We start from the raw sequence: 72089 nt of genomic DNA on the forward strand, positions 1-72089 counted from the left end.
AGTATCTTGGGATAATCATAGTCTATGATGACAGACACAAACTAGTCTTTATTTACTTTTTTTCCAGGGTAAGTGAACATTGCCTTTAATGAATGGGAAATTGTAGAAGGTGATGATAGGACCTTTGGCATCAGGCAGCATGGGTTCAGAGCTCAGCAGCATCATTTATTGATTCTGTGATTTAGACAAGAATTTAAACTTTCTATGCCTGGCTTCCTATTCAGTAACAAGAAATAATAAGACCTGCTTCCCAGACCTCTTGTTATGATTAAATGAAATAATCTTCAAGATTGCATTAGATGATAGGGGCGTTGGAGAAGGGCAGGGTTTGAATTCCAGCTCCACCACTGTCAACAAGGTGACCTTGTGTCACCTCATTGTAATTCCTCTGTAAAATGAGGATAAGAATATGATTGTTGTGAGAGGTAAAGGCCAGTTATAGAACATTTTGAAGAATAAAAGGTATTCACTAAGTGCTCAATTAAGAGCATAAAATTACACCAGAGATCACAGACTTGCAGCCCACCAGCCAGTAAGTGAAGGCTTGGGAGCAGATTTCACTGATCCCGTAGAGTGTGCCAGCTGCTCCACCCTTGAACTCATTTCCAGTCCCTGTTGTTGCCCCAGATCTGAGTTCTAGTTCATTTTACCCTACTGTCATTAAAAAGGGGGAATATTTCCCTGTGTCCATGAGTTTATAAAAGTAGGGGAAATAAAAAAGTAAATGAAATGGACTTGACATTCAGAGGTGAGCAGGAGAAGCCGATCCACATACTATTCCTCTGTTTATTTTGACAGTGATCAGAAGAACTCATTTATGAGGCTTTCTGGCCTCTACAGTTATTTAAATTTGCTGCTTCTGATTGTCAAGCCACTGGGGATGGAAGAAAACACAGTTACCTGGGAGTTCAGAAAAAAAATTATGTATATTCTAAGAGAATCTCAAGATTAGAGGAAATTAAAAAGACATCAAAGCACATGTCCACTCCCGGGCAGTCTCTTCCCCTCCCATCTGCATATGCCGTGAGATGAACATAGCAAGCTGAAACTTGGAAGGGGTGAGTGTTAAGCTCTGAGATGGTTGGACAACAGCATCAATTGTACTAGAACAGAATCGGAGACACCCGAGTTTGAAAAGTTGCTCAAGTAAGAAGTAATTGAATCTTACAGATCTTTCAAAGTGGCTCAGGAAGGCTCAGGTATCTCACAGCTGCACACTTCTTGAATTTCTTATTTCTTAGTATTTCTTATTACTAATGAACAAGTAAAAACACTACGCATCCGTCCCAGGGGAGATGTCAGTGGTTTCCCTTCTTCCTGACCCCACAGAGAGAACACGTGAGAAAGAACCTTCTCCCATTTGCGCCCCGGGGACAGCGCCCTCTGCCGGCGGCACACAGACATGACCGCCCTGACTCGCTAGGCTCAGGTGCACAGAGCGGCCGTCAGCGCTCGGGTTTCCACCAGTTCTCCAGGGGAAATAGACGCTTTTTATTCTCTTCCCTCCTCCTGTCTTATTTCGATGTTTTCCTGTAAATGCTTTTCTCAAATCGCTATGAATTCCGTTCCTTGAGGATACAAGGCAGGCGATGCCAGATACTACTGCGTTACTCACAGTGAGCGCAAATAAAGGAGCGCAACAAACGTACAAAACACACACAACTGGGGAATAGCGTGGCGTAGCCATTGTCCTTATGTTCTTCTTACACAAGTCCTTACAAATCCTCATAACCCTACTTGCTGAAGTCCAGGTTTCCCAGCAGTTTCCAGGAAAACAAGCGGCGAGCCTGTGAAATGACACAGAGGGATTGGGGCTGGTCTTAGCACGGTGGCAGCTGTCCACTTCAGTGAGACAGTCACTCAGAAAGGTGATATGGGGCCTGATCACTAAGAGCCCACAAAACAACACCCTATATGATGAGAGGGTGACACCTGTCACCAGGAGCTTTGTTAAAGGCTTCTCTGGACACAGCTCAACACGGGGCCTTGGCTGAGATAGGAAGCTGCTTGTCTCTGTGTAACAGGAATGAATAGACCTGAGATACTGAGTCAGGAAGAAGCAATGCATTTATTATCATGTACAAATCAAAGACCAGAATGTATTTAGGTGATATTTCAAACTCAGTTAATATTGTAGATGCTCGCCAGGCATGAGGCCACCAATGCACTGTGGGCCCCCTGAGGACAAGCATGTGGCGTGTGGGTGGATGGGTCTCTGAAGAATAAGTGGCTGTGTGTGAGGCCTTTTCCTCTGTGTTACCACACTAAGGAAACTGGGAGCAGAGTGAGTAAAGGGCTTGCTTGCCCAGAGTGACAATGTTGACAGCAAGTCCTCTGCCCTCCCCATCAGCGCCTCTGCTCTCCTGGCTGTCAGAGCACAGCCTCCAGGCCTGAAGGACAGCTGTGTCCACATGTCCCTCCGGGTGGGCTGAGGCTTGCTAAAGAACTCTGATCCCAGTTGCTGCTGGAAGGACAGCAGTAGTACTTACGTGCTCCGTGCAGAGCAGTAAGGGGGCTGCTCAGACTGGCCTGCAGGAAGGAGGGAGACAGAGAGAAAGCGAAGAGTCCAGGGTGCCCTGCAGGGAGAGCACAGACAGGGGGTTTGGGGAAAAGCTAAGGAAGAAACAAACAAGGCTCCATCTGTAGACAGAGAATGCGTCCCCTGAGAGGGGCAGTAGGCACCCAGTCAAAGGCCTGTTTTCTTTGGCCAGGGCAGTGTTGGCTCCTTATTGAAAGTGACGTCTTAAAGCAGAGTGCCCTTCCGTCCCTAGTGCCACTGCTCCCCTTCAGCTTTGTGATGCTTATCTGGAACCTGAGGGCATCTGAGCTCTGACTCCTTCTTAAGTCTTTCCTAAGGTCAAGGTCGTAGCCACTGCATTCAAGTGACTCCATGAAAACAGAGCCTCCTCAAAGTGCTTTCTTCAGGGCCTGATTTCCTTGGGGCTCACCATGATTTAATTTACTCCCTAGGTGTGTGGACACCACCCTGCTTTCAGCTATTCCTCTTAACCCAGCTTATGACTATGAACAGTGTTTGCTAGGACAAGTCCTCCTTCCACATCCAAACCGCACCTTCCTCCCAAACAGAGTCGGCACACAAGGCCTGATGATGTGAGCAGACCCGCTCCTTCCTGCACAGTCCTCCTTCCACATCCAAACTGCTGCACCTTCCTCCCAAACAGGGTGGGCACACTGGCCGTTCTCACCCCATGGATGAAGTCTTCAGCATCAAATGGTCAACCTGAAATTTGAGAAAAGAAAAACATTTCAGTGGTACCAATTTTACCAAAGTGTCCTTTCTCTGACTCCCAGATATCTCACACAAACTTGAAATTTTAAAAAGCATTTTGTAACAAAGCAATCTGTAAATAAATCACGAACAGGAGAGGTGTTACCTTTTGCATACTTAAATTGCAACTTCTGCATCTTATACCTTCCTCCCACGTCAAAGCAAGTCCTGTCTTCTCATTTGGCATTGGTTCCTCAGGAAAACAGATGCCTTATGTAGCACCAGAGCCTGGAGGTGGAAGGGACTCATTCTGTACCCCAGTTCCATGGATGAAAATGTAAAATCTGATATATGTTGGTTAACAGCTTCTCCTTCAATGTTCTGTGGCTGGGAATTTATTTGAATTCTGAACACTGAATCTGTTAGCCTAGGAAGGAAAATAAGTGGGAAATATGTCCTTGAAAGACAGGAGCATGTGCTCAGGTCAGGCTGGAGGACCAACCTTGGGTTCAGAGAACTTCCAGAGGCTCCAGGGTGCTTTTCCAGTCTGGCCAAACTGCAGACCTGACTGGATTTGGGCATTTCCCTTACCCCAGAAGTATAAAAGCCATCCCTTCTCACACCTTCCCTCAGTGGCTGAGATGCCCAAAGGGCCACTGGGATTTCCAGGCCAGCTCGTCCTATGAAAATTATAATTTAGAAAGGTGTCACTTAATGGAATGAAGAGTAAGTGAGCACCTCTTAAATGCTTCCACACAAACAAAATGAGAATGAGTCCTTCTCGTCAAGAAACTGGGCCTCCCTGTCACACACACACCTCAGTGTCTCAGTTGCAGGAAAGAATAAGTTCCCTTAGGGCCTCAAGGGAGAGAAGACAAAAAAGTAAAACCTCCCCCTCTTCAGGGAGATGTCTGGGGGTGGTGGACTTTGATCCTGACAGCCGCACCACTCTCAGACTGTGCCCCCTCTGCAAGATCAGTTAATGACCCTGAGAATCAGCTGCTTTATGTACAAAATGAGATGTTAATAAGCTCCATTAAGCCATTCTACAATGTGTCCATATTTCAAAACATTGTTATACATGATACATACAATTTTATGTCAATTAAAAAATAAATTTTCAAATTTTTAGTAAAAAGTTGATAAAAATGAGAAAAGAGTGGCTCCTACTTAGCTGAGTGTGACAGGTGAGAATCACATGCAGAGCAATTGGCGCTGGGGAAACCCATCTTTTCTCTTTCCTATCCCACCCTGGTCCACATCACCACAAGCACCAACACATGTTCCTACAGGTTCAAGAAGTAAAATTTTTAACTCTTTATAGAATATGCAAAGCTGTTTCAAACTTCTTTCTTCCCCAGGACACATGCCATTCCCTTCATGTGGGAAGCTCTTGCTGTCCCTCTGGTAATGGCATCATAGTCCATTATTATAAATATGGTATAAATAAAATATAAAATATTCTACATTACAAATATAAAATAATAAATGATATATGTTCCCCACAGCCTTTTTTGAACTCCTTTTCCACCCTCAATCCTTTGGATTGACCCAGGGAAACCAGCTTGTGTGGGATCACTGGGATTTTGCAGCCAGAGAGTGAGGGAGCAGATCCCTTTCCAATCTCCCACCCAGGCTGAAGCTCTTCTCTGAGTAGATGACACAAGTAGGCAGGGAAGGATCTGTTTGCAGTTCTTTGCATCTACCTGCCTGATGGAGCCACCAAGTTCTAGAAAATGGGAAATGTTCAGGTAAAAATAAACATTCTTGAGCATTAAATATGCATATGCCCATGGATATACCATACTGCATAAGCCAAGTGAGCTTGCCCTGCACGTGGCCATTTCCAAATTATAGTGGGCATTTTTGTGATGAGGATCATTAGAGCAAAGACCATCCACTTTGAAGATGGACAGATTAAGCTGACATTCTAGTTCTTCCATTTTCATTCATAACACCCATTGGCAAATCGTGTCTCTCAGTTACATGATCTGAGCAATGACTGTAGAATTACCCACCTCACAGAGTGTAGTGAGCATCAAATGAAATAGTGTATAGAAAATCCCTTTTATTCATCATGTGTTCAATAGATGGAAGAGATCATTGTTATTCTGTGATGGAAAAGTGGAAAGAGTGTAGCATTTACTAAGTATCTATTATTTGCTGTTCTATGTGTGTACACGGACATGCACAGACACACAAACACAACTGTAACATAACTGTTAAAGGCTGGTTTTTTTAAGAAAGTTAAAATCATGACTCACAAATATAGAATGAACAGGTATCAAATATTTTACTTATACTGAGAAAAAAAGTAAAATATTACAACTGATTCAAAGGAAAACTTAAGAAACCCCACATAATTAGGTAATTAAGAATATTAAAATGGCTCAGCACCTGTGGCTCAAGCGGCTAAGGCACCAGCCACATACACCTGAGCTGGCAGGTTCGAATCCAGCCCAGGCTGCCAAACAACAATGATGGCTGCAACCAAAAAATAGCCGGGCATTGTGGCAGGCGCCTGTAGTCCTAGCTACTTGGGAGACGGAGGCAGGAGAATCGCTCGAGCCCAGGAATTGGAGGTTGCTGTGAGCTGTGATATCACAGGACTCTACCCAGGGCAACAGCTTGAGGCTCTGTCTCAAAATAATAATAATAATATTATTACAATGAATTTACAAGTAGATGAAAAATATATTGATATTCATAGCAATACCATTGAATTTCTATGTTCAAGAATTGTTTGCATTAGTACAATTTTTCTATACTTTACAAAATTATAAAATAGCTCAAAGACAGAGAAAGGAGCAGGCAGCCCTTGTGGACTCAGATAAGCTGAGGGGTTACCAGAATCCTTTTCTATTTCAGTTCATTTCAAAAATCTTTCACAATGTCTTCTGTCATAACCATTATTATTCCCATTTGCAGTTAAGGAAACAGACTCTTGATAAGAGTTTTGATGTGTGTATGGTGACACACACAAAAAGTATAAATGGCAGTATCTATATTCAAATTCATTTTCCTATCATTCCAAAGTTGAAGTGGCTTTGTTTAAAGGACTGAGATTTCTTTTTTCTATTATATTTCAGGAGATGAACAATCAATATGTCCGGCGGGAGATCTTCTGCTGTGAAACTTGCCATGAGCTCAAAAGCTTCTGGGAAAAAGAAATTAGCAAACAAACTTGTTACCGAGAACTGGAAGAAGGTCGCCAGCAAAGAAGTGCCCTGAGAAAGTATGTGGATTGTTTCTCTAGTCTTAATTTTAAAGGACGTTTCCAGAAATATACCAGATGTTAATATGGGAACTGAATTCCCTTTATCATCTGGCGTTCTAAGAATGTCCACACTGGAGGTGGCGGCATAAAGTCTGTGCAGCCACAGGAGGGAACGAGAACAAGGCTTAGAAGAAAGAAATTTATTGTACTCACAGGCCTCAGACAGGGGTCACATGTGTCCTGCAGGGCCACAGGTTTGGGTCAGATGGCAGAAGACCCAGGGGGAAAGTCTAAGCCAGAGCACTTACTGGGGTTTCCATGGAAAGAGGAGGCAAGGCGGAATATACAGTTCAGGGTTGGTGAGTCTGAATCAATCTGGTGGGCTCTGGGCTACAGGAGTGGTTTCTAGGTTCCTGGTACCTGGCCCCGGGGTGATTTAGGACAGGGAACATATTGGCTTGGTGTGGAGAGTTAGATAAGGAGGTGTTTGGGGCTACAGACTTGGGATTGTTTGGACATTGGCTGAGCCTTTTGCTATCTCTAAGAAAGGGCTGGTCCAGCAGGGGCAGTCTCTCCTTGGCCAGCCGGCTTTTCAAGATCGCAAAGCATTATAATACACAAAAAGTAGAAAACATAACTAGTAAATTCTCTCATTAAATTCTTGTAACCATCTATACCGGGGTTTCTCGATCTCAGCGCTGTAATAGTTAGGGCCAGGTAATTCATTGCTGTGGAGGCTGCCCTGTGCCTTGTAAGGTGTTCAGCTGCATCCCTGGCCTCAAAACATTCCATGTCCTCTCCCATATTGTGACAACCAGAGGTCCCCTGGAGGGCCAAGTCATACCTGATAGAGAACTAGTGACTTATAGATATAGACAAACCTTTTTTAACACAAAGAAAAATGGGTTTCTGTTATTTATGTCTTGATAAACAGAAAAAATCTCTTCCCTACCTCTTCTCTGTTGCACTTCCCAGCACATGAAATTACACTAAATTTCAGTGTTAGGTTAACAGATATGTGTGTTTGTGTGTGTGTGTGTGTGTGTGAGAGAGAGAGAGAGAGAGAGAAACTAGATTCTGCCATCTGGGATAATACACGTTAAGATTCTTAGGGGAAGAATTCTTAGGATAATGAGGTCTTGCCCTCATTGGCAAGTGAACTTGTTCTAAAAAAGTCCACTGAAAGAGGAGCATTTACTTATAGGAGAAGGTGTGTGTCACCTGTGTCGATGTCACCTGAACACAGGGGCCAGCTCCTGCCCTCATGGAAGCAGAGTCCTGGAGCAGATGGATCAGCTCCCCCCATCAGGGCCTATTTTCTGTCCTTATAGTGAGAACGGCCCAGCCAGGCCATCTGCTTGCTGATACATCTACATGCATGTGGAATGGTGGTCCTGTGTTCTTCTCGGCAGTACTGACTCCATGTCTCTGGGTCTGGCCAGTGCATGCTAAGCCAAAAACATGGGTCATTAACGTGTGTTAAACTCAACATTAATTTCTAAAAACTTTTCTAAGCCCTCAGAGTCTTCCTCCATACCCAGAGATGAGCTCTGCCAACATTCCAGGCACATCCCTGGTGGCCCAGCTGACAAAGCCAGAATTTCCTACATGCTGGAAAAGTCATGTGCCAGGGCAGCCTCCTGGAGATTCTCAGGGCAGTGAGGCAAGTCCATTGTATGGTCCCCACCATCTTTCCTCTTCCCTGTCCTGGCTCCTGAGCCCACTGGGAGCCAGAGCCCATCCTGAGCCCTAACCATATTTTTCCTTCTAGAAGCTCTGAGATACTGGAGTAAAAGCAAAATTTGCAAAACAATCTTATTTCTGTCAAGATTTTTATATATGGTAGCTATAGGGGAAAGATTAAAAAGAAATATGCTAAGAAATGAAGATTGCGAGAGAGATTAAAGATGGCGGCCGAGTAACAGCTTCCCTGCAACTGGGAACAGCGAGTCTGGGGAGACAAGACTCCAGGCATCTCTGGCCGGTGGGATCTGCCTATAATCATCCCTTTGAGGATACAGGGAGCCAGCAAGGGACTTCTGGACCTCAAGAGGAGGACAAAAACAGTGGAAAACTGGCAAGTGGTTGTGTGTGTTTGATCGACCTAATCATGCCGGCAACCATAAGTACAAGCAGCAGTGAGACTGCAAACCGGAAAGGTCTTACCTTTGAACTGTTTTGGTGTTCTTGGACTTGGCACTCAGTTGAACTGCCTTGGGGAGAGCTTGAGCAGGAGTGTGGAGAACTTTGGGCACTGTCTGGGGCCCCAGACTGAGCCACTGAGCTGGGCTCAGGAAGCCATTGTGAAAGAACTACCACGGCAAGCTCCGCCCTCAGGGTCTCAGAGCAAGGATTGGGCGGGTCAAAGTAACCTACTGACTGAGCAGCCTAAAGGCGGGGACTGAGCTGCCTTATAGCCTTAATCCTTAGGGACAGAGTGAGACGGTTTTGGCACACTGGAGCCTCGGGCTGTTGCCCTGGGTAGAGTGCCGTGACATCACAGCTCATAGCAACCCCAAACTCCTGGGCTTGGCACCGCCCAGACCTCCATAAGAGCTGTGCAGCAACCCTTGACCAGTGACCCGCACCCACTGGGCCTCCATATTCCCTGACAAGGAACTGCGGGAGCCACGCAACCCTGCGTCCTCCCTCCTGTGTCCTCCCAGCTTCTACACTAGCCCGTTCATCTGGAAAGGGACTCTGGTAGCTGCGTGCCCTTTGGAGCCCTCCCTGCATCTGCGCAGAGCTCTTCTCCTGGCCAGAGACTGCTGGAGCCTTGGGTTCTCTGTGCCAAAGTCACTGGGCACCTGGCACTCCCAGAACCGTGCGCACCACCCCCAGCCCTATTGCTGGATCCAGGTGTGTCACAAACCGGAGCTGCTTCCACAACCAGAACTCCCTAGCTAGAGCAGCCCCAGAGGAACTACACAGGGTCACTCCCTACAAAGCTCCAACAACAATAGAATGATCCCGCTGGGGTCTAATCTTGGAGGGACACCTCCCCAACTCTGAGGACAGCCAGAGGCAACGGTGAAAAACAATCATGAGGCAAAATCAACAGAAAAACTCTGGCAATATGAATAATCAGAGTAGATCAACTCCCCCAAGGATCAATGGGGCAGAAACAGCACAAGACCCCATGCACGAACAAATAGCTGAGATGTCAGAAATTTAATTCAGGATCTGGATAGCAAATAAGATCGAATTACAATTCCGAAAGTTATCTCAAGAATTCAATGGATTCAAAGACCAAATGACCAAAGATTTCGACACATTGAGACAAGACGTGGCAGCCATCAAAGATATGAGAAACACAGTAAAATCCCTCAGTAACAGAATGGAGCAAGCAGAAGAAAGGATTTCTGACATTGAAGACAAAGCTTTCAAATGCTCCCAAACCCTCAAAGAAGAAGACAAATGGAAAGCAAAAACGGACCACTATCTCTGAGAGCTCTTGGATAATTTGAAGAAAACCAATATTCGTCTTATAGGGATCCCCGAAAGTGACGAAGTGGCTTCACAAGGCACAGAGTCTCTTCTCCATGAGATTATGAAGGAGAACTTTCCAGACATGCCAAGAGATTCCAAAATTCAGATAGCAGACAGTTTCAGAACTCCAGCATGACTCAACCCAAATAAGACATCCCCCAGACACATCATAATCACTTTCACTAAAGTTAATATGAAAGAGAAAATTCTGAAAGCTGCCAGACGGAAGAAAACCATTACCTACAAGGGGAAGAATATCAGAATAACTGCAGATCTCTCTGCTGAAACCTTTCAAGTTAGAATAGGATGGTCATCGACTTTTAATCTCCTAAAACAAAATAAATTTCAACCCAGGATCCTGTACCCAGCTAAACTGAGCTTCATTTATGACAGAGAAATTAAATATTTCAACGACATTCACATGTTGAAGAAATTTGCCACAACCAAACCAGCTCTCCAGGACGTTCTTAGACCTATCCTTCATAAAGACCAGCATAATTCTCCACCACAAAAGTAAATCCACCCCAAAAATTTTTGATCAAATTCCAACTTCCACAGTCGCAAAAGGATTAAAAATGTCCACCGGTCTCTTGAAAGGCTTATCAATACTCTCAATTAATGTGAATGGTTTAAATTGTCCTCTAAAGAGGCACAGGTTGGCGGACTGGATACAAAAACTCAAGCCAGATATCTGCTGCATCCAAGAATCGCATCTTACATTAAAAGACAGATATAGACTCAAGGTGAAGGGATGGTCATCTATATTCCAGGCAAATGGAAAGCAGAAAAAAGCAGGCGTTGCAATCCTGTTTGCAGATGCAATAGGCTTTAAACCAACCAAAATAACTAAAGATAAGGATGGACACTTCATATTTGTTAAAGGTAATACTCAATATAATGAGATCTCAATTATTAATATTTATGCACCCAACCACAACGCACCTCAATTTATAAGAGAAACTCTACAGACATGAGCAACTTGATTTCCTCCAGTTCCATAGTAGTTGGAGATTTTAACACCCCTTTAGCAGTCCTGGATAGATCCTCCAAAAAGAACCTAAGCAAAGAAAATTTAGATTTAAACTCAACCATTCAACATCTGGACATAACAGACATCTACAGAACATTTCATCCCAAAAAGACAGAATACACATTCTTCTCATCAGCCTATGGAACATACTCCAAAATCGACCACATCCTAGACCACAAATCTAACCTCAAAAATTTAAAAAAATAGAAATTACTCCTTGTATCTTCTCAGACCATCATGGAATAAAAGTTGAACTAAATAAAAACAGGAACCTGCATACCCATACAAAAACATGGAAGCTAAACAACCTTTTGCTAAAAGATACATGGGTTATAGACGAGATTAAGAAGGAAATCACCATATTTTTGGAACAAAACAACAATCAAGACACGAATTACCAGAACCTCTGGGATACTGCAAATCAGTCCTAAGAGGGAAATTTATAGCACTGCAAGCCTTCCTCAAGAAAATGGAAAGAGAGGAAGTCAATAACTTAATAGAACATCTCAAGCAACTGGAGAAAGAAGAACACGTCAACCCCAAACGCAGCAGAAGAAAAGAAATAACCAAAATCAGAGCAGAATTAAATGAAATTGAAAACAAAAGAATTATACAACAGATCAATAAATCCAAAAGCTGGTTTTTTGAAAAGATCAATAAAATAGATAAACCTTTGGCCAAGCTAACCAGGAAAAAAAGAGTAAAATCTCTAATTTCATCAATCAGAAATGGTAATGATGAAATAACAACAGACCCCTCAGAAATTCAAAAAATCCTTAACGAATACTACAAAAAACTCTACTCTCACAAATATGAAAATCTGAAAGAAATCGACCAATACCTGGAGGCACGCCACCTACCAAGACTTAGCCAGAATGAAGTGGAAATGTTGAACAGGCCTATATCAAGTTCTGAAATAGCATCAACTATACAAAATCTCCCTAAAAAGAAAAGCCCAGGACCAGATGGCTTTACGTCAGGATTCTACCAAACATTTAAAGAAGAACTAGTACCTATACCACTAAACCTCTTCCAAAATATAGAAAAAGAAGGAATATTCCCAGCACATTCTACGAAAAACATCACCTTGATCCCCAAACCAGGGAAAGACCCAACAAGAAAAGAAAATTATAGACCAATATCACTAATGAATATAGATGCTAAAATACTAAATAAGATCCTAACAAACAGAATCCAACAACACATCAAAAAAATTATACAACATGACCAAGTCGGATTTATCCCAGGGTCTCAAGGCTGGTTCAATATACATAAATCTATCAATGTAATTCAACACATAAACAAACTTAAAAATAAAGACCATATGATTCTTTCAATTGATGCAGAAAAAGCTTTTGATAATATCCAGCATCGCTTCATGATCAGAGCACTTAAGAAGATTGGTATAGAAGGCACATTTCTTAAACTAATAGAGGCCATCTACAGCAAACCTGCAGCCAATATCGTATTGAATGAAGTTAAATTGAAATCATTTCCACTTAGATCAGGAACCAGGCAAGCTTGCCCATTGTCTCCATTGCTCTTTAACATTGTAATGGAAGTTTTAGCCATTGCAATTAGGGAAGAAAAGGCGATCAAGGGTATCCACATAGGGTCAGAAGAGATCAAACTTTTACTCTTCGCAGATGATATGATCGTATATCTGGAAAACACTAGGGATTCTACTACAAAACTTTTAGAAGTGATCAAAGAATATAGCAATGTCTCAGGCTACAAAATCAACACCCATAAACCTGTAGCCTTTATATATACCAACAAACCAAGCCGAACAAACCATCAAACTCTATTCTTTTCACAGTAGTGCCAAAGACGATGAAATATTTGGGAGTATACCTAACAAAGGACGTGAAAGATCTCTACAAAGAGAACTATGAAACTCTAAGAAAAGAAATAGCCGAAGATGTTAACAGATGGAAAAACATACCATGCTCATGGCTGGGAAGAATCAACATTGTTAAAATGTCCATACTGCCCAAAGCAATATATAATTTTAATGCAATTCCTATTAAAGCTCCATTGTAATACTTTAAAGATCTTGAAAAAATAATATTTCGTTTTATATGGAATCAGAAAAAAACTCAAATAGCCAAAACATTACTGAGCAATAAAAACAAAGCAGGAGGAATCATGCTACCAGACCTGAGACTGTACTATAAATCGATAGTGATCACAACAGCATGGTACTGGCACAAAAGCAGAGAATTAGATGTCTGGAACAGAATAGAGAACCAAGAGATGGATCCAGCTACTTACTGTTATTTCATCTTTGACAAGCCAATTAAAAACATTCAGTGGGGAAAAGATTCCCTATTCCTTACCCTAACAAATGGTGCTGGGTAAACTGGCTGGCAACCTGTAGAAGATTGAAACTGGACCCACACCTTTCACCATTAACTAAGATAGGCTCTCACTGGATAAAAGATTTAAACTTAAGACATGAAACTATAAAAATACTTGAAGAAAGTACAGGGAAAACTCTTGAAGGAATCGGCCTGGGTGAATATTTTATGAGGAGGACTCCCCAGGCAATTGAAGCAGTATCAAAAATACACTACTGGGACCTGATCAAACTAAAAAGCTTCTGCACAGCCAAGAACATAGAGTAAAGCAAGCAGACAGCCCTCAGAATGGGAGAAAATATTTGCAGGTTATACCTCCTATAAAGGTCTAATAACCAGAATCAACAGAGAACTCAAATGTATTAACAAGAAAAGAACACATGACCCCATCTCAGGGTGGGCAAGGGACTTGAAGAGAAACTTCTCTAAAGAAGACAGATGCACAATCTACAAACACATGAAAAACAGCTCATCATCCTTAATCATCAGAGAAATGCAAATCAAAACTACTCTGAGATATCACCTAACCCCAGTAAGAGTAGCCCACATAACAAAATCCCAAAACCAGAAATGTTGGCATGGATGTGGAGGAAAGGGAACACTTCTACACTGCTGGTGGGAATGCCCACTAATACATTCCTTCTGGAAGGATGTTTGGAGAATACTTAGAGACCTAAAGATAGACCTGCCATTCGATCCTATAATTCCTTTACTAGGTTTATACCCAGAAGACCAAAAGTCACAATATAACAAAGACATCTGTACCAGAATGTTTATTGCAGCCCAATTCATAATTGGTAAGTCATGGAAGAAGCCCAAGTGCCCATCGACCCACGAATGGACTAGCAAACTGTGGTACATGTATACCATGGAATACTATGCAGCCTTAAAGAAAGATGGAGACTTAACCTCTTTCATGTTTACATGGATGGAGCTGGAACATATTCTTCTTAGCAAAGTATCTCAGGAATGGAAGAAAAAGTATCCAATGTACTCAGCCCTACTATGAAGCTAAATTATAGGTTTCACATGAAGACTATAACCCAACTATAGCACAAGACTATGGGGAAAGGGCCAAGGAAGGGGAAGGGAGGGGGGAGGTTTTGGTGGAGGGAGGCCACATCTATGGTGCACCTTAGAATGGGTACAGGCGATTGCACTAATGTACACAGCTATGATTTAACAATAAAAAAAATCAAAAAAAGATATGAAGATTGCTTATTTTTGACTGCTGAGATCGCAGATTCTGTGTGTGTGCTCTCCTATTTTTCTTAAAATGTCTATAATGATATTGTGTCATTTTGTAATTAGGAGGACAAGTTGAAGGAAAACCAAACAATTACAACTGGTTCATGTAACAAAGGCATTAATTCTCCAGGCTCCCAGCTCAGTGCCTGTAGTTCAGAGGTTAGGGTGCCGGCCACATACCCCAGAGCAGGTGGGTTTGAACCTGATCCAGGCCTGCTAAACAACAATGACAACTGCAACAAAAAAATAGCCAGGTGTTGTGGCAGGCAACTGTAGTCCCAGCTACTTGGGAGGCTGAGGCAAGAGAATCGCTTGAGCCCAAGAGTTTGAGGTTGCTGTGAGCTGTGACATCACAGCACTCTACTGAGGGCGACATAGTGAGACTCTGTCTCAAAAAATAAAATTCTTCAGGCTCCCATGTGCCCCAGAAATGAACCCCTTCCTAAAGTTTGGCACCATTTTCTCCATCTTCTATGACCAAAAGAATAAACCTCCAAAATGTGCTCCTCATGAACCATTTCCTCATCGTTTCTCCCAAGTAAGTAAGGATGTGGCTGCATCTGCCATGTTACTCAGAACAAGGAGCTGGGGGAATGACAGCTCTCGTGTCTCCTTTTTCACTCTTGAGCCCACTCACCAGAGCTGCTGCCCTTACCAGTGTGTGTGGAGAAAAAAACAAATGCCTTTTTGATTTGGTAAAAAACAAGTTAGAACTGAGGGATTTTGCTTTTGTTTTTGCTATAAAAACACACGCATATACATATCCCACACAAACCAGGTTGCACAAAAAGAATCTAGATGTTTTCAAATCAAAGGCAGAACATCAGAACATTTTTTTAAATCCCTGATGATGTGAGTAAACAGTTTGAAACACTGTCCTAACAGCAAAATCACCTCCCAGCCCCCACTTGCAGACCATCACTGTCATAAACCCTGGGTCTCTTTCCAGCCTCGTGCCTCCAAAAACACCACTGGGCACAAATGTCCATCCAACACATACACACCCCATACACCCTTTTTAAATTCTACCCTCCATTTACAAAAGCCAAATCCAAGCTATAAACCACTGTACAATCAACAAATATTCTAAGTCAACAGTAGAGAAAAAACTCTCAAGATGACCTAACACCTTTTGTTGATAGGAGAAAAAAACCAATAATGTCTCATGTCCCTCTCTCTCTCTGCTGGGCTAATCCAGCAAAGTGTGGAGGCAAAGCTGGGAAGGGTGTGGTCAGCACACGCCTGCTGGTTCCCTGACTCAGAGAGGGCATCCAGGGCTGGAGAGGCCCGTTTTCCTGGGCGCTGACCTGGCATAGACTCTAGAGGTGCAATCACAATTCAAGTGGGTGGCCAGAACTGGAAACCTCCTTACCTTCTCTGAGTCTGGCTAGAAAGAAGCCGCACAACATGGACGGTGGGTTTCTCAGAGAAGCTGGGAACTTTTTGCAGCAACTAATTGAAGCAACTTGAGAAAAGACAAATGCAGCATAGGCACGATCTGTGACCTCCCAGTATGCATGGGACATTTCGATGTACACCTGTCATTCTAGTACAATTACCAATTGCATTCCCTTTTACTTTCAAAAGTACAACAAAAGTCATGTAGTTGGAAGCAGATTTAGTTACAGAGCCTTTAGAGAGGTAAACAAGAGAGCTTGTGACCCTGGGTATTCTCTAGTTGGTGAATTACAAATCAAAGTGAAGGATAAATATGTAATAACAACAATGAAGAAATATACTTACAAAAAGTACTAATAGTAGACATACAAACAGAAGGTCATAAGAGCTCAATAAAGCACAGTGTCTTCTGACCAGTGGTGAGGAGCAATGTGCAGGGGGCCAGGAAATCAGCAGCTCAATGCCTTACCTCCACCGCTTCAAACAGGCAAACTCTATTTTTATGTTACTGATTTTTATTTAAAATTGAGGTAGAGAAACAATAAAAAATCTCCCAACAAAAAAATGCCCTGGTCTAGATGGCTTCACACCAAAAATCTATCAAACCTTCAAAGAAGAGCTTATTCTCATACTGCAGAAATTATTCCAAAAAATTGAGGAGGAAGGAATCTTCCCCAATGTGTTCTACGAAGCAAATATTACCCTGAAACCAAAACCAGGAAAAAAACCCAACTGAAAAGGAGAACTTCAGATGAATTTCACTAATGAATATAGATGCAAAAATTCTCAACAAAATCCTAGCCAATAGATTACAGCTTATCATCAAAAAAGTCATACATCGGGTGGCGCCTGTGGCTCAGTGAGTAGGGCACCGGCCCCATATACCGAGAGTGGCGGGTTCAAACCCAGCCTCGGCTGAACTGCAAACAAAAAATAGCCGGGCGTTGTGGCAGACGCCTATAGTTCCAGCTGCTCGGGAGGCTGAGGCAGGAGAATCGCGAAAGCCCAAGAGCTGGAGGTTGCTGTGAGTCCTGTGACATCATGGCACTCTACCAAGGGTGGTAAAGTGAGACTCTGTCTCTACAAAAAATAAAAAAAAGTCATACATCATAATCAACAGTAGGTTTCATGCCATGGATGCAAAGCTGGTTTAACATATGCAAGTCCATACACATAGTTCACCACATCAACAGAAGCAAAAACAAAAACCATATAATCCTTTCAGTACATGCAGAAAAAGCATTCAACAAAATCCAGCATCCTTTTCTAATTAGAACACTGAAGATATAAGCACAGGTGTCACATTTCTTAAACTGATCAAAGCCATCTATGACAAACCCACAGCTAGTATTTTACTGAATGGAGTAAAACTGAAAGCTTTTCCACTTAGAACTGGAACCAGATGAGGCTGTCCTAGAGGACTCCACTATTATTCAACATAGTGCTGGAAGTTCTAGCCAATACAATCAGGCAAGAGAAGGAAATAAAGGGAATCCAAATGGGAGCAGAGGAGGTTAAAATCTCCCTCTTTACTGATGATATCATCTGATACTTAGAGAAACCCAAAGACTCAACCACAAGACTGCTGGACGTCATCAAAAAATACAATAATGTCTCAGGATATAAAATAAATGTCCACAAATCAGTAGCCATAGTATACGCCAATAACAGCCAAGATGAGAAGCTAATTGAGAACACAATCCCCTTCACAGTAGCTTCAAAGGAAATGAAATACCTAGGAATATACCCAACAAAAGAGGTGAAGGACCTCTATAAAGAAAATTATGAAACCCTAAGGAAAGAAATAGCATAAGATATTAACAAATGGAAGAACATATCATGCTCATGGCTGGGAAGAATCAACATTGTTAAAATGTCTATAATTCCCAAAGCAATCTACAGATTCACTTTAATCCCCATTAAAATATCAACATTGTGGGCGGCGCCTGTGGCTCAGTCGGTAAGGCGCCAGCCCCATATACCGAGGGTGGCAGGTTCAAACCCAGCCCCGGCTGAACAGCAATCAAAAAAAAAAATAGCTGGGCGTTGTGGCGGGCGCCTGCAGTCCCAGCTACTCGAGAGGCTGAGGCAAGAGAATCGCTTAAGCCCAGGAGTTGGAGGTTGCTGTGAGCTTGTGTGAGGCCATGGCACTCTACCGAGGGCCATAAAGTGAGACTCTGTCTCTACAAAAAAAAATAAAATAAAATATCAACATTGTATTTTCAATGGAAAAAATAATTCTTCATTTTGTATGGAACCAGAAAAATCCCCGTATAGCTAAGGCAGTTCACAGTAATCAAAACAAAGTGGGAGCATCAGCCTACCAGACTTTAGGCTGTACTACAAGGCCATAGTGATCAATACAGCATGGTATTGGCACAAAAATAGAGACATAGACATCTGGAACCGAATAGAAAACCAGGAGATGAAACTAACATCCTACAGACACCTAATCTTCAATAAACCAAACAAGAACATACACTGGGGAAAAGAATCCCTATTCAATAAATGGTGCTGGGAGAACTGGCTATACACATGTAAAAGACTGAAATTGGACCTGCACCTTTCTCCACTCATAAAAATTGATTCAAGATGGATAAAAGATCTAAATTTAAGGCATGAGATGATAAAAATCCTCGAAGAAAGCATGGGAAAAACACTTGAAGGTACTGGCCTTCAGAAAGATTTTATGAAGAAGACATCTGTGGATCGGTGGCCATTGAAAGAACAATAAAAATAAACAAATGGAACTTAATGAAACTGAAAAGCTTCTGTACAGCTAAGGTGACAAAAACCAAAGCAAATAGACAACCTACACAATGGGAAAGGGTATTTGCATATTTTGAATCAGACAAGATCTTGATAACTAGGATCTACAGAGAACTCAAATTAATCCACATGAAAAAAGTCAACAATCCCCTATATCAATGGGCAAGAGAGATGAGTAGAATCTTCTCTAAAGAAGACAGACAAATGGCTAATAAACATGAAAAAATGTTCATCATCCCTAATTAGTAGAGAAATGTAAATCAAAACTACCCTGAGATATATCTAACCCCAATGAGAATGGCCCATATCACAAAATCTCAAAACTGCAGATGCTGGTGTGGATGTGGAGAGAAGGGAACACTTTTACCTTACTGGTGGGACTGCAAACTAATACAACCCTTTTGTAAGGAAGTATGGTGTAATAACAGTGAAAAAAAAAAAAAGGAAGTGTGGTGAACTCTCAAAGAACTCAAATTAGACCTCCCTTTTGATCCTGCAATCCCATTACTGGGCATCTACCCAGAAGGAAAAAAATCCTTTTACCATAAGGATGCTTGCAGTAGACTGTTTATCGCAGCTCAATTTACAATCCCCAAAATGTGGAAACAGCCTAAATGCCCACAATCCCAGGAATGGATTAACAAGCTATGATATGTGTATACCACGGAATACTATTTAGCCATCAAAAAAAGTGGAATACATTATTCTTAGTAAAGCATCACAAGAATGGAGAGGCAAGAATCCTATGTACTCAATTCTTATATGAGGACAATTAATGACCTAGTACATGGTGGGGGATGGGGGAAGGGGAGAACAAAGAGAGAGGAAAGGAGGGAAGGGGGTTGGGGGGGTCACAGTGTGTGACACACCGTTTGAGGGTGGGACACAATTATAAGAGGGACTTTACCTAACAAGTGCAATCAATGTAACCTGGTTCTTTGTACCCTCAATGGATCCCCAGCAATAAAAAAATAAAATTGAATAGAATGAGGATGACAATCAATGTCTTGACAATATTCCTTTGCCAACTTAAGTCCTTGGCTGCTAAGGTGCTTATGTGAGAGACACCAGGAAATAGGCCAGCCCTCCAGATTCCTTCCATTCTTTCCTGGGCCTGTAATTAAGCAAAGTTTTAAATAAAAATTTTTCCTGAAGCCAATTTGTTACTAGGTACCTAGAGCCTTCAAAATATTTATGCCCTCTGAGTGGTAAGATTTCACCTCTGGGAATCACTCTGAGGAAAACAGACTGGGATATGGAAAGCATACTAAGTATTATACTCATTGTAGGGCTATTTGTAATAAAAATTTGAGGTAAATTCAATTTTTATTCTTTTTTATACTCTAATTTTTCTGCAATAAGCGTGTATTACCTACTCCCCAGGACCTCAGAACATGGCTCCAGACACTGCTCTTCTTTCCCAGGCCCATAATTGAGCAAAGTTTAATAGCAGAACTTCAGAAGTTAGGGTTTCAACTTGTGGGGAAACTCAAACATTCAGATCATAGCAGATTCCAAGTCTGCATTTTTGAATATGGATATATAATGTTGCAGCACCATTTGTTATAAAGATTACCCTTCCTCCACTGAGTTTCCTTCACTCTTTGTCAAAAATCAATTGACCAGCTTGCTGTGTGTTTATCGCTGGACTCTATTCTGTGCTATTGGTCTATTTGTTCCTTTGCTGATGCCACACTGCCTTGATGATGGTAACTTCCATTAAGTCTCACAATTAGGTAGCAGGAGTCCTCCAAATGCATTCTTCAAGGGTGTTTTGACTGATCTTCTTTTGCCTTTCTATAGAAAATTTGGAGTCACCTTGTCAATACCTATAGAGAAATAGCTGGACATTTGATTGGCATAACATTGAATCCACATATCCATTTGGGAAGGACTAAATTTGGGGTTGAGGGAACCTTTTTATAGTCATTGCCCATTTGTCTATTCATTTGCTGTCTTCATTCATTTGTAAAAGCCCTGGGTTTCTTTTACAAATATTCTTTAGAAAAGAACACAAAACACTTCAGTGGACCAGCAGATGTGGAGAACACACACTCATCACGGGCTCTGTTTCCCCTGCTCAGGCTCAGGGAGGAATGGAGGCAGAGGCTGGAGCAGAGGCAGAGGATGCTGGACAACCCTGACGAGAAGAAGCCAGCGAGCATCGGGGACTGAGAGCTCCGCTGGGACTCAAAGCCAACAAGCCTCAGGCCACACTTTTCCAGTGGAAAAGCTAACACCCAAGTTATCTTGACTCACAAGGCAGGACACTCTATTTGGTTTTGAGCTCCCATTTGGTGGGGGATTTACATGTCAAACATCCCCCAGTGATAATGGGAGTTATTATCCAACTCAATCCTCTCCACACAGAGGAAGGTTGACCAAGTGTGGGACAGGACAGCTGGGGTTATTTCATACAAAAAGCTCTTGGAATTAGCACTTCCCAGTTTTCAAAGACCCATGTAGCATAGTGTATTTCCACATTTTCTTCTCATTTGGAAAACTGAGAGTTTTCTCTAAGCTCACCAAGGCCCATGACCTTAACAGGAACCTTGCTTCCCCAGGTCTCCTGGAAAAAAAAGAGTCAAAATCTTGTCTTCCTTTCCGCTCTTTTTGTGAATATAGAAATGTAACTGCTTGCAGAAATAGAGCTATTACTACAAAAAGAATTTATTAACAATATAGGTTGAAAATGAACTACTATTTTTCTCTTCCTATAAATTTAGAGTTTTTTGTAAACATGTTTAATAGAAGAATGCATGTGACCTTAATAAACTTGGTGTGGCACCCTTTCTACTGCACCCCAGTTAACTCCTGTTGCACCTGTCTTGGTTGTCTCTGGTGATATAGCAAGAATCAGCCCCAGCTGGCCAAACACATTCTAGAATTTAAAGGCATCTATAGGCCGGGCACAGTGGCTCATGCCCGCAATCCTAGCATTCTGGAAGGCCGATCTGGGCAGGTCGCTTGAGCTCATGAGTTCGAGACCAGCCTGAGCAAGAGCGAGACACCAGCTCTAAAAATAGCTGGGCATTGTAGCAGGCGCCTGTAGTCCCAGCTACCTGGGATGCTGGGGCAAGAGGATCACTTGAGCCCAGGAGTTTGAGCTATGACACCACAGCATTCTACTGAGGGCAACAAAGTGAGACTCTGTCTCGAATAAATAAAAATAAGTCAATAAATAAATAAAATAACCCTCACATTAGTCTCCTCTCGGGCCTGCACGTGACAGCAGGGCAGGTGGCCTTCTACAGGGGCAGTGATGAGGCTCATCTGCCTGGGACTCCTTGTTGCAGGACATGAGCAAAGGGACAGAGCGTGAGACCCCTCGGCAGCCCAGGCACAAAAATGGCCAGAGATCACAGAGGGTGCAGTGGGGGGATAGTTTGAGATGTGCTAGAGAGGACTTCCCAGCCCTCTTGGACACCACGTGCTAGGGTACCCTGCCTTCTCTGCTTCCTCTGGAAACGAAAAGGCCTTATCACCCCTGAGAGAAATGTAGGTGGTAAAAAGGGTCAGAGAAGTGCTTTCTCCCTCCCCACTGTGAGGAAACCCAGGTGCAGCCCTCAGGCCCTGCGCTGGGCTCTTATTCAATTCAGACACAACAGATACGCAGTCAACTATAGCTGGAAAATCTGAGCAAAGTTCAAAAAGGGAGGCTAATAATAAAGTAGAACTTTAGTGAAAACAGACAACCCTGGGAATAAATATCAGGAAACCTAACCAACTCTGGGAGTCAGAGAAAGCCCCCCAAGAAAGCCATGCTTAACCTGAGACCTGGACTATAGTCATCATTTCATTATGTATGTGTACATCAAAACATCACCTTTTACACCTTAAATATGTACAATAAATAAATAATAAATAAAAAACAAGAATCATCCAGAAATATGTGACAGCAAGGGTGTCTTAGGTAGAGAACAGCAAGAGTGAAGAACCACAGAGGACCAGGGGACAGTGAGAAGGTGACCCAGGGGGCCCCTGGGGAGACAGTGTCTGTAATAAAGGGAACAGGGAGGCACCTGGTCTAAGGAGAGGTGAGCGGGCAGCGAGGGCCTCAGGGGCCAGGCTGAACACCTGGATTGAGCCACAGAGTAACAGGGGGCCGTTGACAGCTTTCAGTTGGAGGAATGAACTGATTCGATTCGCATGATTACCTTTTCCAAACTCTCAAATACACGTTATATAATTCCATGTAAGTGCACAACATGATCCTATCATGAACACTGATAGGATTTTCTTGGTTTTTTATTAACCTCTTCCGCCTTGTCTTTGTTGTCTGGGCTTGCGCTTCTCTTTCTTCTCCACTCCCATCTGTGACCCTGGAGCCCCAGGACCATGGTAGCATCCTCCTGTCATTCACATACTGTGTATAAATACACACACACACACACTATATCTATTAATAAAAAGGCTTTGTGTGAATGTGTTTGTGCAGTAACATTTTACAAAATTGGTTTATATTTACTTTTCTGCCTCTTGGGTTTCTCACTCAACCATACCTCATTCAGTTGTATCCAGGTCAATTTAACTGCAATTCACATTTTTAACAGAGCCGTATTATAGCAAGATATGACTGTTCCATAATGAAGTTAACAATTCTTTCAGAGACGAACGTTCACATAATTTGCAGGTTTTAGACCTTTGAAGAATGTAAGTACTCTTATCCTAGTGGGTTTATACCAGGAATGAGAAATCAGAACACAGGATTTGTGGGTTTCTTTTAACATGTTATGGAATGCTTTCCAGAAACTCTGGAGAAATTCCCACTTGAACCAGCAGGTTGTGAGAGGACACTTCACTCACACTGCTGCCAGCAGTGTCACAGCTGCTTTTGAGTTTCTCTAGTCTGAGGGCTGTTGGGTGACATCACTTTATTTCTTTGACCACTAGTGATGGGGGTCTCTTTGCATTTGTTCATTAGGTAGATTTCTTCATCTGTGAATGACTCATACTTACTGCCCATTTTTCCAACATGTACCTCTCAGTTGAATATTTACAAACTCTTAGTATATTATAAAATTTAACACTGATAATCTAGAAGATTGAGAAGTCCTACTTAAATACAAATTATTGGGCGGTGCCTGTGGCTCAGTTGGTGGGGCGCCGGCCCCATATACCGAGGGTGGTGGGTTCAAACCCGGCCCCGGCTGAACTGCAACCAAAAAATAGCTGGGCGTTGTGGCGGGTGCCTGTAGTCCCAGCTACTTGGGAGGCTGAGGCAAGAGAATCGCTTAAGCCCAGGAGTTGGAGGTTGCTGTGAGCTGTGTGAGGACATGGCACTCTACCAAGGGCCATAAAGTGAGACTCTGTCTCTACAAGAAAAAAATAAATAAATACAAATTATTGAGTCTGTGAATCTAGAAGCTATCAAGGAAAACATAGACATAATTATCTATGTAAAAATGTTAAAATGATCCATAAACAGAGTAGCTTCAGCAGATTCTCCAGTTTAAATGATCACTTCCCTGCTGCTGGGAAAATGGGTTTGAGGGGAGATGTCAGGAGACAGGAGGTAAGTTAGGAAGCTGTTTCTGAGGTCTCCCTGACAGAGAATGGGTGTGAGCAAATGGAGGGGTAAGTCTTGCAAGCTGACTGAATTTACAGGAGCGAGGCATAGAGCGTCTAACACATAGATGTTCATTTACTTTATCTAGCATTTATTTAACAGGAGCTAAGTAAAAAGAATATAAGCCCAAAAAGACAGCAGAGCTGGTTCTGTTAACAACTACACTATGTGCCAGTGGGGACCTGGGGAACAGTGCCCAATATCCGGAGCTGTGGTTCCTCTTTGGAGTAATGGACACACCATCACCTGGGTCTCATGGTGGCTGAGACTGAATGAGCAGGTGCAGAAGTCCCAGAGCAGGGCCTGGCACAGAGCAAGCCCTCAGTGCCCCTGAGCTCAGCTCCTACCTCCCTCTCTCTGCTTTCTCTTGCCTGTCACAAGAGCTGGGCCCACCAAAAATGAACTAACTCTTCTGGGCAGTGGTCACAAAGCCTGCTTACTGGTCAGAATCACCTAGAAAACTGCTTTAATTCACAGATCCCTGGGCCCCACTCCCAGAGATTCCAACTGGGTTGAGCTTGTGTGGGGCTCGAGAATTGGAGTCCCGATGCTCAGCCAGACTTGGAAACATTCCGGGGGGGCTCAGAATCTAGTGCAGGAGACAAAAGATTTAAACAGCGTTGAGTGGTGAGGTCCTGAGAGGAACACAGGGTCATCTGGGGGGAGGCACCAGGTCCCCCAGACGGGGTGAGGTCAGGCCTCGAGGAAGGGAAAAGGGGAGTCCCAGGCAGAGGAACCGGCTGTGTGAAGTGGGGAAGTGGCCTCTGTGCCGTCAGGGGCAGGGGAAAAGGGTTGGTTGGATTAAATGGGGAAGGCCTCTGAAATGCTGAGCTAAGGAGTTTGGACTTTAGCACATGGGCTATGGAGGCTCTTCAAAGGTTTTTAAGCAAGGGAGTAACTTGCTAAGAACTTGTCTTAGTAACTTAGTCAAACAACCCTGGCAGCAGCGTGGAGAATGCACTCTACACTTGTTAGGGATTGTCTTTGTTAAAACTATGATTATCCAAACAGCTTTATTTGGAAAATGCACCTCTTATGTGATCCTCCCCTCTGTTCAAGGTGAGTGAAAGTACAAATAAGGGTGTGAACTAAGTGATCAGACACAGGGACCAAGACATGGCAATTTTGCCTTACGTTGCAACTCAAGCTAAATGCTTTCAAACTTCCAAATTTTTATTTCAACTTAATTAGCACTTTTCCTTTAATAACCTTGTATGAAACACAGACTGGAAAATGGCAAAATCTTGAATTGTACCAACTTAGAGGTGAGTTTAGCTTCCCAGAAAGCTTTACTGAATTTTAAAGCACAGCTTTATTTGTGTTTGACAACAGAGTAACAACATAAGGTCCTCATGTGGCTCAGCGCCCATAGCACAGGGGTTATGACATCAGCCACATACACCTAGGGTGGCGGGTTCCAACCCAGCCTGGGCCAGATAAACAACAATGACAACTGCAACAAAAAATAGCTGGGTGTTGTAGGGGGTGCCTGTAGTCCCAGCTACTGGGAGGCTGAGTCAAGGGAATCTCTTAAGCCCAAGAGTTTGATGTTATTGTGAGCTGTGACGCCACAGCACTCTACTGAGAGCGACATAGTGAGACTCTGTCTCATGGAGACTTTGCCTCTTTCATGTTTACATGGATGGAGCTGGAACATATTCTTCTTAGCAAAGTATCTCAGGAATGGAAGAAAAAGTATCCAATGTGCTCAGCTCTACTATGAAGCTAAATTATAGCTTTCACATGAAGGCTATAACCCAACTACAGCACAAGACTATGGGGAAAGGGCCAAGGAAGGGGAAGGGAGGGGGGAGGTTAAGGTGGAGGAAGGGTAATGGGTGGGGCCACACCTATGGTGCATCTTAGAATGGGTACAGGCGAAACTTACTAAATGCAGAATACAAATGCCTACATACAGTAACTAAGAAAATGCCATGAAGGCTACGTGGAACAATTTGATGAGAATATTTCAGATTGTATGTGAAACCAGCACATTGTACCCCTTGATTGCACTAATGTACACAGCTATGATTTAACAATAAAAATAAATTAATTATTAAAAAAAAAAGAGGTCCTCATATCTTTCAGATCCTAAACATGACTCAGTATTAGTAAGGAAGAAGTTAAACCAGCAAGGGTTTCTTTTCACAAAGCAACTTAGTAAAGTTGCAAAGAGCCCTCAACTTCCAGATCAGCACACAAGTCCCAAGGCTGATTTTGGCTCAGACAAGCTGAACTGCACGTGCCCAGGAGACACAATGGCACCTGGGGGCTTTGATATTGGAGACACTGCAGATAGGCAGGGTGGAGAAAGAGGGAGAGAGACACTGGTTAGAAAAGATTTACTGTCCTAGGCATGCAGATGACAAGGGCAGTACCCAGACAGGAGTTGAAATCAGAGGATTATTTACAACCCTGGGCCACCTCTCCCAGATACCACGAGAACTGCGAAAGTGCAGGTGAGGCACAAAGCCAGGCCTCCCCAGATGACTGTGGCAAGGACAGCAGAGTGGACTTTAGGAACACACAGCTGCAGGGCAAGGCTTTGGCTCCAGCAATGTTTTCCTTAAAAACATAGACTGAGGCAAGAGAATCGCGTGAGCCCAAGAGTTAGAGGTTGCTGTGAGCCGTGTGACGCCACGGCACTCTACCCGAGGGTGGTACAGTGAGACTCCGTCTCTACAAAAAAAAAAAAAAAAACATACAGATTCTAAAGAAGAAAGCGGTCTTCCACACCAGTAGTCTCACGTTAGCTTAGAAAATAATAGGAGGTTTTTTTAGAGACAGAGTCTCACTTTGTTGCCTTTGGTACAGTGCTGTGGCATCACAGCTCACAACAACCTCCAGCTCTTGGGTTCAGGCGATTCTCTTGCCTCAGCCTCCCAAGTAGCTGGGACTACAGGTGCCAGCCACAACACCTGGCTATTTTTGTTGCAGTTTAGCCAGGGCCAGGTTTGAATCCACCACCCTCGGTATGGGGTCAGTGCCCTACTCACTGCCCCACAAGCACCACCCAAAAATAATAAGAGTTTTCTTTAAAAATTAGGCTGGGGCAACATAGTGAGACCCCATCTCTACAGTAAGGAAGGTGTGCACAGTTGCTTCTGCCTAAAATCCCACCTACTGGGAAGGTTCAGGCTGGAGGCTCCCTAGAAGCCACAGGTTCAAGCCTGCAGTGAGCTATTTGCCCCACTATAGTCCATCATGGATGACTGAGAAGGACCTTGTCTCTAAAAAATAATAATAATAAATAACGACTTTTTCTAATTTTAAAGATATATTTGTTGTGGTAAAAAAAATCAGGAAAGAATATAAAAATCAAGTTATTACCCAGCAATAAATAGTGCTAATATCCCTCTATTCAGTTGTACTCAAAAAGATAGATAATTTTTCAAAAATAGATATTACCCTAGATTTTTGGCAGTTTTTTTCCATTTAATATGTTGTAAATATCTTAAAATTGATAAATATAGATTTACATCATTCTCAGTTGGCTACATAGTATTTTGATGTGAATTATTTATTTGAACAACTCATTTTCAATAAAAATAAAACATTAATAAAAGTTTAGAATTTTAATGATAAATTACTTATGCATAATTTACTTTATTACAATTTACAAAGAATTTCTTGAAAATGTTATTGCAGACATGAGCTCATAGAAAGGTTGTGTGTACCTTTTCAAGATATTTCATATTTCATTCTCTCTTTTTTCACTGACATAAAAAAACACTGCAATGAATATCATTATATTCATTCCACCACCTAAGAAGTGGAACTACCATGTCAGAGACTGACCTGGAGAATAGGTAACTCCTGGGTCACAACACTCCCCTCATCGTGAAGGCTGCTGGTTGAGCCTGGCCAGTGTCTAGTCCCCACTTTCCCTTATAACAGTAATGGGAGGAGAGGAGGGAGACACCATTTCCAGCTCACCTTCCCAGTGAAGGCTGGGCTAACCCACCCTAGGCACATGACATAGGCTTGGCTGATCAAGGAAGTGCCACAGCCTCCTAGTGCCACCTATTGGCTCAGGAATGATCCCATGACCCCTGTGAGACCAGAAAGGTGCCAGGGCCACAGCTTGGGCTGAACCTATGGGGAAGCAAAGGGCTCTTTCTTCTGGGTCTGCCAGCAGTAAAAATGATAGGCTTGAAGTTGCTGTCAGTTGCCTTGGAAGATTGTCGCCCAAGAATGAAGACAACGCCCAGGAAGGCAAAGCTTAGAGATGGGGAGAGAGAGAGAGACAGACTTTATTTTAGTCTCTAGACCCAAACAGATGTGGAGCCAACTTTATCCCCCTAGATCCTTCAATTTCCTTTTTCTCCCTTAAGTGATTATAGTTGTCTATCTCTTATAATTTAAAAAGTCCTGAATAAGGGGATGATTTTTCTATTTTTTTATAGAGTTAGGGATTTTGCTCTTTGGCTGGCTGGTCTTGAGCTCCTGGCCTGGTACACTGATTCTCCTGCCTCAGCCTCCCAAAGTGCTAGGATTACAGGGCTGGCCTCTTCAATTTTCTATTTTTTGAAGGTTAAAGAAGCATTTCATGCTGGAAGCTCTCTGTCTAGACTGAGAAGCTAACAGTGAAACAGAATGTACCTGGCACAAGAATGCAACCGAATTCCCAGTCATGAGGAGACCTTTTCTAGAGATGTTAATTGAACCAGCAGGTTGTAGAAAAATGCAAGGCCCAGTGTCCTGTGAGGTCACACCCAACAGAGCCATGGAGAACTGCCTGGCTTGGGTATACAAGAATTTCTGAGGAAGGAGACAAATGCAGGCATTTTATTAAACCTTCCGGGCAATTCTAATCTGTAGGTTGAGGAAACTTCACTGGTGTTGAGGTGGGAGGTGGAAGTTGCTGCCACAGGCTCTCCAAGAGAAAAGATGTCCCAAAGGCGGACCAGAAGGGCCCTAGGCAGACCCTGTGCTGACAATGAGTCTTGGTTGAGATAAGTACCAGTGAGTGTGGCTAATCCCCAGCTCTGCTTCCTCTGAATTAGACAAGTAGTGAGAAGTCTGTTTCTTGAGACGGTAGAGTTTCTGAGTCCGTGAGTAATTCCCTGTATCCCTTTTAAGGATTGATCCTGGGATTAATCTCCCAGAGAAGGACATAAGCATCACTTGTGCAACATCATCTTGGATAATGCCCCATAAATGAGATGCACAGATACCAATTGTTGGAAATATAATTTTCAGAACTCCCGAGAAATTTTGACATTTTTACTACTTAAGAAGTTAATGTTTCAGTGATAAAACATTTATAAATGAAAATTTATACATTTGTGAGTCTTTCTCAAGACTCATTTTCCTCTAGACACAAAGACATAGAATGAAATGGAACTGATCTTACCTGGGGGATGTGGCCTAAATCCATAGGACACCAGAGCAGACCAGGGATGTCTCCCTCCCCTGCCCTGAGTGCAGCGTTTGCATGCTGTGATGTGATGCAATTCTGATATTACCACCCAGAGTCAGCATCAGACTTCACAGGTGAAAGGGTGGAATGCTCACAAGGACTCTGACTGACAGATACCTCAGCTGTCAGATGGCTGTGACATCAGATATCAGCCACGTGTTTAGGGATCCCAGGCCACCCTACATTTCTGACCAACTGGCTGTAAGTCCAGGAGTTTCCCTCAACTCCTCTCAGTTTTGACAATTTCCTAGAATTACTCACAGAACTCAAGAAAGCACCATACTTATGAATAATAAAGTAACAGTTTTATTATAAAGGATTCAAATCAGCACCAGCCACAGCCCTTTCCCTGTGGAATCAGGGTTCATCACCCTCCAGCAAATCAATGTGTTTACCGCCAAGCTTCAGTGTCCCAAATTTTTACTGGAGTTTCATTGTGAAAGTGCGATGGGATCAGTGACCCCTGTCATTGAACTGAATGTCCATTCCCCCTCCCTAAGCCAGTCTGGCTGAAAGCCCCGTCTTTTAATCAATCACATGGCTGGTCTTTCTGGAGACCAGCATCCATTCTGGGTTATCTTGTTAGGATGAACTTGAGGGTGATCCAAGGGGCTTGTGAATAACTAAGATACTCCTATGATTCAGGAAATTTGAAGGATTTAAAGTCTTCTTGCCAGAAACCAGGGGTGATGGCCAGTCAGACTCCTTATTATACAATAAGCTTCATACTCTGGGACACCACTTCAGGTAAGAGGGACTGAGGACCACAACATCTTAAAGACTGAGCTTTGGTCTAAAAGCCACACATAAGAGAATATTTTTAAACCAGCCCTTACATGGAAGGAGATAATAAACAGACCAAATGCTCAAATTCAGAGTGTAACATGTAAGGCACTTTTAGTGGGCAAGTCTGAAGTGTCTGCCACCCCACAGGCTGTGTGCTCATGGGAGAGATCCCAGCAGTTTGGAGGCTACTGAACGGACCAGCACTAACCTACTTAACCAGTTCACATATATCTGAAGAACAAAGTAGCAATTTACAGTAAGGCACACTTTGATTAAGTGCTTTGGAATCACTGCACTGTCTTGTTGCTTCCTCCTTCCACCTGCAGCAAAACCAACCAGCAAAGCCAAATTCATAAGGCAAGTGCAGAACTGGAGCCTGACAAACAGCCACACATTCTCTCTTTAGGACCCCATTCCCACACTCCAGGTGTTCCGCTACCCCACTCTTTTCAAAATAGAAGGTTTTCCTTAAACACACTTATTGTAGTTGTTTATGTGTAGCCTTCCTTATAGCACATCATGTTTTCTTGAGGACACAGCAAGATCACCTTGGTTGACCTTTGCAGATTAACAAGCTTCCCTCGGTATATATTTATCCTTCAATCTGAGGGTGAGTCATTGCTAAAAATAGTTTAGCTCATGCTCTTATCCAATTTCAAATCAATTATGATCAGCCACTTCTAAGGAGTCAAATTTCTGAACTTGCCCCAGAATGCAGCCTGTCCATGTCTGTCCACTGTGAGAAGACTCACTCCACAGGCATAGTTAAAAAGCATTCATTCAGTTCAGACCTCTGGAGGCTCCTGTGACTAATTGCAGACATTTGTTACATGCTTAGCCGCACAGGAGGTGTGTTCTAAATACTGTTCTGTTGGCAGTTAATTGTCCAGTTGAAGCCTTTACACACCTCCCATCGGTGGCACATGAATAAAAAGTGAAGCTCATTCACAATGGCTCTGGGATGAGCCTAGAGTCTGCAGAGGAACCAGAGGCAGAGAGAGGAAGCTCACAAACACAGGGCTACTTCTGCCTCAGTGTGTGTGTTTCCATTTTCTAAGATCGTTAAATGAAAAGGCAGCTGTTCCCGAGAGAGTAAGGCCCCATGACTGGACAGAAGATTTAGCTCCAATAACTCAGCACAGGATGTCTGCCTGTGTTGACATTTCAGAAGTTCTCTGTCCACCCTGTGGTCTAAAGGACCAGAGCTGGGCACATAGGTGGCTTTCCGGCTGTGTCTGGCACCCACAACATAGACGGTTCCATCAGAACTCTGTCACAAAGTGGCCATTCAGAGGAAGAAGCTGCTTCTGTCAGCTACCCAGGAACCAGGCCTGCCCACTGCAGAGGGCAGATGGGGCCTCCATCTGTTTGCTCTCGGGAAGAGTCCTAAGGCCTCACTTGTCCCAGGACAACCAGGCCTCAGAAAACAGTCCTGTACATGAGCCAGGCAGAATCACTGGACATCCCACCAGAAATCAGCATAGGCCTCAGGGATCCCTGAGTCAGCACCTTGTACCCAGGACACCCCCCACTAGCACCTGCAAACATCACCGAGGCACAAACCCAACACATCCAAACCAAGAATTGTGATCCCTCCTTCTGGCCCCTTCTCTCTGTGCCTCCTGCCCGACTCTCCCACTGGCACCATCATTCACAGAGGAACATGGAGCTCTCTCTCAAAGGGTCTCATCTCTTACGCCTGGAGAAACCCATCCACAAGTTCAGCCATTTGCCCTTGCATATCTCAAATCTGTCAACCCCAGTCCCCTAGTCCAAGTGGCAGCCCCTCTCTCCTGAAGGACTCTGACACCTTCCTAAGTGGTTGGCTACATCCACTGCCCCTCCGCATGCCCCACCTGATGAAAGCCCTCCAGTAATCTCACAGTGGTCTCGAGACAAAGACTAGCAACCGGGTTTTGCAGGCCCCGGCCTTGCCTGAGACTCCAGTCTCACCTTGGGCCAGACACCACACCCCAATCTCAGCACATCAGCCCTGCTAGCTTTTCCTTCAGTCTACTGACACTGTCGCTGCTACAACGAGCCATCCCAAATCCACCCCATGCCCCTGTTTTAAATTGCAGTATATACTCAACATAAAATTTGCCATTTTAACCACACTAAGTGTACAGAGTTCAGTGGCATTTAATGCATTTATGTTGTTGTACAAAAATAATGGGACACTTCACAATTTTCAGTATCATCTTTGCACAGGGCCATGCTAACCTTTCCTGTGTACTCTGATTTTAGTGTATATGCTGCCAAAGCAAGCACCTCATCCCCTTTTATCTATGAATTCTAATTCTTCAGATCTCAGCTTAAAAGTCACCTATTCAGGTGGTCACCAGTTCCGGGCAGGCTCGGACAAGCATCCAAGCCACTTCGGCTGAAGGGTCCCAGCAGAAGAGTACATTGGATTCTTATACCATGGAATACTATTCAGCCACTAAAAAGGTTGGAGACTTTACATCTTTTGTATTAACCTGGATGGAAGTGGAACACATCCTTCTTAGTAATGCCTCACTAGAATGGAGAAGAAGGACTCTTTTTAATTGTTCAGATCCACAACTAAGATGAGAATTCTGCTGCTATTGGGTCTCAACCACATCCAGAAAGCAGGAAGGAATCTGGATCTAATGACCAAAGTACTGCTGAATCACACACCACTGGGAAACCAAGATCAATCCCCAGAACTCCCAAAACCAAAAAGAGGAAGAGCAGAACTATAGGCTCACCATCAGAGGTGACTGAATCCTCAACTGATGATGAGATCTCTGAAGCAGAGTTAAATTATTCTTCTGTGTCTGAGCACCAGGATACCATTTTAAAAGTAACTAGGAGAAGGCAGATCCTAATTGCATGCCCTCCAGTGTCCAGTGTTAAGAAAAGGCCAAAAATAGCTACAACAAATGAGTTTCATAATGAAGAAGTTGTCTCTGAAGCAGAATCTCATGTTTCAGGTAGTTCTAGAATTGTGCTTCCTCCAGAAGGGACAACAAGAACCAGAAGTAAGGCTAAATCTTTGGCAGATCCAAGCCAACAATTACATGCTGAAGCTACATCTGATGCTGAGACATCATGTTCAGACATTTCATGCTCTGGAATTGCCACTAGGAGAACCACCAGAAGCATGCAGAGGAAATTACAGGCACAAACTGAAAAGACAGATAGTGAGATTTTACCAGGGAATGAGAAGCAAAATGTTGATGCACCTATGAATTCAGAGGATTCAGATACCAGACAAACTTCTCATTTACAAGCAAAATCTCTTTCTCTAATAAATAAGCCATATTTTTCAAATGATGGCTTTGATGATGATTCCTTTCACAGAAATTCAGAAAAAATACTAACAGTGCAAAAATGCCAACTTTCTAATGTAAGAGATGAAAACCAGGCCAATGTTACATCTCTTAAAGAAATAAAGCACAATTATAAGGATTTGGATGAAGAGGCTAACGAAATAATAGATGAAGGAAAAGAAATTAATGAGATAAGTCCTCAGTTGAATTATCTTTCTGAACTTCAGGACACTAGTGTTCAACACTTTGTTTCTCACAGGCATTCAACCCCCCAAAATAACGATGCCACATCAGAGCCCTCAGGTATGAACTCTGAGACTGTATTGAAATCACTAGCTCAGACATTTGCAGTTGTGGAAGTGGACAGATGGACTGAAAAGAGAACCAGCACAGTAAAAACAAGTGACCTGACAAAGTTTGATGATTGTGGTGGTAGTGATGATGAAGAAGAATTCACCATTACAGGTGATAATGAAGATGAGAACAGTGAACAGAACATAGATCTTGAAGGTGATACCAAACTATATGTGTCTGAGCACAACAAATCACAGGGTAAAGATGATTCTGTTTTACTAGTTCTCAGCAGTGATGAAAGCCAGCAGTCTGAAAACAGTGAGGATGAAGAGGACACTTGGTGTTTTGTTGAAAACAGTGACCAAAGAGAGTCAAGTGGAGACACAGGAAATGTGCCATGTGACAATCCATTGTTTGTAATTGATACAACTCCTGGACTGAGTGCTGATAAAAATTTTTACTTGGAAGAGGAAGACAAGGCAAGTGAGGTTGCCATTGAGGAGGAAAAAGAAGAGGAGGAAGAGGATGAAAAAAGTGAAGAGCCATCAGACCATGAGAAAGATGAAGATGAGTTTAGTGATGAAGAAGACTTACTAAATAACACAAAGGCTAAAGTTCTGAAGTTGACAAGCAGCAGCATAGACCCTGGCCTGAGTATCAAGCAACTGGGTGGTTTATATATTAATTTCAATGCAGACAAAATGCAGTCTAACAAGAGAAACCTAACACAGATCAAGGAGAAAAGGAAAAATGAACTACTGCAGAAAGCCATCATCACACCTGATTTTGAAAAAAACTACTCTGTCCCACCATATAGTGAATCAAAGCATCAACTTCAGAAAAAACGCAGAAAAGAACGACAGAAAACAGCAGGGGATGTCTGGTCTGGTATGAAAGCTCCGGAATTGACAGATGAACTGAAAAATGATCTCAAAGCACTGAAGATGAGAGCAAGCATGGACCCTAAAAGGTTTTATAAGAAAAATGATAGAGATGTCTTCCCCAAGTACTTCCAAATTGGAACCATCATTGACAATCCAGCTGATTTCTACCATTCATGAATTCCTAAGAAGCAAAGGAAAAAAAGAACTATTGTGGAAGAACTGCTGGCTGATTCTGAGTTTAGAAGGTATAACCGAAGGAGGTATTCAGAGATCATGGCTGAAAAAGCAGCAAATGCAGCAGGGAAAAAGTTCCGAAAAAAGAAGAAATTTCGCAATTAAGATTTACTAAGCAACCACAACATTTTGCCAAAGATTTTTTTATTTTTTACTAAAGATATTTTGAAAATTAACACCATCATCTAAATTATATTGGCCCTGTTAATATAGGGATATTGATTTGGAAAAAATATTTTAAAAATACTAATCCTGTACCCCTATGGAAAATAGGTGTGTCTACAAATGACGTCCACCTCTCAAACATTTTGGGATACTTAAATTTTTTTGTAAAGTTTTCAGTGCTTGATTATTCAAAAAAAATCTAAAAGATAATATTTCCTCTAATTGAGGAAGTATATAAGGTTTATTAATGTGTTCAAATTACTTTAAAAATGATCAAAGAGGATGGCTCAGTGAGTAGGGTGCTAGCTCCATATATGGAGGGTGGCGAGTTCGAACCCGGCCCCGGCAAAACTGCAACAAAAAAATAGCCAGACATTGTAGCAGGCGCCTGTAGTCCCAGCTATTCAGGAGGCTGAGGCAAGAGAATCACCTAAGCCCAAGAGCTGGAGGTTGCTGTGAGCTATGACGCCATGGCACTCTACCAACGGCAACAAAATGAGACTCTGTCTCAAAAAAGAAAAAAAAATGATTAAAGATATATAAACAATGTAAGTAATCTGCAATTTTGTATGCATATATGGGGGGAGATGGTAGATTAGAAGTGCCCTATAATCAGGTTGTAAATTCAGATCCAGAAAGTTGAAGTTAGGATACAAAGATCTGCTTGTTTCCACTATAAAAGTTACAGTTGAAAACAAAGGAATGATAAAAGTTTTTTGGAGTACATGTTAGCATAAAACCAAAGAAATACATGAAGCTATAAATAGGACTTAAAAGATGACTTTAATTCTAGAAAGTTAGAATTAAAGATAGAGGATAAAGAGGGCTGTTTTCCTTCCTTGGCAACTGAAACAGGAGGAATCTGACTATACCCCAGATTCAGTGCACTTAATCCTGCAACAGGATTAAATGATATAATTTTAACTTGGTCAGGAGGTGAAGTGGTCTGGTTTACCTCATTTCCGATGAGCGACACAAGGATGCATCCTAGCTAGGCTGCTTTCTGGACCCCAAGGAGTGTTGGTTATTTCTGTTGATGCTTGGTAAATTGTAGCTTCTTCTATGTCACTATTTACAGGCCCTCTATTTTTCCAGCACATTGCTTCTCTGAGATTTCAGTAAATATGAAGTCTCATATTTACTACTTGGAGACACAGCAGCATAGTAATAGCTGAACTGACAATATTCATAGGTGAAGGGGGGAAAACATTGGTGTTTTATAGTGTTTTTTTTTTTGAGACAGTCTCGCTTTGTCGCCCTCAGTAAAGTGCCATATCAGCTTCAAACTCTTGGGCTTGGGTGATTCTTTTGTCTCGGCCTCTCTGAGACTATAGGCGCCCGCCACAACACCTAGCCATTTTTAGAGATGGGTCTTGCTCTTGTTCAGGCTAGTCTTGAACTTCTGAATTCAGGCAATCCACTGGCCTTGGCCTCCCAAAGTGCTAGGCTTATCGGTGTGAGCCATCACACCCTGTCCCTTTTATAGAAAAACTTTCATTTTAAGAATACTATGCCTTAAAAAGAAAAAAAATACTGTGTCTTGTCTTTGGGCTGCGCCATATACTGAGGGTGGCAGGTTTGAAACCTGCCCTGGCCAAACTGCAACATTAAGAAAATGTGGCCGGCGCCTGTAGTCCCAGCTACTCAGGAGGCTGAGGCAAGAGAATCGCCTAAGCCCAAAAGCTGGAGGTTGTCAGCTGTGATGCCACAGCACTGTACTAAGGGTGACAAAGTGAAACTCTTTCTCTAAAAAAAAAAAAAATACTATGTTTTGCCTTCTACTGAGTAAAATAAGGAGCTTGTATGAGAGAAATATGAAAACAGGAAGAAGAAATACCTGAGTTAATTTACCTTTCACCAGGAGATATTAGCCTATGCTGTAAGAACACCTAAAATTGTTGATTATTGAGAATAATGTTTCTCTGCAGACAACTGAGAATGATCCAATTATTCTCCCCTTTACAGTGTGGATCAGCTCATCTGCCAGACAGTTTTCTTTTTGATTTCTGATTCATGAATGCTAGAACAGATCCTGTACTTCAAAACTACACATACAACAAAATGTGATTGGGATGTTTCCTTTATTTTAACAACCATGCTCTTTTTTTTATTTTTTTGTCTCCATTGATTTTTAATTTTATTGTATGTATTTTGTGTAAGCCACTTAAATAACTTGGAACAAAATATAGAGTTTGTAACAAATGTAAAACCACTTTATTCGGTGAAATAAATGAAATTATTCAAGTAAAAAAAAAAAAAAGTCACCTATTTAGAGAAGCTTTCCAAGCCCAGGCAGTGTAGTGATAGGACTGTTTGATTGGGGCCTGTCACACTCACCAGACTCTGAGCCCCATGTGGGCACGACCCAGGGCCTAGGGGAATGCAAGGCACAGGGTGGGTCTCAGGGCCTCTAGTTCAAGGAATAAGTACATGAATGAAGAAATGTGATTCTGTGCCCTGTGAGGACCCTGTGACATTGTGATAGAAAACTATGTGGCTCCAAATTGTTGTAAATTCCATTCTAGAGTGTGATCATAGCTTCACTTTTTGAAAATACAATAGTAGGTATCTTTTTTTTTTCCTTTTGTCAAACAGAAGAGCAGTTTTCTCCTAACTGTGAATCTGGACTTCTCTGTCACAAGAGAGGAAACTATCTGGTAATTTCTAAATCATAGGTTTTCCTTAGATTCTATTTCTTAAAATTTCAAAACTATTGAATCTGGAATCAGACTTCTGAAGGGGTTTGCGATTTCTGTAATTATTGTAATTGTTTTACAAGAAGACACTCAGCTTGGTCTTGTCCCATCACATCTGCAGAGAATGCCCCACCAGTCATCTGGGACTGATGGTGGGATCTAGAGATGGGTTTTCCTGGAACCCCAGGTGTATCCGCATTTACCAAGTTCATGAAAAACTCAGCCACGTCGAACTCCAGGAAGTCCTGCTCTAGGGCCAGACAGGGTGGATCTGGGATTTCATGGAGCCAGGACTCAGCCCTGAGTTAGAACAAGAACAGCTGACATTCACTCGCCAGCCCTTCATACTTCATGTGTTGCTCATAACACTGGGAACAAAGGATGAACATCATCATTGTCATTAAACATCTTCATTTATAAATGTGGGGAACCTCTGATGTCAAGGAACTGACCCAAAAGCCGTTGGCTGGGGGCCGGACCAGATTTCACACTATTCTGGTACGAAACTCTTGCTCTTTTCCCTCCACTTTGTTCCATCTGACATTCACCACTGCATTGTTAGAAGCAGTTAACACCCTTGACGGAGCATAAATAAAGATCCTCTGGTCACTTTTCACCATGGGCAAAGCCATGAAAAGTAGAAAGACATGTGGCTGTGACTCTAGGCCTTCTCTTGAGGTGGGACACTCAACGCTGGACAGCTCACTCTGCAGCTGCTCAGTCGCTGGGGGAATCTGCAACTGGTCACAAGCCTGAGAGGGGAGCACCTGATGAGCAAGACTGCCAGGCAACACAAAACCCAAATGTCCTGGGCCCACAGGCCAGTCTGTGCCTCCACTGTCGGGACTGCCCTGTGCAGACCCCGTCTGGGAGCTGGGCCTGTTCTGGTTTTCTGTGATGTTTTACTTAATCTTGGGGGGGGAGAGCTAAGATGCCTTCTGCCTCTGAGTGTAGCCTCGGGTAGGCTGGGTCCCCCAGGCTGCCTCTAATTTCTGCCTGTCCCCACCCCTTGATGGAGATCACGGTGAAGAATACACTAATCTCTGGCTGGAAGTGAGGCCGGAAATGCATAAGGCTCCTGCTGCAGGATCAGGAGCTGAGTAACCTCCTCCAGCTCTTGGCCCAAGAGGCAATAAAAGAGGCGCCTGCCATGAGGTCACCAGCCGAGCCCTCCTCACATCTGTCCCTCAGCACCACTCCATCCAGCCTTGGCTTCACTGAGTCGAAGGTTCCTCATGTCCCACGTTTCCTGTCTCCCCTTCAAGTTTCCCTATTTTCGTGTCTACAAAGCTGCCTTTCATCATTTCTGTGGCGTTTTCCCCTCCATGTGTCCTCTGTGACTCTCCCTCCTCTGCACTTGGCCGAGGCTCACTCCCCACAGTCAGCTGTCAGAATCCAACTACAGCAGAACACAATCACTTAGCTTTATTCACACAGCAATGCACACGAGCCCCACACTTCTGTTCTCTGTCTCCTGCAGGCTTTCTGGTGCTCCTTTGCTCAGAGAGGAAATCTTCTCAGGGTTCCTTCATCTGACCTCAGCAGTCTCACCTTCCACTGGACTCTGAAAAGACTTCGGGGAGAAAATATGGTTCACAATTGCTTGGGTTCTTTTCATGATTTCTGAAAATAACATCCCTCACCATCACCATAGTTATTAGTTAGCACTGATTTCCACTCTGATCCCAACTTATAAAATTATCTCTCCTGACACACAAATCTGGTTGTTGTATTTCTTCAAATTAATGGCTTTATTGTTGAATCTTAGTCTCCTTGAGAAGTTTCCACTGACTTCTGTGTTTTACCATCTGCACCTGCTCGTGGTTCCCTCCATGTGTGTATTTTTTGCCTCGTGACTACTCCTGAGGACACACGGTGTGGCACAGGTGTCAAGATCCCACTCTGGTTGGGGATCATAATCTCCCCAGAGGCACACAGGGCAGCTCTGGTTGCTCAGGCAGTTGTTCCTGTCTTTGACTTCTCCTTGCTTTTCAGGTAAAACCGATGCTCTTACAGAACCACCAATGGTTGGAGAGAAATGCTAATGACTTTTTGAGGGGATATTCTCATTAAGGGTAACCGATCCATTATCAGGTGTTTATTTATTTCCAGCACCTATAGTTTAAACCATTTTACTCATAAAATTATTCATGACCATGCATTTTGAAGTGCTCACTTAACAAACATCCTGATGTGGAACAAATGGAAAAGGCGAGAAAGTAGAGCCAAGGAAGAACAGCAGCCTGGCTGGGAAGCCATGGCACAGCTTACTTTAAGCTAATCTGGAAAAGCAGCTCTCCAGCTGTGAAGTCTGGCATTTTGCTGGGAATTAAATTTCTCCTAGCACACTAAGTATTAAGCAGAGAGAAGGCCTCCCGCACCTCTGGGGGTGACCATCCAGGGGATGTGGGAGGACCTGTGCCTTGTAGCAGTGACACAGTCTGCAGCTACTTCCTAAAGGTGACCTGTGAGCCCTGGTGACAGTGGGGGAAGTAGCTGTGCCAATGGGGACATGGGGCTCACCGACCTTCCATTATTTGGTGAGTATAAACCTGACTGCTTGGTACTTCAAAACCATAAACCAGAAGATGATTTATAGGGACTCGACATCTAGTTTAGAAGAACAGGCTTGGTGCCCGGAGCTCAGTGTTTAGGGCTCCAGCCACATACACTGAGGCTGGCGGGCTCAAACCCAGCCCAGGCCTGCTAAACAACGATGACAACTGCAACAACAAAACATAGCTGGGCATTGTGGGAAGCGCCTATAGTCCCAGCTACTGGGGAAGCTGAGGCAAGAGAATCGTTTAAGCCCAAGAGTTTGAGGTTGCTGTGAGCTGTGATGCCACAGCACTCTACTAAGAGTAACATAGTGAGAGGAGGAGGAGGAGGAGGAGAAGGGAGAAGGGAAAGAAGAAGAAGAGGAAGAAGAAAATAAAACTGGTTAGAGGCTTTTCCTTCTCCTTCCTTCCTACGCAGTCACTTTGGCAAAAGAGGCCTCGACTGTGCTGTTTGATTTGCTTCCATGGGGAAAGTCCTCGGGGAGCAACTTCCTCGTGGCTGTCTCAGTCTTACCTAGGAGTCTGTCCCAAAGTTGCACGCCATAGCTATAGAAAAATCTACTCAGAATATGTAGTGAGTTGGATTCATTTAGAAGTGAATCTTAAGTGGAAAGGGGCAACTAGAAAAGGAATAACATACTATCACTTGCAGTTTTATTTTTGGCCCAGATGTGTTTTAATTCAAATTACACTTTCCAGATTAGCATATAATATAGAAAGAACCTCAAACATTTCCATCATTGTCAGTCAAGAAGTATCCTGTTCAAACATGACTACTAACTGTAAGGATGTCTCATGTATTGCTGTGTAACAAATTACCCCCAAACTCCCCAGCTTAAAACACTGCCTCCTGCAGTCTTCTGCGGGGCAGGGATAGGAGAGCAGCTTAGCTGAGTGGTTCTTGCTCAGGGTCTCTCGTGAGGTTGCAGTCATAACATCAGTCAGGGCTGTCGGGGCCTGGTGGTTGGACTGGCTGGAGGATCCACTTGCATATTGGCAAGTTCATGTGACTGGCACGTTGTCACCGGTTGTTTGTACAAGGCTTCAAGACTCCCATGTTTCTCCACATGGCTGCTTGAATGTCTTCATGAAATGGCAGCTGACTCCCCACAGAGCAAATGTTCTCAGAGAGAGGGAAGTTGCATCCTTTTTATGACTTACGCAAACCTCTGTTCACCAGCTGTGAGTCACCACATATAGCCCATGTTCACGGGGAGGAAAACTGAAGTCCCCATTTTGAAGAGAGAAGTGCCAAATAATTTGTAGATGTTTTGAAAGCATCACGGTTATATGTTCATGCAAATGATTTTTAAACCATCATAAATTATTTTGAGGAACAGTTTATGTAAAGTAAAATTCATAAATCTTAAATGTAAGCACAGTGACTTTTTACATGAGTAAATACCTCTGTGATCATCACTTAGATCAAAATACAAAATATTTAGCCTCAGAAAGTTCCATCACATGTATCTCCTTGAATTTTCTATGTACATAATCATCACCTACACCTGAAGACAGATTTAATTTTGCTTTTTGTTTATTTTGTTTTTTAAGACAGAGTCTTGCTCTGTTGCCCCAGGTAGAGTGTAGTGACGTCATTTTAGGTCAGTGCAACCTCAAACTCCTGGGCTCAGCCTCCTGAGTAGCTAGGACGACAGGTGCGTACCATGATGCCCAGCTGATTTTTCTGTTTTTAGTAGAGATAGCATCTTACTCTTTCTCAGGCTCGTCTCAAATTCCTGAGTTCAAGTAATCTTTCCACTTCAGCCTCTCAGAGTGCTAGGATTATAGGCATGAGCCATCATGCCCAGCCAAGACAGTTTTAATTCTTCCTTTCTAATCTTTGTAACTTTTATTTACTTTTCTTGACTTATGGTACTATCTGGGATCCCCAGGACAAGGTGGAATAGACTGTGTGGCCATCCTTGTTTTGTTCTCAGCTTAGGGGAACACGTTCAGTACTTCATCAGATTTATCTGTGGGGTTTTTTACAGATAACTTTTGTCACATTGAGGATGCTCCCTTCTACTATTGTTATAAAGCTTTGGCAATACAAGTGTAAGTGGAATCACAATTCCTGATTTTTGCCTCATGACTATATAGTTTTAAGCATTAGCCAAGATATTGCCTTTAGCTGTAAGTGTCCCTTATCTTATTTACAAAAAAAAAAAAAAAAAATCATGGCTGGGCGCAGTGGCTCATGCCTGTGATCCTAGCACTCTGGGAAGCTGAGGCAGGTGGATTGCCTAAGCTCAGGAGTTCGAGACCAGCCCGAGCAAGAGCAAGACCCCATCTCTAAAAATAGCCGGGCATCATGGCAGGCACCTGTAGTCCTACCTCAGAGGGTGAGACAAGAAGACTACTTGAGCCCAAGAGTTTAAGGTTGCTGTGAGCTATGACGCCAAGGCACTCTACCAAGGGCAACAAAGACTCTATTTAAAAAAAAAAACAACCTAGAACCCAGGATCTGAAGGTTGCTATGAACTAGGCTGCCACCACAGCACTCCAGCGTGGGGCAAAAGAGTGAGACTCTGTCTCAACAAAACAAAACAACAATAACAACCACAAAACATACACACAAAAATAATACAAGCAAGAAACTTATTTTAAAAAGAAAATATGAATGGCAAACATGTATGAAAAGATCATAAACATAAGTAGTTATCAGGGAAAAGTAACTTTATTTTTCATACAACATTTTTGTCCATCAGTGCTTTGTTATGAATGTTCCCTCCCAAATTCATGTTGAAATTTAATTGCTATGGGAACAATATTAAGGAGTGGGACCTTCATGCAGTGATTAAGCCATGGGGGCTATACCGTCTTTTCTCCCTTTGTCTCCCTCCCTGTCCCTCGTCTTTGTCCCTCCCTCCCTGTCTCCCCTCTTTGTCCCTCTACCATATTATGATTCAGCAAGAAGTTCTTTTCAGGCTTTCAAGCTTGTACTTTCCAGCCTCCAGGACTATGAGCAAGAAATTTCTTGTCTTTATAATTATCTAGTTTCTAGCATTCTGGTATAGCAGCAAAAACAGACTAAAACAATCAGACAAAAATTATCTATGGTATAGCAATAGTGTAGGAAAATGGACAAACTAACCCATTTTGGTAGAACAATAAAGTAGGCACATCACTTCTTCTCAACGCTGATGTAGCAGTATCTTTTACAATGTCAAATATTTTAAGGACTTGGAATATACCTTTTTTTTTTTTTGAGACAGAGTCTCACTGTGTTGCACACAGTCAGAGTGTTGCACGCTTGATAGAGTGCTATGGCGTCACAGCTCACAGCAACCTCCAACTCTTGGGCTTAAGTGATTCTCCTGCCTCAGCCTCCCAAGTAGCTGGGACTACAGGTGCCCACCACAATGACTGGCTATTTTTTGTTGCAATCATTGTTGTTTAGCAGGCCCAGGCCAGGCTCGAACCCACCAGCCTCGGTATAAGTGGCTGGCACCCTACTTACTAAGCTATGGGCGCCACACTGACTTGGAATATTTTTGATCAAGGACTTCTACTTCCAGGAAATTATCCTACAGAAACATTCCTAAAAAGAGAATACAAATTCATATAAAAGAATGTGACTGCAGATCTGTTTGTAACATAAAAAAAAAAATTTATAAACAGTCCCAATGAGAATAAACTAAGAGAAAATAAATTATGGTACCATTATGCTCTAGAAGACTGTGCTGCCATTAACTGTAGTCAGGGTACGCTACTAAGTAAAAGAAAAAAATAAAAGAAACTTGCCATTATATTTCCAGGAGAGTAACTTTTTTGTTAAAATAAAAAGTTAATATCTATAAAAGAAATACTGTGGGACTATATGACATATTGCTGAAAGGGATTTTCTTTGAAGAAAGAAATTTCAAGGACCTTTTACTTTCTGCATAATAAATTTCTATACTATTTGTTTATATGATTCTGAGTCATACCTACAACAGAGAAAAACACAAGGGTAAAATGGTTTTGCTCAGAGTTTTTTAAAAACCTGAGAAAAGTTTTAAGTAAGCCACTGTGCTTGTCACATTCAGGAGTTTCTGGAGAGAGAACCTACTAGATGCAAACACAGTCAGTCAGACTGCAGCCCATCTACCTGCTCAACTGCTCTCCTGGCCCACGATCTCTGCCCACATAAGGCAACTGGTGACTAACCACCTGGAACTGGTGGGCACTAAACTCACAGGTTTGGTTCCTTATTTCAAGAAAGTTTTGATGAAGGACTACAGGACAGTTCTATCTGCTCCAGTTGTTGAGATTCCAAAAGCAGTCCCAGAAGCTCAACAAAAAGTCCCAATGAAAAATTCAAAGGAATTTTGTCAATAAAATTGAGATAAATTATGAACAGGCAAAGTTCTTACGACAGTCTTAAGATTCTAGTTAGCATTAATCTGTATTTCCCAACTTCCCACGTCCCAGGACACACAGAGAACAAGACTATTTGAGGGCACCCTGCTGTAATAGGCAGCTTGCCTCCAGCCCCAAGCCAGGTGGGCTGTGGGCATCAATGACACAGCACGTCTTGTCACCCAGTCTTGGCACATCCACCAGCAGGGTCTGGCACAGGGAGAGCATTTCCTTTAAAGGTTGCCTTCGAAAGTATTACTACATTCATTCAATAAGTATTTACTATGTACCTAACAGGAACTGAGCACGATGTTAAGTACCGCTGGCTCCTCCTACAGACTAGGGATAGTTTACAAGACTAGACAGGGAGAAAGACAAATTATATAATTGCAATACAGTGTAATTTGTGCCATACAAGGGAAGTATCAGGATTTTTATCGAGTCCCATGCTTGGGGAAGGGGTTTGGTCAATGACTACTACCCAGAGAAGAGATCCCTACACGGAAGGGTCTGGAATATTTCAGGTAGAGAAAACAGCAGGTACAAAGACCTACAGGCAAGAAACTATGTCAAAGTAGCAAAGCAGACTCTCTACCACACAAAGGAATGTGAGTGGGAGTTGATTTCATGGTTTTTATGGATTTATTTTGATACCTAAGGAATAAGATTGAGCAAAAAGCCAGTTAACAAAGGTTGCAAAAGTTTGTGCCTTCTTGCACTATAACCCATCAAATACAGCTACAAGACGGGTATTCAGCAGGAGAGGAAGAAACCTCTTAAAGATAAATCTATAAATATACACATTACTTTTGATTTGTAATTTCCATAAGTATATACACATAAGTACATACTTGAAGTTCAGTAACATTTTTGACAGACATTTACTATGAAAAAAGAACAAAACATTACCTATTTTTAAAGGTGAAGACTATTTAAACATATAACAGAATAGTCACAACATTTAAAGTAATGGGAAAGCAGAAGAACTCTCAGAGAATATGTGTTTTACATTCTTTAAAAAAAAAAGTTTAATTAGCTTAGAAATGAGCCCAAATATATACACTTTTCTTCTTTCTCTCACAGGGAAATAAACAGAACAAATGTTATAGAAGAAAGAAGCATAATTCATATTTACCTCTGAGCCAGTGAGTACGTGCCTGGCCCATTTTACTTCCCCACAACCTCTCTGGCCAATGGTTCTTATTAACTATAATTCTCGATTACAGAATCTTCTACAGAGGCAGGGTTTCTCCACCACACACTGAAGTGGCTGCTGTGACACGTGACTGTGCCATGCCCATGTCTGCATGCTGTGTCCTACAATACAGCACACACAAAGGTAAGAAAATGAGAAAACACAGTACTTGCCAAGTTTTAAGAGCCTCCATTTGAAGAAACAAAACATTGCTGCTTTAAGTTTAATCCTAAATTATCTAACTCCTCAAAGGAATTTAAACATATATACATTTATGAATAAAAGAATGTTAAAAAGAGAAATATCAAGTGTTGAAGTTCAAATGGGTGTTCAGAAAGAAAGTAGACACTGAAACGTGGCTGTCTGGTGGAACACAAGTAATGGGACTGCCTTCCCATCACACAGAGCTCAGTTTCCCACACACTGGCAAATGCGTCCGCATGGCCAGTCCTCACCACCTTCCTGTAAAGCAGAGGACAGCTGTCATTATTCACAGATGAGGATGCAGACACATAACCGTTCAATGAAAAATCCAAAGAAAATCTGCATTCCCAATTTATTTCCACACAATGCTGCTAATAATTCAAAACAATGTGCTTAAAGACAGCTAGACTGCATGGCCTTTGACAACCATTTGTTGAATAAAAGAATAAAGCACTCAATATGCTTAATAAAGGTGAAACAAAGATACATGCTATAACCCAATGATATACACGGTGAAGTGCCCGTGTCCTCACTGTGTAAGCTTCCAAGTGCACAGCATCCTCCTTCCATTATTCCCTCATGTTCCCTCCAGGAATTAGCTGATCCACCCCCTACACAGTCCTGGCTGTTGACTCTTGCTTGAGGGAGTCTTCTCACTCCACACGAACATATAGCTGCTTTCAACTTCCTTTATACTTTTCCCTTTCCCAACTTTTTGTCCAGAAAAATGTCCCTTCTTCCATGCACTTTCTATACCTACAGGTCAAAATAAGCCTCATTCAACTGATAAACATAGCTACATTGTAATATACTCATGTCAAAGAAAATGAAAATCAAGTGTGTTTTGTTGTGAGACAGGGTCTTACTCTGCTGCGCAGAGCTGGAGTGCAGTGGCATCATCACAGCTCATTGCAACCTCCAACTCCTGAATTCAAGTTATCCTCTTGCCTTAGCCTCCCAGTAGTCCTGGGACTACAGGCATATGCCACCAAGCCCAGCTAGTTTTTTGCACAGATAGATTCTCACTATGTTGCCCAGTCTGGTCTCAAACTCCCAGCCTGGTGTGATCCTCCCTCTTAGCCTCCCATAGTGCTGAGATTACGGGAGTGAGCCACCGTGCCTGGCCTGGACTCTCATTTTTAACTCTCAGTTCTAAGCCCAGACTCTTTCCATCACACATCCCTTTAAGTAGCCTAAATGTTTCTTTTTAAAGGACAAGGAAGATAATCTCATTGCAATCAACTATTGATAGGAGAGGCTAAAGATACAGGAATAGAAATGATAAATCAGAAGACCATAAACAGACATTCATATTGGTGGTCACTAACATTTGTGTATTACTTACTATGTGTCAGGCATTTGTCTGAATGCTTTACGTATTTGTCTCATTTAATCACTCGGTAATTCAACCAATATTTATTGGTCACCTATAATAAATGACTTCCACGTTCTAGATATTTGGAATGGTATCGGTAAATAAAATACATATTCTTGCTCTCACAGAGCTTTTAGTATTGCAGGGGAAATTGACAAAACACAATAAACACTAAGAAATATGTAAATTATATAATATGTTAGAGAAAAACAAATTCGATGAAAACAACAAGATTGGGGTTAAGGAGACTGGGAGGGCCATTGGTAGTCAGAGTATGCCTCACTGAGGTAATAGCTGAATAAGATGAAGAGGTGAGAGCATTAATCATGCAGATATTTGGAAAAAAGTGAGGCAAAGAGAACTGCCAGAGCCAACGTCCTGAGGTTGAAGTGTCCCTGGTGTGTTCAAAGAACAGCAAGGAGACATCTGGGACTGCCAGTATAGTGAGAGAGGAGGAGTCAGGACAGAGGGGAAAGGAGAACAGATGATGGAAGCCCAGGTCCTTTTAACAGTCCTCTGAGGTTGTTATCAGTACCAGTCTTGTTTTATAGATGAAATAACCAGGACACAAAAAAGAATTAAGTAATTTGCCCAAGCCCACATAACAAAACGGTAGGTCAGATTATAAACCAAAAAGACCATCGCTTTGGTGATTTAAAAACATGATCCCAAAGTCTTTGACACAGGTCCCATTAAGAACCTGGCCTCTACATTTACTAAATGTTCTAACACAATAACTAAGAAAATCCCAGGAAGGCTATGTTAACCAGTGTGATGAAAATGTGTCAAATGGTCTATAAAACTAGTGTATGGTGCCCCATGATCGCATTAATGTACACAGCTATGATTTAATAAAAAAAAAGAACCTGCTCTCTTCCCCTTGAATCTGGGTAGGCTTATGACTGCTTTAGCCAAGACAGAATGGCAGAGGTAAAATGACATGATTTCTGAAGCTAGGTCATAAAAGGCAGGAAGCTTCTGCTTTGTTTGCTAAACAAAAAACACTTCTTCACCATACAAGAAGTGCAATCACTCTGGTATAGCCACTCAAACCAAGAGTCCCAGCTGAGCCCAGTCTTCTCACCACATCTGCCAAGGTGTCAGATATGTAAGCAAAGAACCTATGATGTAGGTCCTCCAGCTCAGCTGTTCAAATCCCTCCACTCTTTCAATACCCCTGCCCCCAAGGTCCTAGTTGTAGTAGATAAGCCAGCCCTGTCCAAATTCTTGACACACAATCTGTGAGCATAACAAAATGGCTGTTGTTTTACACTAAGTTGTGAAGTAGTTTGTCCCACAGCAATAATAAGAAGTATGGAATAAGCAGGAAATAAATGTTAAGAATCTAAGATGAGTAACCAGGAGTAGGGAAAAATGTTGGAATATACCACATTATGGGGAATGTTCTTTATTGTTGACTATCTCAAATGTCTAGATGACGATCTTCTCTTGATGACTTCAGAGAGAAAAATGTAAGCTCCTTAACCCACTCCTTTACTAAACGTAATACACGCCTGCAGTTACCACTGGTAGGCCTAGCATAGGTAAGGGCTGGGAAAGAGGGGGCAGGCAGGGGCTAAGAAATGGAGAACAGGCTGGGGCTAACAAAGGGAGGACAGGCAGGGGCTAAGAAATGGAGGAAAGAGGTGTTCAAATTATGCTGTCAAAAACAGCCTCAAATGCCTTCAAGACACCAGCCACAGTTCAAATTATCCCTCTGGATAGTGAACTGTAAGCCTAAAGGTCTGCTCCTCTCCAGAATTCCTATTCAGGAATCTGCTGTGTGGACAATGCAGTCATAAATGTCTGACTTATAATGAGCATGGTTAAGTTGAACCTTATTCAGATTTCATATTCAAATCTATCAATACACATTTTCAAGTAAAATGCCCATGACACAAACCCCACAATATTTAGGGTCTATCCAAAATCAACTGCCTAACTACAGGTGTCCCAAAAAGCACCATACATAGGCAAAATTGTGTGACAGCAGGTATCTTGGACTTTTCACCATGATTGGGAGAGAAGACTCCATGTGTGTAGAAAGAGGAGGCCAACACATAGAGAGTGTTTTGTAAATATTTGTTTAAATTTTAAAATGAATATTATGTAAATAAAGGTACATTAGCTAAAATTTTCCATTTACCTATGTATGGTAACTTTGAGACACCCTCCCATATTAACAAGAAATACAGACAAAACTCTTGCTTTGTTTGAGCTTCACATTTGAATTCAAAGATCACACAGAAACACTGTCTTCCCTAGGTTCCCGGAGCATACATTAGACTAACCATGGCTGAACAGCTTTGCTGGCTACAATGCAGGCTTAAAGAACTCCAAGTTGAAGAGAGCACAGTGGCGATGGGAAAGGGTTGTGTACCCGTGGTGCCACATTGTGCGCTCGACGACATGGCCGACTTCGACGCCCCGCGCCCGCTCCTGGAGCAGATAAACTCTGATAAGAGGCGGAGCAAGATGGCGGCCGAGTAACAGCTTCCTTGCATCTGGGCACCGTGAGTCTGGGGAGATAGGACTCCAAGCATCTCTGGCTGGTGGAATCTGCCTATCATCACCCCTGTGAGGATACAGGGAGTCAGTGAGAGACTTCTGGACCCCAAGAGGAGGACTAAAACAGTGGAAAAATGGCAAGTGGTCACGTGTGTTCAATCCATCTAAACCCACCTGCAACTTCCACAGGCACGAGAACTTAAAGAGCAAGAGGAAGTGAAAGGAAAATTAGGGCAAGGAAACAGATAAAAGAAATCACTCATGAGGAAGAATCAGCAGAAAACTCCAGGCAACATGAAGAACCAGTCCAGAACAACCCCGCCAAGGGACCATGAGGTAGCTACTGCAGAGGATTCCACCTATAAAGAAATGTTAGGAATGACAGAAAGGGAATTTAGAATACACATGTTGAAAACAATGAAAGAAATGATGGAAACAATGAAGGAAACTGCTAATAAAGTGGAAAATAACCAAAAGGAAATCCAAAAACAGAATCAAATAAGAGATGAACGATATGAAGAATATAGCAGAGCTGAAGGAAATAAAACAGTCAATTAGGGAACTTAAAGATGCAATGGAAAGTATCAGCAACAGGTTAGACCATGCAGAAGAAAGAATTTCAGAGGTAGAAGACAAAGTTCTTGAGATAAATCAGATAGTAAAAGAGGCAGAAAAGAAGAGAGAGAAAGCAGAATGTTCACTGTCAGAATTATGGGACTTTATGAAACGTTCCAACATATGAGTTATAGGAATTCCAGAAGGGGAAGAAGAATGCCCCAGAGGAATGGAAGCCATACTAGAGAATATTATAACAGAAAATTTCCCAAATATCACCAAAGATTCTGACACACTGCTTTCAGAGGGATATCAGACCCCAGGTCGCCTCAACTCTAACCGAGCTTCTCCAAGACACATTGTGATGAACCTGTCCAGTCAAGACAAAAGAAAAGATTCTGCAAGCTGCCAGGAGTAAGCGCCAATTGACCTACAGGGCCAAATCCATCAGAGTGACTGCAGACTTCTCTAATGAAACTTTCCAAGCAAGAAGACAATGGTCATCTACCTTTAATCTACTTAAACAGAACAATTTCCAGCCCAGAATTCTGTACTCTGCTAAGCTAAGCTTCAAAATTGATGGAGAAATCAAATCATTTACGGATATACAAACATTGAGGAAATTCACCACAACAAGACCAGCTCTCCCGGAAATACTTCAACCTGTTCTGCACACTGACCACCACAATGGATCAGCAGCAAAGTAAGAACTCAGAAATTAAAGGACAGAACCTAACCTCCACACTGATGCAAAAGATAAAACTAAGCAATGGACTCTCACAAAATAAGATGAATAGAATACTACCACACTTATCAATTATCTCAATAAATGTTAATGGCTTGAATTCCCCACTGAAGAGACATAGATTGGCTGACTGGATTAAAAAACACAAGCCATCCATTTGCTGTCTGCAAGAAACACACCTGGCTTCAAAAGACAAATTAAAGCTCCGAGTCAAGGGTTGGAAGACAATTTTTCGGGCAAATGAAATTCAGAAGAAAAGAGGAGTGGCAATCTTATTTTCAGATACATGTGGATTTAAAGCAACTAAAGTCAAAAAAGACAAAGATGGTCACTTTATATTGGTCAAGAGAAAAATACAAGAAGACGTTTCAATTCTAAATATTTATGCACCCAATTTAAATGCTCCCAGATTCTTGAAACAGACCTTACTCAGTCTGAGCAATATGATATCTGATAATACCATAATAACAGGGGACTTTAACACTCCTCTTACAGAGCTGGACAGATCCTCTAAACAGAAATTCAACAAAGATATAGGGTGGCGCCTTTGGCTCAAGGAGTAGGGCACCGGTCTCATATGCCGGAGGTGGCGGGTTCAAACCTAGCCCCGGCCAAAAACAAAAACAAAGATATAAGAGATTTAAATGAGACCCTAGAACAACTGTGCTTGATAGATGCATATAGAACACTCCATCCCCAAGATAAAGAATATACATTCTTCTCATCACCCCATGGAATATTCTACAAAATTGATCATATCCTGGGACACAAAATAAATATCAACAGAATCAAAAGAATTGAAATTTTACCTTGTATCTTCTCAGACCATAAGACACTAAAAGTGGAACTCAACTCTAGCAAAAATGCTCGACCCCACACAAAGGCATGGAAATTAAACAATCTTCTGTTGAATAACAGATGGGTGCAGGAAAAAATAAAACAGGAAATCATTAACTTCCTTGAGCATAACAACAATGAAGACACAAGCTACCAAAACCTGTGGGATAATGCAAAAGCAGTTTTGAGAGGAAAATTCATCGCTTTAGATGCCTACATTAGAAAAACAGAAAGAGAGCGCACAACAATCTCACAAGCCATCTTATGCAATTAGAAAAAGGAGAACAATCAAAGCCTAAACTCAGTAGAAGAAAAGAAATATCCAAAATCAAATCAGATATCAATGAAATTAAAAACAAAAGAATCAATCATTCAGAAAATTAATGAAACAAGGAGTTGGTTTTTTGAAAAAATAAAATAGATAAACCATAGGTCAGACTAACGAGAAATAGAAAAGTAAAATCTCTAGTAACCTCAATCAGAAATGATAAAGGGGAAATAACAACTGATCCCACAGAGATACAAGAGATCATCTCTGAATACTACCAGAAACTGTATACCAAGAAATTTGACAATGTGAAGGAAATGGATCAATATTTGGAATCACACCCTCTCCCTAGACTCAGCCAGGAAGAAATAGAGCTCCTGAACAGACCAATTTCAAGCACTGAAATCAAAGAAACAATAAAAAATCTTCCAATCAAAAAATGCCCTGGTCCAGATGGCTTCACACCAGAATTCTATCAAACCTTCAAGGAAGAGCTTATTCCTGTACTGCAGAAATTATTCCAAAAAATTGAGGAAGAAGGAATCTTCCCCAACACATTCTATGAAGCAAACATCACTCTGATACCAAAACCAGGAAAAGACCCAAACAAAAAGGAGAATTTCAGACCAATCTCACTCATGAATATAGATGCAAAAATTCTCAACAAAATCCTAGCCAATAGACTACAGCTTATCATCAAAAAAGTTATTCATCATGATCAAGTAGGCTTCATCCGAGGGATGCAAGGCTGGTTTAACATACGCAAGTCCATAAATGTTATCCACCATATTAACAGAGGCAAAAATAAAGATCACATGATCCTCTCAATAGATGCAGAAAAAGCATTTGATAAAATCCAGCATCCTTTTCTAATTAGAACACTGAAGAGTATAGGCATAGGTGGCACATTTCTAAAACTGATTGAAGCTATCTATGACAAACCCACAGCCAATATTTTACTGAATGGAGTAAAACTGAAAGCTTTTCCTCTTAGAACTGGAACCAGACAAGGTTGTCCTCTGTCACCTTTACTATTCAACGTAGTGCTGGAAGTTCTAGCCAATACAATTAGGCAAGACAAGGAAATAAAGGGAATGCAAATGGGAGCAGAGGAGGTCAAACTCTCCCTCTTTGCTGACGACATGATCTTATACTTAGAGAACCCCAAAGACTCAACCACAAGACTCCTAGAAGTCATCAAAAAATACAGTAATGTTTCAGGATATAAAATCAATGTCCACAAGTCAGTAGCCTTTGTATACACCAATAACAGTCAAGATGAGAAGCTAATTACACTTTTACACTGCTGGTGGGACTGCAAACTAGTACAACCTTTCTGGAAGGAAGTCTGGAGAAACCTCAAAGCACTCAAGCTAGATCTCCCATTCGATCCTGCAATCCCATTACTGGGCATCTACCCACAAGGAAAAAAATCCTTTTATCATAAGGACACTTGTACTAGACTGTTTATTGCAGCTCAATTTACAATCGCCAAAATGTGGAAACAGCCTAAATGCCCACCAACCTAGGAATGGATTAACAAGCTGTGGTATATGTATACCATGGAATACTATTCAGCCATTAAAAAAAGTGGAGACTTTACATCCTTCGTATTAACCTGGATGGAAGTGGAAGACATTATTCTTAGTAAAGCATCACAAGAATGGAGAAGCATGAATCCTATGTACTCAATTTTGATATGAGGACAATTAATGACAATTAAGGTTATGAGGGGGGAAGCAGAAAGAGGGATGGAGGGAGGGGGTGGGGCCTTGGTGTGTGTCACACTTTATGGGAGCAAGACATGATTGCAAGAGGGACTTTACCTAACAATTGCAATCAGTGTAACCTGGCTTATTGTACCCTCAATGAATCCCCAACAATTAAAAAAAAAAAGAACTCCAAGTTGAAGAAAAGTTGGGCTCCAAAAAGAAAAATATTTTTCTTCCACTACAAATTTCCCCCCTCCGCATTACTCTGTACAGGCAGGTGCGCACGGACAGCACAAACCCCTTGTCACTCTTCTCACACCAACTCCGCCCCCACATTCTTTAACCTCGTGGGTAAGCTAAGACATACAAGATTCCCAACTAAGAAATGTATTTTCTCCTTCAGATTTTATTTGAAATTTTAACATAGGTCTGAGTCAATACTCTTTGAGAGTAAAGATAAAAGATATTAGTAATTTGGCCTGGTGTGGTGGTTCAGGCCTGTAATCCCAGCACACTGACGGGCTGAGACGGGAGGACAGCTTGAAGTCAGGAGGTCTACTGCAGCCGGAGCAAGAGCCGGACTCCATCTCTTCTAGAAATAGTAACAATTTTTTAGACATAGTGGGGTATGCCTGTAGTTCCAGCTACTCAGGAGGCTGAAGCGGAAGGATCATTTGGGACCAGGGGTTGGAGGTTGCAGTGAGCCTTGATGATGTTACTGCACTCAGCTCAGGTGGCAGAGAAAGACTCTGCCTCAAAAAAAGAAACCCGAACACCTAAAAAAACAGTAAATTTGTGGAGAAGTGAGAAGACAAAGGAGTGTATGGGAGCAACTTGGGGCAAGGCAAAGAACTGGCAGATAAAAGTCTAGTTAGTCAAGAAGTTTGTTAACATAGATTCCTCTGGTCCCATCTCCAGGCTGAGGAGGTCTAACGCCATCTCCACTGGTTACCCTTTCTTCTCCCTGCTGGAGGGAGGGCCCCTTCTGTTTTTATTAAATCTATGCCCTGCCTTTAGGCGATGGAGAAGGGCAGAGAGCTTTCCCGCTTCTGCAGCTCCACAGTCCTTCACGTTGTGGGAGGCATTGTCTGGCCTCTAACACGAGGCCCCACACAGACGGCCCTATTCTGCCTCTGCTCCTGCTCTAAACAGCATGGCCATGGGGACAGGTCCTCAGAGGTACAAAGTCACGTCTGGCTTATTTATGTAGATGGAAGGTACTTAGGCACATCAATTGTCCTCAACGCATGACTCTCCAGTCCTGTCCCCTCTCCCTTCTCTCTTCTAGTCCCTCTTACTCAAGTCAATGCTGGGCCCTCCCCTCCTTTAGTCTCCAGACTGCCACATCTGAACCCTGTGTTTTTGGCCTACTCAGCTTCCTGCTGACACCCCTGTTCTAGTCAGATTGCCTACTTCTGTTGTTGCACTTCTGTGAATAATACTCTAACTATCAAAAATATGGTCACTACTCTCTACTCATCCACATTAGTCAAGAGTCCACTAAAGTCCCTCAGGTCTATGAAATCTTTTCCCACATCAATTTGCACTGTTCTTTTTTAAAAATTATCAATTGCCCTGCATACTTGAGCATCTGAAAGTTTAATCAGCCTATTTAAATTGAAACTAAATATCATAGCGCTACTGTAGCCTATGCCTCCTGTCTCCTGCAGCCTCCTGGAGAAGCTGTCTGACAAGGAGGGCTCTCAGCAGCTCTCACGGGGAGGTGTACAAACCAGTGCCTGCCAGAGCCTGCAAGCCATGTGGGAAAAGTGTGGAGGGTGCTTCTCTTGCCATCTCATCTCCGTTGGCTCACCCCACTACTCTGATCCTTACCTTCCACTTACGGCCTCCACTCTGTCAGTCCAACCTCAAAAGGCCAATTCGACTTAAAGAAAAGCACCCCTACCCACACAGGCATAATTCTAGAGAGCTCACCTCCAGGTTACTTTATTTGATGCCCCCTGTGTGGGCCATCTCAGGCCTTGAAGGCACCATTTTATTCCTCTCCCAGTGGTGGTCAGCTGCCAAATCCCTGTTCTTCCCCATGTTGCCACACAGCAAATCTCAAAGCCTCAGTTCCACCATCCACCAGAGGCTTGGGTCTGGGGAGCCCTCATATAGGCACACAGAGGCTGGTGGCCCTGCTTTCCTCAGCCCTGATGTCCAGAATCTTCTTAATAACTTCATAACCAAGCAAGCAGGACTGAAGTTGTAGAGGGAGAAAGGAAAGGAAGGATCACTTCTAAAATAAATGAGTTCAGATTACCCCTGGGGTTCTCTGGGGAGTATGTTAAAGTCACTGGGTGAGGATCAGAACACTACAACCCTGCACCCCTTTGGGAACATGAAAGACAAACCAGAGCAGCTGCCTGGTCCTCAGGACAGATTTCCAGGGTGGGGTCAGTGTCAGGCAGAAGACAAGCATTGGGCCTCCTGGCCCTCCCGGCTGCCTGAGCTTGCAGGTGAGTGCAGCAAGGATGTACAGAAGATGGGGTCCAGGTCCTCAGAAAGATTCTCTCAGGAGGACTCCGAAAGGGGCAAAGAAGACAAGGACCCGCTCAGGGATCCAGGACAAGATCTGAACAGGGTCCCAGAAGATCCCTGCAGAAGTTCAAGAAATATCTCAGTGAACACTCAGGTGGATCAGGAGGGGGCAGATAGTGACTTTGTCAGGCTCCAGAGGTGTAAATCAGGAAATTACCTACCCAGGAGCCCAGAGCAGCAACGTGTTGATAACACTGTGAAATCGCATCTGGACCAAATGTTGGGGGAGACGAGCAAGGGCATGGTCCCTATGTGTGCACACGCACACGCGCACACACACACATGCACGCGCATCAGTCCTGGCTTACTGCCAGCCATGCTGTTCCCAAGTCTGACACCCAGACAAAATCCAGAGACCAAGCACTCTCAAGCGGTCAGAAATGTCATGTAAACAACTCCCAGGGGCTTTTCTTCCTTGATCCATGCATTCAGCAGGTTCTAGAAATAACATATGATAAGGTTTCAGTGAGGCACAGGTGGGGTTCAACCCTCCAGTTCCTGGAGCCCATAACGCTCAAGTCTCAACCTCCACCACTTACACCCTCCACCATTCCCTCCTTAGACTTCAGTGACTGCGGGGACAAATCTACAGGCAAGTTTGCCAATTACTTGGGAGACATCCTTGAAAAGGTGTAAGAAGGAAGGTGGTAATAGAAAAGTCAGTTCTCGCTTTGACTGGTTTTGTCTGTACCCCCTCACCAAACTCCAACGGGAAATTGTGGGAGGAAGATAGGTTGAGCTCTCAGCAGGATGCCCCACCTCAATCCTGGGGTATCCAGGGGAAAGCCAGGCAGACAGGCAATCCCTGGGAGCTCATCAAAACCACAGAAGACAGGCGCACGGCCTTCAGACATATGAAAAAATGCTCATCATCTTTAATCATCAGAGAAATGCAAATCAAAACTACTTTGAGATATCATCTAACTCCAATGAGACTAGCCTATATCACAAAATCTCAAGACCAGAGATGTTGGCGTGGATGCGAAGAAAAGGGAACACTTCTGCACTGCTGGTGGGAATGCAAATTAATACATTCCTTTTGGAAAGATATATGGAGAACACTCAGAGATCTAAAAATAGATCTGCCATTCAATCCTGTAATTCCTCTGCTGGGCATATACCCAGAAGACCAAAAATCACAACATAACAAAGATATTTGTACCAGAATCTTTATTGCAGCCCAATTCATAATAGCTAAGTCATGGAAAAAGCCCAAGTGCCCATCGATCCACGAATGGATTAATAAATTGTGGTATATGTATACCATGGAATACTATGCAGCCTTAAAGAAAGATGGAGACTTTACCTCTTTCATGTTTACATGGATGGAGCTGGAACATATTCTTCTTAGTAAAGTATCCCAAGAATGGAAGAAAAAATACCCAATGTACACAGCCCTACTATGAAACTAATTTGGGACTCTCACATGAAAGCTATAACCCAGCTACAACTTAACAATAGGGGGAAGTGGGAAAGGGGGGGGAGAGGGAGGGGAATCGGTGGGATCACACCTGTGGTGCGTATTACAGGGGTATTTGCGAAACTTGGTAAATGTAGAATGTAAATGTTTTGGCACAGTAACTGAGATAACGCCGGAAAGGCTATGTTAACCACTGTGATAAAAATGTGTCAAATGGTTTATGAAGTGAGTGTATGATGCCCCATAATCATATCATTGTATACAGTTATGATTTAATAAAAAAATAAATAAATAAATAAAAAGATTATTTTGTAAAATAAAAATTTTGATATACATAAAAAAAAAAAAACACAGACGATGAAAAGAGCCCTGAGGCCCCTAGACAGACCCGACTAGGTCTATGTATTTGAGAGTCAATAAGGGGGAAGGATTAAACTCTGAACTTTTGATACGTAGTTAGATTAGGAAACCTGGTTTACTTCCCCTGCTGGATAGAACTAGCTTCTCCCTCCCCTTTTTGAAATAAACCATCGGTTGTCTGGTCTGTTTGCAACATCCTGCCATTTACCCAGCCTCTCTCTCTCTTTCTTATCTTCCTAGGGACTTGGGATTCTTTCAACCCAATCTTTTGGCAGTTTTACATTTTGTATATACACCTTTATTGGAAATCAGTAAAAGCCTTCTGAAGAGGCCAGAGAGGGGCTACATTTTCTACACTTACTCAGCCTGAGTTAATGTAAGCCTTCTTCAGCATTCTCAGACATTGTTTTAAACTGGCATGAGTTATTTATTTTCAGCGCAGTTTTTCCAACCAGCTTTCAAACCAGGTCAGGGATTGTACACAAAGACCCCCAACAGTGAATATGACTTCCGGATCCCTGGAAATCAGTGAAAGCTCCTTACACTCTGCGATTTCTGTTACCCAGGATCCAGGAGAGTTCTGTGCCTCCCAGTAATAAATTGGGTACTTGCAGACAAAACCTGATTTTTCTCATGTTAGCACATCTGCAATATGGTAATTCCCATTGAAGGTGTTCATTAGAGGTGGCTTCTGACTGTGGGCTGCTGGGACACAGGGAGGGGCCTGAGTCTACTCTCCCTTAGGGCAGCTTCTAGAAGGGAGGGGCAGGAAGGAGGCTGACAGGTGCTTGCAGACCCACCATCTCCCTGGGGTCCCTCACTGACCTTGTTTTCATAACCTGGTCATTAAAAAGAGCCTTTGTGACTGTCAGGACTGGCAAACACTACAGAGACCCACTCCAAGACCAGGCACACCCCACCTTTCTCCACTTTCCCTCTGCTGTGAACTTCATGAGGTTGCAAAGGTGGCATAAGCTAGATTCCTGCAGGGCCCCATTGATTCCGGTAAGAAATGTGTATTTTTCTTTTTCTTTCTTTCTTTTTTTTTGAGACAGAGTCTCACTATGTCACCCTTGGTAGAGTGCTGTGGTGTCACAGCTCACAGCAACCTCAAACTGGGAGGTGGGTGTACAGAGGCCTCTTGGGAGAGAAATTCCTCTCAGGCTCCAGGACTGTGGGAGCCAAGCAGCCTCACACACTCCATGGTGAGCCAGGAAGTTTCAGGATGGGGAGCTGAGTTCAAGGGTGGAGAGATCTGCCCTCTCTTCCCCAGCTCTCATGGTGGGGAACAGACCCTGTGATAGAATCAGATGTACTGATCTGCCTAGGTAGAACTGACCCGCCCAAGAAGGATCGAGTACATGTCCCACCCAGGAAATAATGGAATGCACTAATCCCTGTACTCCTGATCCTTTAAATCCCCATCCACCGTAGCCCAAGTATGGAATTCTTTCCCAGTCAGGGATTTCACCCCAGCTGCACCCAGGTGTAATAAAGATCACATTGACCACACAGAACTGGGTCTCTGTTTTCCTTTCATTTCACGCCTTGGAATAATCTTTCATCTTTGGGCCTGTAACCTCTCATCCTGCCCACAATCCCCTCCCTGCCTTACTTAAAGCTGGGGCAGAGACGGGCCCTGCCAGCCCCTCTGGGCTCAGCCTTGGTGACAGGACATGCCCCTCCTGGCCTATGCCTTCCTCTCCCTGAGAACTGCGGCCAAGACAGGACCAGTGTGAGTGGGTGCAGAAGGAGGTACCAGGGCTGTGACCATTCTCCATAGCCACCCAGCTTCCTCTCTGGAGTGACCACATGCACCAGAGCCAAGTGATGGTGGTACATGGAGGACAACGTGGGGTATAGGAGAAGAATTGGAGAGGCGGGACCCGGGAAGGGAGCAGAGTGCATCCAGCTCCCTAAGCGGTGACCACCCAGTGCAGCTGCGGGCAGGTGATAACGAAGGAGCCTAATGTCAGGAGGCTGGACCAGAGAGCACAAAGCTGTTGCACAAAGGTGGCTTTCCCATGGTGTATGTGACCAGCTTGCCTGCCATCCCTCTGGAATTCCAGAGAGTCCAATCAGATGATCAGCAGAAAAGCCAGGGCTGTGATGCCCATGGGATGACAGCCTGGTGACCATTACAGACACGTGGCCCCAGGGCTGCTGTTGGGGATGGGGTGCTGGAACATGAAAGAGCAGGTTGCTGATGGAGCTGGCCCTGGCCTGGCCAGGGATGGGGCAGTCTCCAGGGGAAACAGCAGGAAAGGGTCCCCAGGACCCTTGGAAGACTGGGGCTGAGCTATGACCCCAGAGACTCCCCCTCCAGAGACCTGTGACAGAGACCATCACAGGGCCTGCTTACCAGTCCCCCAAGGGACCTCTGACAGAGACAGACATTGACAGACCCTAGTAGTGACCTCTGACAGAGACCCCCACTGACAATACCACAGAGACCTGGGACAGATTGCCCCTGGAGAGACTCCTAAAAGTGAGTGACCTCTGACTGAGAGTACCACAGAGATTTCTGACTGAGACTCACACTGAGATACCTCTACTTAAATCTCAGACAGATCTCATATGAGACCCCACAGAGACCTCTGGAGACCTCTGACTGAGAGCCCCAAAGTGTGTTTAACAGAATCCTGCACTGAGGCCTCAGACAGACATACACAACATATGCTTCAGGGGCATGTTGTCTTGAAAAAGACATCTGGACAATGAGCTGGAGAACCCTTTGCAGCTAATGGAAAAGTATGCAAAATTGACAAGTTAATGTTATTAATGGCAAGTTGATCCAAACAGCTAAAATATGAAGGACTTATTTACAGAAATATATTGTGCAAAGTCAAAACATATCAGTGTACTGTAAAAGTTCCCAATTCTGTACATACACGCTTCTTCTAAATATTCTTATTTTGGGAGGTGGCGCAAGATGGCGGCCAAGTAACAGCTTCCCTGCAACTGGGCACAGTGAGTCTGGGGAGATAAGACTCCAGGCATCTCTGGCTGGTGGGATCTGCCTATAATCATCCCTTTGAGGATACAGGGAGTCAGAAAGGGACTTCTGGACCCCAAAAGGAGGACAAAAACAGTGGAAAGCTTGCAAGTGGTTGCATGTGTTCGATCTACCTAATCCCGCCGGCAGCCGTAAGTACAAGCAGCACTGAGACTGCAAACTGGAAAGGCGTTCCTTGGGAACTGTTTCAGTGTTTTTGGACTTGGCACTCAGTTGAACTTCCTTGGGGAGAGCTTGAGCAGGAGAACAGAGAACTTTGGGCATTGTCTAGGGCCCCAGACTGAGCCTCTGAGTCAGATGGAGCTAATAGTGTTTGGCTGTGGGCCGCAGGGAGCCATTGTAAGAGAACTGCCCCAGCAAGCTCCGCCCTCAGGGTCACAGAGCAAGGATCGGGCGGGAGCTAGTAACCTATTGACTGAGCAGCCTGAAGGCGGGGACTGAGCTGCCTTACAGCCTTAACCCTCAGGGGTAGAGTGAGACTGGTTTTGGCACACTGGAGCCTTGGGCTATTGCCCTGGGTAGAATGCCATGGTGTCACAGCTCATAGCAACCTCAAACTCCAGGGCTTGGCACCACCACGACCTACATAAAAGCTGCGATGCAACACTTGATCTACGACCTGCGCCCGCCGGGCCTCCGCATGACCTAACCAGAAACTGCGGGAGCTGCACAACCCTGCATCCTCCCTCCTGTACCCTCCCTGCCGCCACACCAGCCCACTCATCTGGCCAGGCACTCGGGTAGCCACATGCCCTCCGGAGCCCTCCCTGCCACTGCACAGAGCCCTCCTCCTGACCAGAGACAGCTGGAGCCTTGGGCTCTCTGTGCCAAAGTCACTGGGTGCCAGGCACTCCCAAAACCGTGCACACCACCTCCCACCCTGTTGCTGGATCTGGGTGTGTCACACTCTGGAGCTGCTTCCACAACCAGAAACAGCTGGCTGGGGCAGCCCCAGAGGAACTACACAGGGTCACTCACTACACACACCCAGAAACAATAGAGTGATCCCGCTGAGGTCTAATCTTGGAGAGACACCTCCCCAACTCTGAGGACGCCTAGAGGCAATGGTGAAAAACAATCATGAGGTGAATCAACAGAAAAACTCTGGCAATATGAATAGTCAGAGTAGATCAACTCCCCCAAGGATCAATGGGGCAGACACAGCACAAGATCCCATGGACAAACAAATAACTCAGATGTCAGAAATCAAATTCAGAATCTGGATAGCAAATAAGATCGATTAGAATTCCAAGCAGTAACCCAAAAGATATCTCACGAATTCAATGAATTCAAAGACCAGATGACCAAACATTTTGACACATTGAGACAAGAAGTTGTAGCCCTCAAAGATCTGAGAAACACAGTAAAATCCCTCAGTAACAGAATGGAGCAAGCAGAAGAAAGAATTTCTGACATTGAAAACAAAGCTTTCAAACGGTCCCAGAATCTCAAAGAGGAAGAGAAATGGAGAGCAAAAACAGATAACTCCCTCAGAGAGCTCTGGGATAATTCAAAGAAAACTAATATTCGTCTTATAGGAATCCCTGCAAGTGACAAAGTGGTGTCACAAGGCACAGAGTCTCTTCTCCATGATATTATGAAGGAGAACTTTCCAGACATGCCAAGAGATTCTGAAATTCAGATAGCAGATAGTTTCAGAACTCCAGCACGACTCAACCCTAATAAGGCATCCCTCAGACATATTATAATTAATTTCGCTAAAGTTAACTTGAAGGAGAAAATTCTGAAAGCAGCCAGACAAAAGAAAACCATCACCTACAAGGAGAAGAATATTAGAATAACTGCAGATCTCTCTGCTCAAAACCTTCAAGCTAGAAGAGGATGGTCATCAAATTTTAATCTCCTAAAAAAAAATAACTTTCAACCCAGGATCCTGTACCCAGCTAAACTGAGTTTCATTTATGAAGAAGAAATTAAATACTTTAATGACATTCACATGTTGAATAAATTTGCAATAACTAAACCATCTCTCCAGGATATTCTCAGACCTATCCTCCATAAAGACTAGCATAATCCTCCACCATAAAAGTAAACCCACCCAGAAAATTTTTGATCAAATTCCAACATTCACAGTCGCAAAAGGATTAAAAATGTCCACCAGACTCTTGAAAGGCTTATCAATATTCTCAACTAATGTGAATGGTTTAAATTGTCCTCTAAAGAGGCACAGGTTGGCTGACTGGATACAAAAACTCAAGCTAGATATCTGCTGCATACAAAAATTGCATCTTACGTTATAAGACAAATATAGACTCAAGGTGAAGGGATGGTCATCTAAACTCCAGGTAAATGGAAAGCAGAAAAAAGCAGGCACTGCAATCCATTCGCAGATACAATAGGCTTTAAACCAACCAAAATAAGGAAGGATAAGGATGGACACTTCATATTTGTTAAAGGTAATACTCACTATGATGAGATTTCAATTATTAATATTTATGCACCCAACCAGAACACACCTCAATTTATAAGAGAAACTCTAACAGACATGAGCAACTCGATTTCCTCCACTTCCATACTAGTTGGAAATTTGAACACCCCTTTAGCAGTGCTGGATAGATCCTCCAGAAAGAAGCTAAGCAAAGAAATTTTAGATTTAAACTTAACGATTCAACATCTGGACTTAACAGACATCTATAGAACATTTCTTCCCAAAAAACTGAATACACATTCTTCTCATCAGCCCACAGAACATATTCCAAAATCAACCACATCCTAGGCCACAAATCTAGCCTCAGCAAATTCAAAAAAATAGAAATTATTCCTTGCATCTTCTCAGACAATCATGGAATAAAAGTTGAACTCAATAACAACAGGAACCTACATACTCATACAAAAACATGGAAGCTAAACAACCTTATGCCAAAGGATAGATGGCTTATAGATGAGATTAAGAAGGAAATCACCAAATTTTTGGAACAAAACAACAATCAAGACATGAATTACCAGAACCTCTGGGATATTGCAAAGGCAGTCCTAAGAGGAAAATTTATAGCACTGAAAGCCTTCCTCGAGAAAATGGAAACAGAGGAAGTTAATAACTTAAAGGGAAATGTCAAGCAACTGGAGAAGGAAGAACACTCCAACCCAAAACCCAGCAGAAGAAAAGAAATAACCAAAGTCAGAGCAGAATTAAATGAAATTGAAAACAAAAGAATTATACAACACATCAATAAATCCAAAAATTGGTTTTTTGAAAAGATCAATAAAATAGATAAACCTTTGGCCAACCTAACCAGGAAAAAAAGAGTAAAATCTCTAATTTCATCAATCAGAAATGGTAATGATGAAATAACAACAGACCCCTTGGAAATTAAAAAAATATTTAATGAATACTACAAGAAACTCAGAAATATGAAAATCTGAAAGAAATCGAACAATACCTGGAAGTACGCCACCTACCAAGACTTAGCCAGAATGAAGTGGAAATGTTGAACAGGCCTATATCAAGTTCTGAAATCATATCAACTATACAAAATCTCCCTAAAAATAAAAGCCCAGGACCAGATGGCTTTACATCAGAATTCTACCAAACCTTTAAAGAAGAACTAGTACCTATACCACTAAAACTCTTCCAAAATATAGAAAAAGAAGGAATATTACCCAACACATTCTATGAAGCAAACATCACCTTGATCCCCAAATGAGGGAAATACCCAACAAGAAAAGAAAATTATAGACCAATATCACTAATGAATATAGATGCTAAAATACTCAATAAGATCCTAACAAACAGAATCCAAGAACACATCAAAAAAATTATACACCACAACCAAGTGGGATTCATCCCAGGGCCTCAAGGCTGGTTCAATATACATAAATCTATAAATGTAATTCAGCACATAAACAAACTAAAAAATAAGGACAATATGATTCTTTCAATTCATGCAGAAAAAGCTTTTCATAATATCCACCATCCCTTCATGATCAGAACACTTAAGAAAATTGGTCAGGGTGAAAGGATGGTCATCCATATTTCAGGCAAATGGTAATCAGAAAAAAGCAGGTGTTGCAATTTTATTTGCAGATACAGTAGGCTTTAAACCAACAAAAGTAAGGAAGGACAAGAATGGTCACTTCATATTTGTTAAGGGTAATACTCAATATGATGAGATTTCAATTATTAATATCTATGCACCCAACCAGAATGTGCCTCAATTTATAAGAGAAACTCTAACAGACATGAGCAACTTGATTTCCTCCAGCTCCATAATAGTTGGAGATTTCAACACTCCTTTGGCAGTGTTGGATCCATCAAAGAAATTAGATTTACATCTAACCATCCAAGATTTGGATTTAGCAGACATCTACAGAACATTTCTTCCCAACAAAACTGAATACACATACTTCTCATCAGCCCACGGAACTTACTCCAAAATCGACCACCTCTTAGCTCTGAAGTCTAACCTCAGTAAATTTAAAGGAATAGAAATTATTCCATGCATCTTCTAGGACCACCATGGAATAAAACTTGAGCTGAGTAACAACAGGAATCTGTATACTCATACAAAAACATGGAAGTTAAATAACCTTATGCTGAATGATAGCTGGGTCAGAGATGAGATTAAGAAAGAAATCGCCAATTTTTTTGAACAAAACGACAATGAAGACACAAACTATCAGAACCTCGGGGACACCACAAAGGCAGTTCTAAGAGGGAAACTTATAGCACTGCAAGCCTTCCTCAAGAGAATGGAAAGAGAGGAAGTTAACAACTTAATGGGACATATCAAGCAACTGGAAAAGGAAAAACATTCCAACCCCAAACCCAGTAGAAGAAAATAAATAACTAAAATTAGAGCAGAATTAAATGAAATTGAAAACAAAAAAATAATACAACAGATCAATAAATCAAAAAGCTGGTTTTTTGAAAAGGTCAATAAAATAGATAAACCTTTGGCCGACCTAAACAGGAAAAAAAGAGTAAAATCTCTAATCTCATCAATGAGAAATGACAAAGATGAAATAACAACAGCCTCCTCAGAAATCCAAAAAATCCTTAATGAATATTACAAGAAACTTTATTCTCAGAAATATGAAAATATAAAGGAAATTGACCAATACTTGGAAGCATGTCACCTTCCAAGACTTAGCCAGAATCAAGTGGAAATGTTGAACAGGCTTATATCAAGTTCGGAAATAGCATCAAACATACAAAACCTCCCTGAAAAGAAAAGCCCAGGACCAGATGGTTTCACATCAGAATTCTACCAAACCTTGAAAGAGGAATTAGTACCTATATTACTCAACCTGTTCTAAAAGAAGGAAAGACTCCCCAACATGTTCTATGAAGCAAACATCACCCTGATCCCAAAACCAGGAAAAGACCCAACAAGAAAAGAAAATTATAGACCAATATCACTAATGAATATAGTTGCAAAAATATTCAACAAGATCCTAACGAACGGAATCCAGCAACACATCAAACAAATTATGCATCACGACCAAGTCAGTTTTATCCCAGGGTCTCAAGGCCGGTTCAATATACGTAAATCTATAAATGTAATTCAGCACTTAAACAAATTAAAAAACAAGGACGATATGATTCTCTCAATCACTGCAGAAAAAGCTTTTGATAATATCCAGCATCCCTTCATGATCAGAACACTTACGAAAATCAGTATAGAGGGACATTTCTTAAACTGATAGAAACCATCTACAGCAAACCCACAGCCAATATCATATTGAATGGAGTTAAATTGGAATCATTTCCACTCAGATCAGGAACCAGATAAGGCTGCCCATTGACTCCATTGCTTTTTAACATTGTAACGGAAGTTTTAGCCACCGCAATTAGGGAAGAAAAGGCGATCAAGGGTATCCATATAGGGTCAGAAGAGATCAAACTTTTGCTCTTCGCAGATGATATGATTGTATATCTGGAAAACACTAGGGACTCTACTACAAAACCCTTAGAAGTGATCAAGGAATACAGCAGCGTCTCAGGTTACACAATCAACATTCATAAATCCGTAGCCTTCATATATACCAACAATAGTCAAGTTGAAAAAACAGTTAAGGACTCTATCCCATTCACTGTAGTGCCAAAGAAGATGAAATATTTGGAAATTTATATAACAAAGGATGTGAAAGATCTCTATAAAGAGAACTATGAAACTCTAAGAAAAGAAATAGCTGAAAATGTTAACAAATGGAAAAACATTCCATGCTCATGGCTGGGAAGAATCAACATTGTTAAAATGTCCATACTACCCAAAGCAATATATAATTTCAATGTAATCCCTATTAAAGCTCCACTGTCATACTTTAAAGATCTTGAAAAAATAATACTTCGTTTTATATGGAATCAGAAAAAACCTCGAATAGCCAAGACACTACTCAGAAATAAAAACAAAGCAGGAGGAATTACACTACCAAACCTCAGACTATACTACAAATCGATAGTGATCAAAACAGCATGGTATTGGCACAAAAACAGAGAAGTAGATGTCTGGAACAGAATAGAGAACCAAGACATGAATCCAGCTACTTACCGTTATTTAATCTTTGACAAGCCAATTAAAAACATTCAGAAAAGATTCCCCATTTAACAAATGGTGCTGGGTGAACTAGCTGGCAACTTGCAGAAGACTGAAACTGGACCCACACCTTTCACCATTAACTAAGATAGACTCTCACTGGATTAAAGATTTAAACTTAAGACATGAAAGTATAAAAATACTAGAGGAGAGTTCAGGGAAAACCCTTGAGGAAATCGGTCTGGGCGAGTATTTTATGAGGAGGACCCCCCCGGGCAATTGAAGCAGCTTCAAAAATACACTACTGGGACTTGATCAAACTAAAAGCTTCTCCACAGCCAAGAACACAGTAAGCACAGCAAGCAAACAGCCCTCAAAATGCGCGAAGATATTTGCAGGTTATGTCTCCGACAAAGGTTTAATAACCAGAATCCACAGAGAACTCAAACACATTAGCAAGTAAAGAACAAGGGATCCCATCACAGGCTGGGCAAGGGATTTGAAGAGAAACTTCTCTGAAGAAGACAGGCGTGCAGCCTTCAGACATATGAAAAAATGCTCATCACCTTTAATCATCAGAGAAATGCAAATCAAAACTACTTTGAGATATCATCTAACTCCAGTGAGACTAGCCTATATCACAAAATCCCAAGACCAGAGATGTTGGCGCGGATGCGGAGAAAAGGGAACACTTTTGCACTGCTGGTGGGAATGCAAATTATTACATTCCTTTTGGAAAGAGATATGGAGAACACTTAGAGATCTAAAAATAGATCTGCCATTCAATCCTGTAATCCCTCTACTGGGCATATACCCAGAAGACCAAAAATCACATCATAACGAAGATATTTGTACCAGAATGTTTACTGCAGCCCTATTCATAATTGCTAAGTCATGGAAAAAGCCCAAGTGCCCATCGATCCACGAATGGATTAATAAATTGTGGTATATGTACACCATGGAATATTATGCAGCCTTAAAGAAAGATGGAGACTTTACCTCTTTCATGTTTACATGGATGGAGCTGGAACATATTCTTCTCAGTAAAGTATCTGAAGAATAGAAGAAAAAGTACCCAATGTACTCAGCCCTACTATGAAACTAATTTAGGGCTTTCACATGAAAGCTATAACCCAGTTACAACCTAAGAATAGGGGGAAGGGGGAAAGAGAGGGGATGGAGGGGGAGGTGAGTAGAGGGAAGGGGATTGGTGGGATTACACCAGCGGTGCATCTTACAAGGGTATGTGTGAAACTTGGTAAATGTGGAATGTAAGTATCTTGGCACAGTAACTGAGAGAATGCCAGGAAGGCTATGTTAACCAGTGTGATGAAAGTGTGTCAAACAGTCTGTGAAGCTGGTGAATGATGCCCCATAATCATATCAATGTACACAGCTATGATTTAATAAAAAAAAAAAAGAAAATTGGTATAGAAGGGACATTTCTTAAACTGATAGAGGCCATGTAGAGCAAACCCACAGCCAATATTGTATTGAATGGAGTTAAATTGAAATCATTTCCACTTAGATCAGGAACCAGGCAAGCTTGCCCATTGTCTCCATTGCTCTTTAACATTGTAATGGAAGTTTTAGCCTTTGCAATTAGGGAAGAAAAGGTGATCAAGAGTATCCACATAGGGTCAGAAGAGATCAAACTTTCACTCTTCACAGATGATATTATTGTATATCTGGAAAACCCTAGGGATTCTACTACAAAACTTTTAGAAGTGACCAAGGAATACAGCAATGTCTCAGGTGACAAAATCAACACCCATAAATCTCTAGCCTTTATATATACCAACAATAACCAAGCCGAGAAAACAGTCAAGGACTCTATTCCTTTCACAGTAGTGCCAAAGAAGATGAAATATTTGGGAGTATACCTAACAAAGGACGTGAAAGATCTCTACAAAGAGAACTATGAAACTTTAAGAAAAGAAATAGCTGAAAATGTTAACAAATGGAAAAACATACCATGCTCATGGCTGGGAAGAATCAACATTGTTAACATGTCTATACTACCCAAAGCAATATATAATTTTAATACAATTCCTATTAAAGCTCCATTGTCATATTTTTTTCTTTTTTTTTTTTATTTATTTATTTTTTTTATTAAATCATAACTGTATACAATGATATGATTATGGGGCATCATACACTCACTTCATAAGCCATTTGACACATTTTTATCACAGTGGTTAACATAGCCTTTCCGGCGTTATCTCAGTTACTGTGCCGAAACATTTACATTCTACATTTACCAAGTTTCGCAAATACCCCTGTAATATGCACCACAGGTGTGATCCCTCCGATTCCCCTCCCTCTACCCACCCCCCCCTTTCCCACTTCCCCCTATTGTTAAGTTGTAGCTGGGTTATAGTTTTCATGTGAGAGTCCCAAATTGTCATATTTTAAAGATCTTGAAAAAATAATACTTCGTTTTAGACGGAATCAGAAAAAAACTCGAATAGACAAAACATTAATCAGCAATAAAAACACAGCAGGAGGAATCATGCTACCACCTGAGACTGTACTATAAATCGATAGTGATCAAAACAGCATGGTATTGGCACAAATACCAAACAGAGAAGTAGATGTCTGGAACAGAATAGAGAACCAAGAGATGGATCCAGCTACTTACCGTTGTTTGATCTTTGACAAGCCAATTAAAAACATTCAGTGGGGAAAAGATTCCCTATTTAACAAACGGTGCTGGGTGAATTGGCTGGCAACCTGTAGAAGATTGAAACTGGACCCACACCTTTCACCATTAACTAAGATAGACTCTCACTGGATAAATGATTTAAACTTAAGACATGAAACTATAAAAATACTAGAAGAGAGTGCAGGGAAAACTCTTGAAGGAATCGGCCTGGTGAATATTTTATGAGGAGGACTCCCAAGGCAATTGAAGCACTACTGGGACCTGATCAAACTAAAAAGCTTCTGCACAGCCAAGAACATAGTGAGTAAAGCAAGCAGACAGCCCTCAGAATGGAAGAAAATATTTGCAGGTTATACCTCTGATAAAGGTCTAATAACCAGAATCCATAGAGAACTCAAACGTATTAGCAAGAAAAGAACACGTGATTCCATCTCAGGGTGGGCAAGGGACTTGAAGAGAAACTTCTCTAAAGAAGACAGATGCACAATCTACAAACACATGAAAAAAAGCTCATCATCCTTAATCATCAGAGAAATGCAAATCAAAACTACTTTGAGATATCACCTAACCCCAGTAAGAGTAGCACATATAACAAAATCCCAAAACCAGAGATGTTGGCGTGGATGTGGAGAAAAGGGCACACTTCTACACTGCTGGTGGGAATTCACACTAATACGTTCCTTCTAGAAGGATGTTTGGAGAATACTTAGAGACCTAAAAATAAACCTGCCATTCGATCCTATAATTCCTTTACTAGGTTTATACCCAGAAGACCAAAAATCACAATATAACAAAGAAGTCTGTACCAGAATGTTTATTGCAGCCCAATTCATAATTGCTAAGTCATGGAAGAAGCCCAAGTGCCCATCGACCCATGAATGGACTGGCAAGTTGTGGTACATGTATACCATGGAATATTATGCAGCCTTAAAGAAAGATGGAGACTTTACCTCTTTCTGTTTTTTTTTTTTTTCTGTAGACAATAATTTTATTGGTACTTTACGAGACAGGAATCTTTATATGAATTCATCTTAGCAAAAACCATAAATTACCAGTAGAATGTTAATTCTTTGAGAAACTTAACCTTCAAAAAGACTTTATCTCTTTCATGTTTACATGGATGGAGCTGGAACATATTCTTCTTAGCAAAGTATCTCAGGAATGGAAGAAAAAGTATCCAATGTATTCAGCCCTACTATG

General features: G+C 42.3%; 2 protein-coding genes, 1 long non-coding RNA gene and 1 other non-coding gene across 4 annotated transcripts; 2 read left to right on the plus strand and 2 right to left on the minus strand.

Annotated features, from left to right (window-relative positions):
• Positions 1-1691: 1691 nt before the first annotated feature.
• On the minus strand, positions 1692-3233 carry LOC128575866 (uncharacterized). Its single transcript, XR_008377189.1, has 3 exons — positions 3073-3233; positions 2490-2576; positions 1692-1787 (listed from the first exon to the last, which is right to left on the minus strand). It is a non-coding gene; the product is annotated as an uncharacterized LOC128575866 (long non-coding RNA).
• Positions 3234-26665: 23432 nt separating this feature from the next.
• LOC128597997 (deoxynucleotidyltransferase terminal-interacting protein 2-like) lies at positions 26666-35894 on the plus strand. The gene is made up of 2 exons (XM_053608336.1): positions 26666-26768; positions 33088-35894. Exons 1-2 carry the CDS (start codon positions 26666-26668, stop codon positions 35166-35168), a joined length of 2184 nt encoding a protein of 727 aa, XP_053464311.1. The 3' UTR covers positions 35169-35894.
• LOC128580107 (U6 spliceosomal RNA) lies at positions 32684-32788 on the minus strand. The gene has a single exon (XR_008378455.1). It is a non-coding gene; the product is annotated as a U6 spliceosomal RNA (small nuclear RNA).
• Positions 35895-56674: 20780 nt separating the features above from the next.
• LOC128598013 (spermatogenesis-associated protein 31E1-like) lies at positions 56675-57567 on the plus strand. Its single transcript, XM_053608337.1, has 2 exons — positions 56675-57181; positions 57214-57567. Exons 1-2 carry the CDS (start codon positions 56675-56677, stop codon positions 57565-57567), a joined length of 861 nt encoding a protein of 286 aa, XP_053464312.1.
• Positions 57568-72089: the final 14522 nt, after the last annotated feature.

This window comes from Nycticebus coucang, chromosome 2, assembly GCF_027406575.1.
Source record: "Nycticebus coucang isolate mNycCou1 chromosome 2, mNycCou1.pri, whole genome shotgun sequence".
In the NCBI taxonomy this organism is placed as follows: domain Eukaryota; kingdom Metazoa; phylum Chordata; class Mammalia; order Primates; family Lorisidae; genus Nycticebus; species Nycticebus coucang.

Bases quoted from the DNA above. Each gene is read 5' to 3' on its own strand.
- LOC128598013 (XM_053608337.1), top strand. From the start codon at position 56,675: ATGTTAAAGTCACTGGGTGAGGATCAGAACACTACAACCCTGCACCCC. The intron at 57,182-57,213 runs ATGTGTGCACAC...GCACACACACAC, and splicing joins CGAGCAAGGGCATGGTCCCT to ATGCACGCGCATCAGTCCTG.
- LOC128597997 (XM_053608336.1), top strand. From the start codon at position 26,666: ATGCAGATGACAAGGGCAGTACCCAGACAGGAGTTGAAATCAGAGGAT. The intron at 26,769-33,087 runs GTGAGGCACAAA...TCCACAACTAAG, and splicing joins CGAGAACTGCGAAAGTGCAG to ATGAGAATTCTGCTGCTATT.